We start from the raw sequence: 72,089 nt of genomic DNA on the forward strand, positions 1-72,089 counted from the left end.
AATTGCTACCTGTAGTAGTCTTCTGCGTCCTCTTTCCAATGCCACAAGTCTGAGCCAAATTGAATTCCCCAAGGAAGAGTTATGTGAAATCTCCCACAGTGACTTGCTTTTAGACTGGTTCAGTAGAGCGAACTTGTACGACGTGCCACGAGTCACTGTTTCAACCTTTGAATCTGAAACACACAAACAAGAAACTACAGTCCGTCCTCTTTCTGTACCTTTTTACGAAATTTCAATCCGATCCTCAGAGAGAGAGTTATGACTATTTTCCCCAGGTCACCTGTTTTCAATGTAATTCAGGAGTCTGCAAAAAGGCCAACTTCCTCAGATGATATCTCCGAAAATATCACGCGAAAAGCTCTGAAATGCGGACCCAAGGTTCAGCACCAATTCTTCTCAAATGGGTTTTTTTTGCGACTTCTGAAACGTCACAGAAAAAAAGTTATAGCGAAAATGCCACGATGACCTGTTTGGAGCAGCGAAACCCTAGAATCCAAAGCTCTGATACCAAATGTTATGAAACCAGCTCACAAAAAGATAGAAAAGAGAGATCCACGCCTTAGAATTCAGCCTCTTCGAGGGGGCAACCTCCTTTACATTACATAAATGAACAATTCTTGGATGATACAAATGAAAATACCTCCTTTCTATATATAGGAGTCTAAGTGGTCCCAATACAATCAAAGCCTACATAACAATAATATTGTAGGGCACAACAATAACAATAGTGGGCTTCTATGTGGCACAATAGTAACAATATGGGCACTACATGGGTACATCAATATAAATAAGGGGTATAACTACAATAGTAATGGGGTAATCACTAGTATTATAGGGACCCAACATCTTCACTAATGTCCAGGTTATCAACATAGCTATAGAATGATTCAAGATGTTCCTCAGCTGAAACACCTTTAGTCCCATTGAACTTAGGCCTATACTTCTGATATTCTCTAGTAGGCATGGCATTCAAAGGAGTGGGCAGTACTAAAGGTCCATACCTAGCAGCTATGATTCTTTCCATTTTGGTAGGTGCTTGTGGGCCTGCCATAGTTGTGGTGGCTATGAGGGGACTGGAAGTTTGAATGACAGAGGGTTGAGGAGTGATTGATAGGACTAAAGGAGTATGATGGATAGGAGGAGAGGCTTCCTTCGAGCTTAGAATGGAAGGATAAACTAAAGAATAAGGAGCTTTATGAATCTCTGAGATTTTTTCTTCATTGCTAGTATTAGATGCTACACTCTCAATATGTATTTGTTCTATTACAGGATTTTCTGTTAGGTAAACTTGACTCAGGATAGAGTCAAAGTTGACCAAGTTAAACAGTGATGGTTTTGGGGCACATGGTATTGTGCACCCATGGTATTTTGCCCATGGTATTATATGTAATGGAGCTTATAAAAGGCTGGAAGGACTTCATTGTAATGCAAGACTTGGAGGTGAGCAGTGAAGGCTCACTTGGTCGGATTGGCCAGGGTTTTGGCCAATGCTAATGAGATCTTATTAGGTTGGGTTTTTCCCCAGATTTGGGGTTTTCCCGAATAAACATTTGTGTTTATGTGTTTATGGTTGTTACTGGTTATTTTTATATTTGTTTCTCTCAGTAGTTCTCCATAATTAATTTGTGTTCTCGGGTAACTTTCTTAACAACTTTCACAGATAAAACTTGGAAGGTCACCAAAGGAGCCCTGGTAATAGCAAAAGGCGAAAAGGTTGGTACATTGTATTTATGCAATGGTATTTCTAACTCTGTTAATACTTTAACTTCCAAAGGAGCAAATGCAGCATTATGGCATCATAGGCTCGGACACATGAGTGAAAAGGGGATGAAGATTCTTCACTCAAGGAATTTGTTGCCGAGTTTGAAGAATGTTGATTTGGACTTCTGTGAGAATTGCATTTATGGAAAACAGAAGTGTCAGATTTCTCAGAGTTAGGAAAGAAAAGAAGAGCGAAAAATTAGAGCTTGTGCATACAGATGTATGGGGACCTGCTCAGGTATCATCTCTCGGTGGCTCTCGTTATTATGTTACTTTTATTGATGATGCAACTATAAAAACTTGGATTTATTGTATTAAGAATAAATCTGATGTATTTGATACTTTCAAGAAATGGAAAGCTTTGGTTGAGATTGAGACAGGAAAGAAATTGAAGTGTCTCAGATCAAACAATGGAGGTGAATATTGCAGCAAAGAGTTTGATAGAGCCTGTTCAGAGCATGGAATTCGCAGAGAGAAGACAGTTCCAAGAACACCACAAGAAAATGGTGTGTCAAAAAGGATGAACAGAACAATCATGGAGCGTGCAAGGTGCATGAGATTGCATGCAGGATTACCTTTACAATTTTGGGCAGATGCTGTAGATACTATTGTTTATCTAATAAACATAGGGCCTTCAAGTTCCTTGGATGGTGGTGTTCCAGAGGAAGCATGGATAGGAAAAAAGGTAAACTACTCTTTTTTAAAGCCTTTTGGTTGTGAGGCGTTTGTCCATATTGATAAAGAAAATAGAACAAAGCTTGAGGCAAAGTCAAAGAAATGTACCTTTATTGGATATGGTGTTAATGATTTTGGTTATCTCTTATATGATTATGAAAATCACAAAATCATTAGGAGTAGAGATGTAATATTCAATGAAAATGTCTTGTATAAGAATCAGTTGCAGGAAAAGAAACAAGAAAAAGAAAACAAGGAATACACAATTCTTGATGAAATAACTGAAAAAGTAAAGGTGCCTGAAAATAATAATAATCAACAACCACAACAACAGCAACCACCACAATAGCAACAGGCACCCCAAACACCTGAAAGTGGTGTTAGAAGATCTACCAGGATAACTAGACTCCCTAAACGATTATCTCCTTCATTATATTATTTATTGTTGACTGATTCTGGTGAACCCGAATGTTATGAAGAAGCAATGCAGGTTGAAAGCAGGAAGAAGTGGGAGGTAGCCATGGAAGAAGAGATGGACTCCTTAATGCATAACCAGACTTGGGACTTAGTCAGGTTGCCTGCAGGAAAAACTACAGTGAAGAATAAATGGGTTTACAGGCTGAAGGAAGAAGATGGAGGAAAACAGAGGTACAAAGCTAGACTTGTGGTGAAGGGGTTTACACAGAAGAAAGGTATTGATTTTGATGAAATATTTTCTCCTGTTGTTAAAATGACTTCAATAAGAACTATTCTAAGTCTAGTAGCAGCTGAAGATTTGCATTTTGGGCAGTTAGATGTAAAGACAACCTTTCTCCATGGGGATTTGGAGGAAGAGATATTTATGCAGCAGCCACAAGGATATGATGTGAAAGGGAAGGAGAAATTAGTGTGCAGGTTAAAGAAGAGCTTGTATGGCTTAAAACAGGCTCCAAGGCAGTGGTATCTAAAATTTGACAAGTTTATGTCTGAACAAGGTTATACTAGATGTCACTCTGATCATTGTGTTTATCTGAAAAAACAAAATGATGGCAGCTATATTATATTGCTATTGTATGTAGATGATATGCTTGTTGCAGGGTCTAACATGCAGGAAATAAATGTGCTCAAAAGAAAATTGACAAATTCATTTGCAATGAAGGATTCGGGAGCTGCAAAACAAATCCTTGGTATGAGAATCACTAGAGACAGGAAAAATTGTAAATTGACATTGTCTCAGAATGAGTACATACAAAAGGTGTTGAAAAGATTCAGTATGCACAATGCAAAACCAATTAGTACACCTTTTGCTAGCCATTTCAAACTTAGTAAGGAAATGTGCCCAAAGACCCAAGAAGACATGGATTATATGTCTAAAGTTCCATATGCATGAGAAGTTGGAAGCTTAATGTATGCAATGGTCTGCACAAGGCCTGATATTGCACATGCAATGGGAGTTGTAAGCAGGTACATGAACAATCCAGGAAAGGAACATTAGATGGCAGTGAAATGGATTCTCAGATATTTGAAAGGTACCACAAATCAAGCATTATGCTTTGGTGGTTCAAACATTTCTCTACAGGGATATGTTGATGCAGATTGACAGAGATAATAGGAGGAGCACTACAAGATATGTATTTACTATAGGTGGAATAGCTGTCAGTTGGGTTTCAAAAATCGAAAGTGTTGTTGCACTTTCAACAACAGAAGCAGAGTATGTTGTTGCTACAGAGGCTAGTAAAGAAATGATTTGGTTACGAAGGTTTATGGGTGAATTGGGTAAGGAGCATGATATGGGCACGTTATACAGTGATAGCCAAAGTGCCATTCATCTTGCAAAGAACTCAGCATTTCATTCCAGGACTAAACACATACAACTCAAGTATCATTTCATAAGATCAGTGTTGGAAGATGGAGAGTTGAAGCTGCAAAAGATACACACTAGCCAGAATCCTGCAGATATGCTAACAAAAGTTGTAACCAAGGAGAAACTGAGAATATGCTCAGTTTCAATTGGTCTTCAAGGATGACGATGAAGATGAGAAACAGCCAGGTCCAAAGAGGTCATGGTCCAGCAAATGAAGCAGCGGTGGAGTTGCTACAATCATTCTCCAAGTGGGAGATTGTTGGATGTGGAGCATGATTGTTCAGAGGTCTTTGTTTTCAGCCAGATGTATACCCCAGGAAGTTTGTACACCCCTCCATGCGAGGGGGACTTGTCCCTCGGCGAGGGTCTGGGGGCCAACGGTCCCTCGGCGGGGGCTCGGGGGCAGTGCCCCCGAAGCTAAAAACAGATGTAAAATTGAGTTGTAAAAGTATAGTAATTTCTAGTCAATCTGGGCCGTTCATTAGGTAGATGATCTAACGGTAGAACTTATGTTTAGTTTAGGGTTTTTTGCCCTAGAAGGCAACCCCTCTCTTAGTATGAGGGTATTGTACTGAGTCTGTGTAATATATGTGTATTCTCCAAGCAAGAAGCTGAGATGTGAGACTGTGAGAGAAAACAGAGGATATTACAGCAGATCTGTTGTAGGTTGTGTCTCTTCATTTTGCTGGATAATAGAAAGGAAGGACTGGCTGTTCGGGGTGGATGTAGCCCAAACTAGGTGAACCACGTATATCTGTGTCTCCTGTGTTTATATTTCTGCAATATTTTATGTGTTCCATTGCTCCGAAATATATAATTTTCTAACATTTTCTTGAAGAGATATAGAATATTGTTTAGAGCTACCAGAACCTAATGCTCCTTTCTGTAATGCCTTTCTTTCTTTGATGATTTCATGGTCAGATACTCGGTCAGCTTGTGGCTTCTGAGGATTTATCTGAGTATGCCTCACAAGCTGAGCTAGAACTATGAAGTGGAGTCGCCAAGAGGTTCATCCTCTAGTAGAGTGGCCAGATAGATGATTACAACTGAAAAAGTGCCCAAACTTTGTCTATCATCAGAGTTGGATCTGTGTCATCTCCCAGGGAAGTTAAGCTTCAGTCTTCGATCCCCGGCAATGGCGCCAATTATGTTAGCACTCTAGGAAGCTCTCCTAGGTTGTAGCTCGGAGATGCCTCGTAACATATAAATCTTCAATATCATTCTCAGAACTATTGGAATGGATGATGGTTTGGATCAAGTCAGATGATTGTTTCAACTCTGTTTTCACTCAAGACATGCATGAACACCCTCAGCTTTACAAGGTTTTAGACCACTAATTTTCAATAGTTTATAGATTCAAAGGATAGATGGAGAATACTGACTGTACCAGCAGATGCATACATAAACACATATGAACGGCTCGCTACAGAAAGCAAATGAAGCTTATAAATCTAATTTATCAATGCAGAGATAAGATGACAGTTATTTGGCATTCGACATAGAAAAACATGAATAACCCATTCAAGTGCAAGCTTAGAACAGAGGAGAAAATGGGAATTGAACATGTAACAACAAAAGAAGCTTATATTGCTGGAATGAAGATGAGACGCTGAGAGGATCAGAGTCTCCACAGTCTCCAAAAGTTGAACCTCTATTTCTTCTAACTTTCAGCCTTTTATAGGCTCTTTACAATGCTCTCGGGCTCTATGAGGCTCGACATGTCTTACTCTATCCCCTCTGGCTTCTAACAAACACAGTAACCGAATTCTGGTAATTTCGTTGCGCTGACAGGTAGCTCGCTCATGCCAGCGATGCTCCATGATCAATTCTGTTGGTTCGGCTGCATCGTGCTGTGTTAAGGGGAGGTGGCCACCTATTCTGCACTGGATGAGTGCATCGGGCCTTTGGAATCCCTGAAACGGTCGCTTTCTGTTACACAGAGAAACGCTGCAATACTGTGAAATTCCGCCCAAACTCTGTTTATTCCGGACTTCAAAAGTCCTTAAATACGGTCTATTCCTCTATTGGGTCCAGCTAATCGCATTGCACATATACTTGTGTAAAGGCTCCACTCCATAATGTTTCCCCGATTTCGATATCGCGATGCGATTGATCGCAATCTCATATCGCGATAACCCCGGGCCATTGTAAGCGCTCTGTTGTGGTTGCCGATTGCGATTTGTCGATCTGATCTGGACTGTTAATCGACCAGATCTGATGGCTATTGTGTCAAGTTTCTATAAGCCTCCGCTAAGCCTTATTTCATTGTTTTCTTGTGTTTTTAGCCTCCTAATAGTGTTTTTCCACCTATTTGAAGGTTTTTCTCTTGCGATGGTTTTGATCTTCTAAATGATTTTAAGAAGATTTTGAAGACTTAGAGAGTGTTTTGGATCTGTTTGGCTCAGCACCTCAGGGCTAGCAGGACCCAATGCGATTATAGATGCGAGAGTAATATTTTTGAAGTCCAGCTTATGGCCAAAGTAGAGCAAGAGGAGACGTGGTCGTTGGAGCTAAAACAGGGGAAATTTCCGCTAAAAATATCAGCATTGCACCTCAGGGGCTAACAGGGACAACCATCGTCAACGAGCACTATAGATGAAGAAGTGTGAAGTGCCATGTTTGAAGACACATACCCTGCATGGGGTGATTTTGTGGGTGCCCTTAAGGAGGAATATTACCGCATTGGGAATTGTAAGGACCAATACCCCAAATGGTTGCAGTGCCATCAAAGTTAGGATCAGACTGTACATGATTGTACCAACTCTTTTTATGGTTCATCTACAAAACCACAAAACTAACCAGTGTAGAGTTCTCAAGTGCAACGGTGGCTTGCACAAGTATATTCATATTAACATGGAGTCATTCGACATCTCAACGTGCTTGGAAGTGACCTATAGATATGTGGTTAAAATTAAGGAGAATTTCAAGCAGAAAGGTAAAGCAGGGTTTCGCCTTGAAACAAATCACGACAACATAGTACTTGGAATTAACAATTTGATCGCTCATATTCCTTTCACATAGCATACTTTCCCACTTTCAGCACACGACAACCTTGAACATTGCAAAGGCATCCATGGTCCCTCACCTGGCACAACCAAATCCCTATGGACTCGAAAAAAAGGCTCCAGAGGGGAAGATATAACTGTTGGGCTATGAGAGGACGAGCCCCGTTCTAAGTTATCCATCACATATAACTCTCAAAGGACCGCTTTCATTCTCAAGATGAAGATTCCCACAATATGTTTTTGGAGATGAAATGTAAGCACACTCTCACTGGCACGGACAAGATCAAATTAACCTTCAAGGGGCAACATATTTACAACGATACACCATATTGATAACGGAAAAGCAATGAAGTAAACAATGACTATGGTTATTCAAAGTCCTCGCCTAATAGGATTTGTATCAAGTACAATCAGTAAGCGTCCCCTCGGTAACACAAACACAACATCATCATCCAACTATTCACTACATGAAGGCAAGGAAAAAAATATCCCCCCTATTGTGAAAGCTTAAAAGGTGAAGAGTTTATGGTCCTTGTAAATGCATTAGAATAAATGTTTTCCTCCTCGTAAAAGCTTTAAAATGGAAGGTCTTTTTATCATTGTAAAGGCGTTTGTAGAACAAATTCTCTTGCTTGGACTCGAAACTGGGTCTCTTGAATGAGACTTGAGTATCCTAATCAATTTAAATACAACGATGCAACCATTTAGATATAAATGGAAGTAATTTTAAAGGCATTTAAATTTAAAACTTTAAAATTTCTTAGATGTTGTAGTTTGTTCACATCAATAATTAATAAACAAATCGCTATAATTTGTTTAAGGCAACGCAACCCAAATTTCCAGCTTACGTTTGTCGTTGAGAAGTAACAAGTGTATATTTACAACTTCTAGAAGCATCCTAATAGGCCATGCTAGGTACAATGATGATTTGAAATATGACATGGCTTCGATTAAGATCCCACCAATCAACCGAAAGAAAATCTGAACCTTGTTGAAAACACAAGGCATTGTAGGAAGTTGATAAGGTGTTATTATGACATTGCTTTATTTATGTTATTTTGACAATGCTTTTTATTCTCGAATGGTTCTTGGGAATCTTTTGATACGTTGAACAAGAAGCTAGTCAAAGCTCTTACTCTAGGAATTCATGATGGAAACACGCAATTTAGGGCACAAGTTGGCGCCATGAATATTGGTGTTTATGACATCTTACCTCAACCCCGGGAGGGAGATATTGACCACCCACATTACCATATCCAGAAAAAATTGGATAAGGTAGAAAGGAATTATTTGATGATATAGAGAGAAGGCCTTGGAATGGAATTCTCTCTACATCGGTTCTAACATTACCCATCGTGAAACTATTTCGTTATTAACATTGATCAATTTACACAGCTAGTGCACCATGATCATTGCCACATACAACTCTTACACACCCAAGAATTCAACTCTCAAACTGTTGCACAAACATACAAGTCTCACTTCAAGCGAGACCACTTGTTGAGAATCAACCCGAGAGAAGGACCAATGGTATAGATGATGACATCCACATTGGCAGCTATTCAAAGTTAAAGGATTTTGAAAGGACCTATTGGAGATATAGTTTTTCACAATAGCCAAGTGTCCCTAGACATGTAATAACATAAGAAATATATGTTGTTGATAAGGTTTTTTACTACACATTGACTAGTGGACACTTATACAAATTGGGAATGAATGATATCTTGAGGAGATGTGTCCTGATCATGAAATATGGGTCATCATTGAAGAAGCACATGGTGGGGCTCCAGGGGGACATTGCGAGATGGATACAACAGTAAGGAAAATCTTCCATGTAACTTTACAGTGACCTTATTTGGAAAAAGAAAATAAAACCCTTCTTTTCCCCTTAAAAACTCAGTGGGGAAGCCTAAAGGATGCTCCCTCACATTTTTTGAATGCCATACTCAGTAACCTCATTTGCGTAGATCAATGCACCTAGCCCAAGGGGGCTCGCACTCAACACCTACTGGCACTTAACCACTCAAATGTCCAACACTATTTGTCACAACTGGTCGAGCCAACACCTCTGTTACATTGACAATGGAACTTATATAGGTACTTGACTTAACTTGTAGGAATGTGTAGATCTCTATAGAAAGATGAGATCCAATTAGAAACCATCTTCCATGGTCGCCATTTCACATGTGGGAAATGGGTCTTTTTGGCATGATTTTCATTGGATGAAGGATGATTAAAACCAAATGGATGAAAGTTCAACTACGATATTCACGAAGTGGGTAGAAATAGGACTAGTTTGGGACTACATAATATAGACAACAACAAGGTTTATTTATGAGAATGGGATTACAAGGTTATGGTGCCCCTTGATGAGAGAATGGTGTGCACTAGGGTTTTTTTCTGCAGGTCTTCGATGTTTGTCGTTGCCATAAAAGGGTCTGCTTCAGGTGACAAAGGTGACCTATCGAGTGGGGACGTGTTGATTGTCTCCATCCACAATAATGGATGTAGATCGCTATCGACCTTGCCATAAGAGAAATGGTGGTCCTCTTGTTATAAGGTGATTTGTAATGTTTCACTGCCACAAGGAAATACTGGAAAATGGATACGTGGATCACTTTTCCAATAGGTCCATCGTAGTCTATGGCGTAGCAAGATCTATAACAGGAAAGAAGGAGCCATGGCTGGAGAGCTTTCATCTTGTAGGTCAGGATGTTGATCGGGCCAAGAAGGCCTCATGGTTGTTGATGGTTTCCGACACTCCCATGAAGGATGCACGAATCTCGTTTCCGAGCATAAAGTTGTCTGTTTATGAGGCTTTGTGCCTGTTCAAGGCACAATCCTCATCAAATCTAATTCACAATGGAGATCTGCCCTCCAATGGTTTTGTTCTTCACCTTTTATCCACAAATTTGGACAAACTCAATCTTTAATTCGAGAACTTCCCTTTCATGGGTTTCCTCTTTGCCTTTTATCTCCAAATTTGGATGAAAGACAGAGAGAAGAAGGAAAAATACAAGATTTTCTTAAAAAAAAATTAATGGGAAAATATCTCTCCAGTGGATCTGGGGATTAGATCTATTGAAATCCCTGAAGCAAAGCATTGAAAGTGACACAGTAATACAAGAAATGATCTAGGTTTTGCTATATTAAGGTAAAGTGCTCCAAGATTCCCTCCACCTAAAAGATTATGGTGTGGAAAGGGATTTTGCAATCATATTAAATCTGTGGTTGTGAGATGGAGATACTGGCATAAAAAACCCAAATAAAAATTCTAGAAATCATAATGGTTTGGTCCTGTTCAAGGATGCTATGAAAGGGAAGTTTGTCGCTCCAGCTAATTGTTGAGTCTTGAAAATGTCATTCATTTCCATTACACTTTCACTATTATGTCCATTATATCACCTCCATTTCACTACTATGTCACCACATTCATCCCACTTTCATTATCATTGGGCCACATTTATGTTTTTCCAATCTTTATTAATTCTAAGCCTTTTAAGTGAATTTGTGGTTAAAAAATAGAAAATAATGTGCATATGCTTATACCTAACAAATGGTTTGAGATTGTTGACATGTGTAGGTTGAAAGGGGGCTTCTAGAAGACCCTTATGTGGCACTCTAAGGCCAAATTCGAATTTGAGTGGAAAGAATCATGGGATCATGAGGATGTGTGTCACATCTCCTAATTGTATTGTAACTCTAAGAAGACATGTGTCTTATCAGTTCCTATTTTGATTAGGACTCTAGAGGTAGAGGGAGAGATTCATGGACTCTCATTAATGAGATGGCTTCTCATCTTTTTGTATAAATAGGAGATCTCTCTTCTTCATTTGTTAGCTTAGAGTTTGGAGTTCTTAAGTCTTTTTAGCTTGTGAGTTTGTAGTTCTTCCTTGATGGCTTTTGAAAGCTTTCGAGAGCTTTGTTGTACTTTGTAATTTTGAAGAATTTGAATAAAGCTTTGATGTTCTCAACATGGAAGGAGATGTGAAGTAGATGTCATGGAGCATATTAGAATGTAAGGTAGAGTAGATTTCATTTTGTAAATTTTGCTTTGATTTCATTATGTCATTTGATTGCTTTCAAGTTTGATAGATTAGATTTTTCATTCATGCAATTTTAATTCATGCAAGTGTGTTCAATCGGTTGATTGTAGATTAGTAATGCACATAGCTTTTTAATGACTAATGACACGATGGAATCATCTTGTCCTTCTGCTGATTTATTTTCTGAGTTATAATTCCAGCATTGTTATTTCTTTCAGTTTTGTTTTGCTCATTTACTTTCATGCAATTTAGATATCATATTACTCCATTTGTTTATGATTACCTTCCTATAGCCAAGCGACTCAAATAGTGAGGAATCAGAATATTATTTGATGTAGTTTGATTTAGTTTACTTTCCTACAAGTTAGTGATTAGATTACTTATGTCATTTTCAGGGATTGAAGTATGAATGAGTAGTTTAATCTTAGTTTCATTTTATGCAATTTCATTTCATGCAATTTAGATATCATATTACTCCATTTGTTTATGATTACCTTCCTATAGCAAAGCGACTCAAATAGTGAGGAATCAGAATATTATTTGATGTAATATGATTTAGTTTACTTTTCTGCGAGTTAGTGATTAGATTACTCATGTCATTTTCGGTTACCTCCTATAGCCAGAGCGAGTCGAATGGTGAGGGATTGAAGTATGAATGCGTAGTTTGATCTTAGTTTCATTTTATGCAATTTAGATATCAGATTACTCAATTTGTTTATGATTGCCTCCTATAGCCAGAGCGAGTCGAAAGGTGAGGGGTCAGAATATGGGTTGATGTAATATGATTTAGTTTACTTTGCTTACAGTTTTTGAATTGCTTTAAGTTCAGTTTTCTTTTTATACAGCAGCAAGGATACTGGGTTTCATAGTCACTAGCTCATTGATTGGTTGTTGCATTCTATTTTGATTAAAGTAGCTGCATATTTACACTTTTGTTTAAGTACTAATTCCATCAATAACATGTTTTGAGATCTTTTGAAGTGCTAAGTTTTGGAAGTTACCATTAGGGACATAGGGCTTGTCTTGAAATCTCTATCCATACTTGTCCTTTAAAAGTATTCTTAAGACCTTAGAATAGGATTTCCATTTGCATTACACTTTAGGAAACCAACAAAAACAAAACCCCAAAACAAAATAAAATCTATAAAACAACGAAGTAAGAAAAAGGTTAACTAAGCACATATGGTGCACCACACTTCATCAGTTTATGATACCCGGATTGATAATTTATGTAGAGCAATTTAAGACATTAAATTGACTAGACACTAATCAGATCCAAAATCTCCCTGGACATTACATAGTGGAGCAAATGGAGAAGGTACCAACTATGAATGTTGAATCCCCAGAGGTAAAATCCTATTTTTCTAATCTCCATACTAAAGCATTACTATGAAGGTTTAATTATTTTGGGCCAAGACCTAAAGAGCTATATCAGTGGGTGTTTTCTTTCTAGACATCAAATTGCGATCTCTACTTGTGTTTTAAGGGTTTTTTCATAGTTCAATTTGAGACACAACAAGATATGGAAAAAATTATGAACGAAGGGCCATGGTTTTAGGATAAAGATGGGATTTTAATTACCCCATGGTACCCAAAATTCGATGCTACAAGCATGGTGGTAACTACGATGCTAGTATGGGTGAGGTTACTATTGAGAAATCACTAGGGTAGCTAATAAGGATTGATTTCTCTTACTTGATAATTGCTTGTGAATGTATGTTAGCTTCTTATTACTTTTATTATGTTCTCTTCATCAAACAATTACCAAAACATAAAAATGAATATGACAAAAAGATATTGAACACAAGATATAGCCTCCAAGCCTGGGCAAGTCCCCACAAGGGATAAAATTGAGTCAACTCCTCTCTTTTTATAGAATTAGATCAAAGTGAGAAATCTAAGACCAAGACCTCACACAAGACCCAAGTCAGCTTTCCTTTCAAACTCTTCAAACGAGTAAAAGACAACTCAAGTCAACAATAGTTAGCCTTCCAAATCTGGTCAAACTTCTTATTTTTTAGCCTTGCAATAGGTTTCTATCCCCTGCAATTGATTGAAATTTCACACGTGTGGCAGATTCTAGGCCATAAAATTTGGTTTTTCTTCCTTCTTGTTCTTCACTCTCTCTCCTTTGACTTATTGCTCTTCTTCACTTGTATTTCGCTGGTTTGATCACTCTCTTCCTGGCACACACATTGAAACTTCTTGATGGTGTTCAAATGAGGTCAAACTACACTATATGTATACACATCCAGGAGATCGAATGGATCCCTACCAGTGCCGAATTGGTCTTCTCAGGACAAAATTGACCAATTTGACTCAAATAAAATTCTTTTTCCACTTTATTTTTAAGGGTCCAAATAGGACTTGACTCAAGTACAATAATTTGACTCATGAAAAATATTCTTTTTGAATCAATAAACCCTAGAAGCATGAAGAACATGCTTAACTAAAGAAATAACAATGATAAATCATAGTTTTTCTCTTTCCTTCTTTTTCTTTTACAGGGAAAATAGAATGATACAAATACAAAGATAATTATGAAGACCGAACCTAGTTACATTTTCCAATAGTTACCAAATCTCGCTCTTCCTCTCTGGCATCATCAAGTCTTAGAGGCTATTGGAAATACTTTGGGAAAATTTTAAAAAATGGACTTGTACGGAACAACAAATGGATCTTTACATTTTATAGAATACGTGTAGAGATATACCTTAGCAAAGGCCTTCTTGATCGTATTCATTTAAAAAATGAAAATTGTTAGTGGTCTTCGGTTTTAGATTATGGGAATATGCCATTTAGATGTCGAGCTTGTTTTCAAACAGGGCACTTGCAGAGCACTTGCCCACAAGCAAAAAAGACCTCAAAAAAGAAAAAGAGGCAGGCCTCTAAGCCAAGGGATTGGTAGTTTCTTGACACTTGTGAAGTCAAAGAAGAATATCCCATGGAAAATACTCCAAATGTAGATGCACAAACACGAAATGGAAACAAATAAAATGGAGGAGCAGGGGATCAGTCAGGAATCGTGACTCGTAGGCAGAAGGGTATTGAATCAACAAAGACCATAGCATCAGAGCAGTAGAAAGTGGAAACCCCAATTGAAAAAGAATGAGGGGATATAAAGAGACCCCATGTATCTGAGAGCTTAGACTCTAACAAAGAAGTCCCCCTGAAGGGTAATGGAAATCAACTGCCAGTAGAAACAACTGCTCTCAAATAAGGAGTTTGGAAAAAAGTTCCGAAAAATAAAGGAAAAAAGGGGAAGCTAAGCAACTTTTATCACACTTAGTCTCGACAAAAATATGTATTTTTCTACCATTTTTTTCTATTATTGTGCCTCAACCGAAAAGTTGACATGACTGAATGCTTACTAGTATCTGCAGAATGTACCTTTGTTCATTGCTCTTAGCTTGAATAAAATTATGATTTTTTTATTTGGAAAAAAAGGTTCTCGTTCCCCTTGTTGATAATAAGTTATCAATGGCCCACGGGGCTTTGGATTGACGGTGAATGGGTGCACTGTTAAGGCACTCCTTGCACTAGGTCACTGGTTCAAATCTCCCGTGGGTGCTTAGCTACCAAAAAAAAAGATAATAAGTTATCAATGGACCCACTTTTAAATCCTACTATTATGAAATTAACATGTAAATTCATGGATCAACATACAAATAGCTCCCTTTGTCTCCCTTGGGCCAACGAAATAGCAAAGTCTTTCCACAAGATTATGATGAACAACCCAACCAAAATTTGCAACATCAATAGGGACAAATAGCACAGCAAAGACTTAGAATTCTTATGAGAATATACGAAAACCCAAAAGACTAGATAGGTCATACCCCATTTAAAATTGCGCGGGGAGAAAAAACGGTGTCTCTCAAATGCACTTAACACCTTCAATGACAAAAAATAGAGGTATGCTTAAATTTGGAGCGATGGAATCTATGGAAGATAGACCAATAGATATTATGACTTATCACACACTATACTGCCTATTAATACAAAACAAGTAGTGGAATCTCGCAAAGATCAAAATACAAAAGAGAAAAAATTCAATAACATAGGACTTGTATCTATATATGACAATACTAGGACATGCCCCATCTAAAATTGTGTCAAGAGGATGGAGACTACAGTGCGAGGCGGTTATGGTTAGGGTTTCGGTCGTAACCCTGTCTGCAGTTCACCGCGCCCGCTCCCTGCTCCTTGCCCGTTTACCACACCCTCATTACCGCCGCAGTTACCCGTCTATACTCCATCCGACGCACTGCAGTTTACCGTCTTCGCAACGCTTTGTCCCTGCCGTTTGATGCCCTCCTTGCCGTTTCGCCTCGCTATCGATACCCGTATCTTACCCTGGTTACTTGAGTTTCGAGGTTCTCGCCGTTCCGAGGTATTCGCTAGCTGGCAGCATGGAGGACCTAGATGCGGTCGATTATACCGAAGATCCGCTGGATGGCGTCTCCATCTGGCGTACACCCTATTCCACCTCACAAGGTATGTATCTCCCGGATCCTTCGGTCGGTTTAGTTGCTTACTCTGCCGGTGACTCCCCGCGACATCCCCCCGTTATTCTCCCGGATATTCCCCCCACTTGGCCTGCTTTGTCTACTCCACCTCTCTCGCCGGCCTCCCTGGGGTTTGTCGCTGGTTGCCTAAACCCTAACCCTAGTTCCTCTCATTCTGCAGCGAATCAATGGCCCTACTCCTCCGCTCCGTTTTCGACCCCCCCTCCTCCCCCCCCTGGCGCCGTATCACATTCGGGTTGTTTCTCTGATATTCCCCCCCTCTCTGATCCGCTCCCCGTCTCTGGTTCCATCCCCCTTGCTCCCGCCACTAACCCTCCCCGTGGGCTTGACTCCCCCCCTGTACCGAATCCCCCTCCGCCTCTTCCGCCGCGATCTGGACCGGGTAGAAAGTACCGCTGCTTCAGATCCAGGGAGGAGGACATTTTCCTCCGGCTCGAGGAGGACATCCAGTGGGGAGACATCATGGAATTTGCAGATAGGGTTCTGGTGGGTCGCATCAGAGGCCGGAATTACTCAGCTGCACGTTTGAAGGCCTGGGCCACAGAAGTTTGGGGACAACACTTGGTTGACATCCCCTTCGTGCAAACCTTCGTGAGGGGATGGTTCGCATTACGGTTCGCGCGTGCCGATCACACAAATTGGGTTCTCTCTTCTTTTTGGCACTTTGAACATGCTCCGGTTCTTCTAAAGCGCTGGACTCCCATGTTCGATCCGGCCACGGAACAGATCGGAATTGGCCCCGTATGGATCAGACTTCCCGGGCTACCCCTGCAATTTTGGTCTGAAGATATCTTCCGCAGAATTGGTAATGCTATTGGTGTCTACATGGATTATGACAAATCATACCTCCACACAGGTATGATGGCATATGCGCGGCTTCTCATTAACCTGGATACCAGGGGAGGACTTCAAGAATATATCACTATCCAGTGGAGGGACTTCTCCAGGAAGCAGAACATCGACTATGAAGGGATCCCATACAGATGCCGCCGTTGTCATAAGGTTGGTCATCTCTATCGGGACTGCCCACTACTGAGAAAAGGGCAGGCACAAGCACAGGAAGCGGCTCAGGATCGTCCCTCCCCACCTCCTGGCCAACCTCAGTCTGCGGTGCCCTCGGAGACTCCGGTACAAGCTGAAGCTGCTCCTCCCATTCCGACTGGATCTCTGGCGGAGGATCCCACCCGATCATCGCCTGCCCCCGCTCCTGATGACTCAGAACCGGCGGGCGACGTTTCACCGGGTATGTCAGCTGTCTCCACTTCTATTATTTACTCTTCATTGCATGATCAGGCTGCATCTGTCACATTGCATCGGGATGTATCCACTCCACCTCCCGCATCTGTTTCATCCATTCCCTCCTCCCGGATGCCCCTTCCCCCCTCCACTCTCTGTTGTCCCATCCCCTCCCCCTCTCCATGCGACTCGCCTTGTTTACCATCTCTCCCCTCGCTGTCGTCCGATACGCTGCCGAGGCCCGTCTCCCCGACCCCCCCCCCCGGTACTCTCTCCGACCCCGGTCTAGAGGGATTGGTACCGACGCCATTGGGCTGGCCCTCGACCCTCCGCCTTCTCTTCAGAAGCCCTCGAGAGGGCGTCCATCCCGTCTTTCTAAAGCAAGACATGCAGCTGATGCTGAAGTCGCTCTTGGACGACAGCAGACCATCTTCAGGGCCCTTAGAGCGGGTAAAAGCCCTGCCACACATCCGACATGAAGATTTTGTCCTTCAATTGCAGGGGGTTTGCTAGTACACCCAAAAAACTAGCTCTTCGGAGACTTCTCTCCCTCTCTCTATCGGATATCATCTTTCTGCAAGAAACACTCTGTAATGCGGACTCTCTTATACCAACCCTCGAGGCCTGGTTGCCTAACTGGACCTTCCACGCTATAGACGCGTCAGGGAGATCCGGAGGTCTGGCGATCGGTATCAATAACAGAGCGATGAGAATCATAAACACCTGGGGTGGCAGGGGTTTCATTGGCATTGATGCCTATGTACAATCTATGGAAACAGTTCTCAGACTCATCAATATATATGGCCCTTGCTCTGACAGATCTGCCTATTGGCATTCTCTCTTGAACTCTGTACTATTTCAACAGGATAATATTATCCTGGGAGGGGATTTGAACTTCACCTTGGGTTTCTGTGAATCATGGGGGCATGCAGCTAGGATCGATCCTTTCTCGGACACTATATCCTCCCTTCTGGATGAACACCACTGGATCGACACCCCCATGACAAAATTACAACACACATGGTCAAACAACAGAAGTGGTGATCAGAGTCTTGCCAGGAGGCTCGATAGATTTCTTATCAAAGAATCCCTCCACAACAGGATTGCTCGTATAAGGCAATGGGTGGGATCTGGGGGCATATCTGACCACAGACCTATATATTTGGAATTCTCTGATATACATAACAAAATTAAAAGCCCCTTCAAATTCAACTCCTCCTGGTTAAAAGACCCATCCTATATACAGATGGTCACCGATTACTGGCAGAGTCACCCCATCGAAGAGGAGGAACAATTCACGGAGGGCTTCATCAGGAAATTATCGGAGCTCAAAAGGATCTCTAAGACCTGGGCACACCAAAAGAGACTCCGTGATGATCAATCCTTGAGGGAGGCTGAAGACTTCATTGCTTCACATGAAGAGGAGGATGGTGGTATCTTTCCCACACAGGAAAGAAAAAACCTCTACATGTCTCATATAGAAAAGCGAACTCAGATCCTGAAGGACAGAGAGGAAAGCTGGAGGCTGCGTAGCCGAGCCATCTGGCTCGCCGAAGGGGATGACAACACTCGTTTCTATCACAGATTCGCCAATGGAAGAAAGGCTATTAACACTATATGGGAACTAAAAGACGAACAGGATCATGTGGTCACTTCACAGAGGCACCTATCTAAGCTAGCCACTGATCACTTCAGGAGCATTTATAAAGCTCCCCGTGAATCTAACATTCTGGAAATCATGAGAGTGGCTGAGAAATTTCCCAGATTCGTTGATCCGGAGGAACACGATGAACTCACTAAGGAGGTGACAATGGCCGAGCTGGAAGCAACTATCAAATGGTTCAAAAAAGATAAAAGTCCAGGCCCTGATGGTTGGACCATTGAATTCTACATTGCCTTCTTCGACATTCTGGCAGATGACCTATTGAAAATCATTGAACTTTGCAGACAATCGGGCAGGGTCTCCATGGCCATCAAATCCACCTTCATCGCCCTCATCCCCAAAGCTGATCACCCTGTAACTTTCAACGATTTCAGGCCCATCTCTCTCTGCAATTGTCTCTACAAGATCATTGCAAAGATTATTGCCAATCGACTGAAGCCTATTTTATCCCGTCACATCTCAGCTGAACAATTTGCCTTCCTTGACCATCGTCAGATTCATGAGGCCATAGCCACTGCACAGGAACTCCTTCATACCCTCCACACTAAAAAGCAAAAAGGCATGATCCTCAAAGTCGACCTCACTAAAGCCTTTGATAGAGTAAACTGGTTATACATCAGATTACTCTTGACTCACCTAGGCTTTCCCTTTGCTTTCATTAAATGGGTCATGAGTTGTATTACAGAGGTTGCTTACAGCGTTCTTCTAAATGGGGAGGCCACTCCCTTCTTCACATCGGAAAGAGGTCTCAGACAGGGTTTCCCCCTCTCCCCCCTCCTATTCCTGCTGATAATGGAATGCCTGAGCAGACTTATCATATCAGCTAAAGACAGACAACAGCTCTCTGGTATCCACATTTCTGATAATTTGTATCTTACGCACTTACTGTTTGTGGATGACATTCTTATATTCCTCAATGGAGGGTTGGGTGATACCACAGCACTACACAATATATTTCTACTTTTTCAGCTTGCTACAGGGATGATGATAAATGACGGTAAATCTACTATTACGACTGTTGGCTGCTCTCGCCATGAAACTACTTATGCATCTCAGCGGTTCCCCTTCACCTCAACCATGCTTACTGATGGCATCAAATACTTGGGGTACAGGCTGAAACCCCTCGGCTACAAAATAGCAGACTGGACTTGGCTCCTTGCCAAGGTGGAGAAAAGACTCCATATCTGGTATCATAAATACCTCTCAAGAGCAGGACGCCTCATACTCATTAAAGTTGTCATCGAAGCCACGCCTGTATACTGGATGACACTGGCTTGGATACGAGGAGTCTTAAACAGATTACAGAGAATATGCACCAGATTCTTATGGAATGGTCAACAGCCTGGGAGAGTTTTTGCCTGGGTAAAGTGGGACACCATTGCCAGACCTAAAAGATGGGGTGGTTGGGGTATCAAGAGACTTGACCTATTTGCTAAAGCCCTAGCTGCAAAACTTGGCTGGCTACTCCTGACTACAGACAGCCTCTGGTCACGAGTGGCACATGCAAAATATATCAGACCCTCCCATCTCATGGATTGGTTCCGTCAACAACACAACCCAGGATACAATATCTCAAATATATGGAAGGCAGTACTGCTTTCCCTTCCGCTCCTCAGGGAAGGCATCACCTGGCGCATTAAGAGTGGACAGGATGTAAGGATTGGTATAGATCCCTGGGTAGGTTGCGGCAACCTGCACAGACTCTCGGATGGCCTCATCAGACACCTACACGACAGGGGCATTACTCATATTAATCATATTGGTGACAGTGCCAACTCCGTCTTCCTACAACAGGCCTGGTACTCATCAGCAACCTTGGGCATCCCGGATCAGTGGCAGACAGAATGGAACGATTTTACTGAGGCACTCACACAAGCTAACATCAGACTATCTGAGGGACCCGACGAACTCATATGGGCCATTGCTAAACATGGTCATTATACACCGAAAGAAGGATATCTGAAGCTAATGGAACCTTATAAACCACCGGACATCCTTCCTCACTGGAATAAGATTTGGAAATTACAGGCTGCACCTCGATGTCGATTGCTCATGTGGAATATCATTTTCGACAAGATCCCCACGGGAGCAAACCTCTTGAAAAGATCCTTCCACGGCCCTTTCAGATGCCACCTCTGTTGTTGTGAAGAGGAGAGCACTGATCATCTTTTTATCCACTGCACAGTCATTCGATCATTCTGGCACAACATATCAGCTCATATTCCCGATCTCAAGGAATGGAACGGGACCAACTGCAAGGATGCTTGGTGCAATTGGATCAGAGATCACGCGGGCAAACTCATTAACATACCCCTGCTTGTTTGTTGGGCTATTTGGATAGCCCGGAACCACATCATCTTCAACGACAGGCCCCCCAACTGGCCAACCATCCTGAGCCATACTATTGCGGACTTCAACCTCCTACCTTCGACTGATAGGAATCCACCTTCCCGCACTATTTCTCCCCTCAGCATTGATAAATCCAAGCCTTGGGCTTTTTTTGATGGCTCTGCCCAGGATACCGGTTGTGGCGGGGGTGCTGTCTTATATTTGAATGAATCGCACTACTTCAGGATTCAGATTAAACTCCCAAATGGCACAAATAATTTTTCTGAACTTAGCACAGCCAAACACATCATATATTTTGCAATACAAAAACATTGCAGACACCTCCAACTATTTGGTGACTCCCAGATTGTTTGCAATTGGATAAATTCTGCTTCACATTGTTTTACTTACTCTTTGAGAAATATCCTTGACGAAGCCAAAAGACTAATCTCTTCATTTGAATCTTTTGACTGTCGTCATATCTACAGGGAACAGAATGCTGAAGCAGACCAACTGTCCAAAGAAGCAGCGCACAGCCAGCTAGAACAATGGCTGATACAGGAGCAGATTGATGGAACATTCCATCAATATTATCACCGGCCTTATATAGATCTTAACAGGAATGGGTCACCGACCCATCCATAACATCAGACATGGATATGACTCTTTTTTGATATGGTTTTTTGTACAGTTCATCATGGCTATTTCAGTGCTCTCTGCGTAGAGCAAGTTTTGGTATTTAAAATTTTGTATCTAAAACAGTAAGACTCCCTGCGAGGAGATCCAGAACACTCAGGTTTTTTTTTGTGTGAATATTGACTGGCCAAAGGCCACATATGAATATGCGATAAGCATCTGCAAAATGTAATTTCTCCCTTTTAATAGAAATTACGACTTTTTCCTAATGGGAAAAAAAAAAAAAAAATTGTGTCAAGAAAAAAAAGCGATGGCTCGAACGCACTTGATGCCTTCAACAACAAAAAATAGAGGTGTGCTTAAACTTGACATGATGACATGTAAGAAAGATAAACCAATATTTATTAATACTTAATATCATGCACTATATTGTATATAAATACAAAACAAGTAGAGGAATACCACAACGATCAAAATATAAAGAACAAACAATTCAAGGACATGGAATTTTATCAATATATGATGATAAAATTAGGGGTAGGGTTAAAAAATCGGAAATCACTAGACTTGGAACTTATATTGTCAAAGACATCAGAGCTAGTTTCCTTTTGCAACTAAATATACTTCTAGGCTTTATGTTGAAGAAACTTGGAAACAGGGACAAATTTTTGAAGACTCCAACTTTTTGTTAGCTTAAGTTAAAGTAAAAAATCCTATAGGTCAATTAGGATAAGGGTGGCAACTACTTTGTAGCGAAGAAACTTGGAAACAGGGACAAATTTTTGAAGACCCCAACTTTTTGTTAGCTTAAGTTAAAGTAAAAAACCTATAGGTCAATTAGGATAAGGGTGGCTACTACTTTGTAGCGGAAAGGATGTTGATCAACTATCCAAACTCTTAATGATATTAGGAAAATGTTATAATTCAGAATTAACTATTTTGAAATAAGCAAAGAAGAATGACCATTAATTCGTTGGATGAAGAGAAAGAAAAATAAACAATTTAGGGAATGGAGTTGCACAAACAAAGAATACCTTGTATCAGACAACTAATCTTCCATGGAAGAAGAAATTGGAGGAAAATCATTCAAGAGGGTGAAATAAGTTATAGAGTAATGCAATGAGATATGGAGTGTATTTAACCTATGAAGTTGCAAGGATGTTGTAGAAGATTACCAACCGAGATTGAGAGAGTGAGTATTGAATCTTCATTGAGAAACAAAAAAAATGAAGATGAAGATGGAAATCCGATAAAGGATGTAACCCAACAAAAGTTGGCATAACCGATCGACAAAAAATTGACCACATATAATATAGTGAGGAGATAACAATTTTACGCTAAATAAAATGCAAGAGAGTTGATAGGAGATGTCTAGTCTCAATGAGGTGGAATATCGAACTCATAAAGATAATAGCGATATTAAAACTTGTAGCACCCAAATTAATGGAATTGAGATGAAAGGAAGTAGGATCAACAAAGGTGGGATTACCATAAAGACAAAGTGAGTTTGATGAGAAAAAGGCCATTGGAAAGTGAGTTGATGGTACCTACATCAATGAAATATAGTTTTACCACTAGAATATTGATGGGGTGTGAATTTATGATGCAGAGAAGATACGAAACAAGGATAGAGCATTAGAGGAATTATAAATATCAAAGAAAGTAGTCATTCCAGCAATAAATGAGGTGAAAATCAATCAAATACATCTAGTTAAAGAAGAAATTCACAAATGTTTCCAAAGATTTACTATGCCCCAAGAAACCCCAAATCATCGAGATAGACAAAAGTCCATTAATCTAGTGAGAACTGCTAAAAGTGGTAGTGATATTGAAGAGACAATATTTGTGGCAATGGGAGAAAGTGGGAAATAATAAAACCATTTATCATAGAAAATTGAGGCCAAACCTATATTTGAGGTCATTAAAAACTTAAATATGGATGAATCGAGTCAGATTGCACAATGGAAGAGATGCAAAGTTTGGGGTAAAATCAAGCCATGCAAAAGTGAAACGGAGAATTCGATGGACAAAGTAATAAAGATTTCAAAATTCAACATTTGTAGTATTTCAGACATGGCCCGGTTAATGTAATTTCAATGTTCGAAAGAAAGGTCAACAAAGTTTGTTGTTAGAGGGTATGAGATGAGAAGATATATTCCCATAAGCTATCTCAATTGATGCCAAAACAGTTCGAAACTTAACCATTTTTTCAAAAGAATTGTTTCTTGTGAAAGTAGCATAGCAACTTCAACACATATGTTGAAAGTTCACAAGAGATGAAGAAGCAATTTCGAAAGGTTTGCCACACAACAAAGTTACATGCGACTTCATGTATTGGATAACACTAACATTTTAGTCCATCTCACATCCAAGTGCTGGATCTCTAATTCTTTGTTTCGTTTTCATAGATGCCATAATGATATTGTTAGAAAAACCAAATAAATACAAGAAGCATAACTTTTAAGTGGAAAACCCTAATAGGAAGAACCATTGTCTAAACTATTCTTGCACCTTTTGTATTGCCTCAAAAGTGATTGTAGTGCTCTATTCTCTTACCAACAATGGTCTCATGTCGTTCAAGCTTTCCTCTTCCCTTTATATATGCCTTTTACTTTGAGTGTGAGCCCCTGATCTAATCTCGTCAATAGTATAAATGTGAGATGTTGAGTTAACCTCAATATTAGATTAGATGCGCGTCATTGATCTATCCCAAATATGTAACTTATACTTCAGGCTCATTTAACAATGGCATTCCAACACTCCACCTGAAGGTCAAATAGGATTTGATAGTATCTAACAATGGGTTACCTTCCCAATTTGTGAAGATGGGAGTGTGCTCATATTTTAAGAGTAAAAATGCCATAGAATCTCGCCTTCCTTCAATAAGAAGGATGTAGTTCCACATCTTAATGGGCATCTTTCATCATTATAAAGATGGAGGTGCCAACAAAATAATTGATTGCCAATTCTCATCGCCACAAATACTATGGTTCCCAAAAATACAATCAACTCTTCCTAACATGAAGGTTGGGGTGTTGAAATAAGGCGGGTAAAGTAATATGTAATTCCTCTTACCATTGGACAAATTCCAATTAAAGTGTTGAGTTTTGTTAGTTACGAGGATCCTTTGATCTACGACTACTACGAAGAATATTCTAGAATATTATGCGGAGGTTGAATCCCTACCATCCATCTAATAACTATTGATAATTAAATTAAAATTATGGAAGCCCTATTCGAAAATAGACATGCATATCGACATAATAATGAAATATACTCAATATAAAATATAAGTAATCAACGTTGATAATGATAATGAGATGCATTTATTTCGCATGGGAAACATGGGAATTAGAATATAAAGTAATATTTGAATATCTCTTGCAAGATCACCCTAAACTGCGTTCACCCATTTATAACTCGTTTCAACTAATTGAGTTTAAATTTGAATTTAAATTAAACATTTATATAAACATTTGATAGAATAAAACTTAGTTTAAAATTAAACTTTGAAAAATTATGAAACTTTAATATTGAAAAATAGTTTAAATGACTTATATAATATTTTAATATATGAAGAATTTTATTGCATTGAAAAAAATGTATTAGAAAATTTATTATTAAAAGTATTAGAAAGGAGATATAGAAACAATCCAATTAAAATAATAATAATAATAATAATTAAAAAATTGTAAAATTCTTTCACATCTAAATTAATTAATTTTGTTCTAATTTCACTAAAAATTAAAAAAATATATATATATACTTTTTATTATAAAAATTCCTTCCTTAATTAACCTTAAAAATAATATAAAAATTTAACACAAACCTTTTTCGCGCTATCTTATTATCCTATTAGAGTAGGATTTATGTATTATACAGTGATATTCAGAATTAAATGTAATGCAACTTTTAGAGATTGATAGCTCACCTCACTAGCTTTGCTTCCCAGCTATTTGTGCTTTTCTATTACCACACTTATATTGTCTTAAAATCTTATGTATGATCAATTCAGTTAAAATAACAGACATCCAAAAACAAAGGTCATAATTTCCCATCTCATAGAGTGTTAGAGATCGTGTATCTATCTGATCGAGATTATGGTGAATGCCATAAAACTCCGCATACAATAAACGCACACAAATATATAGGTGCATGCAATAAACATGCAAGGACATACACATACATACAACAAACAACCTCACAAATAAGCGATTTGGTAAAAACAGGTTGCGTCTTCAATGTTATCTTAATTATAAAAATCACACATAATGGCATATCACAATGAAGCCCATCATTTTGAGAGCACCCCCTCAACATATGAGAAAAAGACAAAAAAAAAAATATAAGCAGCCAACTGAATATGAAATTGAAAAGTGAATCTTACCGCGAGGAAGAATTAAAGCATAAATGACAGGCGCAAAATGTTTCAAAGGGATCTTTCTCAACTGCGTTCTAAACTCCTCTCTCCATCGTGAATAAACCGCAAGAACCTTCTCAATATTACCATGGAGAATTTTGATTGGATGTTTATCTTTCATTCTAAAGCTAAAAAAATATGAGTTCATTAAAGGAAAATTTAAAGGAGCTACAAATTGAAAAGAATCAAACAAAAAAGAAAAATGTGCAGCCAAAACAGACGAATCTAGCAATGCTCAGCTAGATGCCATTGATTTTAGTTTCAAAAGTGGTGAGCATGTATGAAGCTCGCAATAAAATATTGTGCAAAGCACTTTCCATGAAACAATGAGGATAATGATTCTATGCCATTGCACATAATGACATTGTCTCGAATTAATCACATAACTTGCATGCTTAACCATTGCTTTAAACTGCAACACATGTAAGAAATCCATAAATTATAAGGGAGGAATCTTTCAAATCCTACATAATCTATAAAGCTATGCCATAAATGTGAGCATAGTAAATAGATCCCTTTTAAAAGAAAACCAACAAGAGGTGACATAACTATATATAGTCATTGTCCTAAAGGTCCTTCAGGTGGGGCATCTTTCAACTCATAGGCATAATTGTTTGGTTTAGCTGATCGTCCGATGGTGTATGGATGTTTAGGGATGTCCTTGACAACTTTTTGACCTCGATCTCTCTCATAACTGCTACTGTAATCAAGAAAGTGTGAGTTCCCTCACTCACATCTGTGAGTGGGAGCTATTACTCACCCTTGGGTTCCTCTAGATGAGTTTGCTTCCGACCACCAATAACTATGTAAGTTTGTTCATATAATAGGTACGGTAAATGATGCAATAGGGTGACCAACATTCCTCTTGTTGAATAAACACTAGCTCCGGCAACTGTGTAATTAGAGACAGTGGTTCAATATTACCTTGTTTATATGGCTTGGTGGCAAAAGTTACTTGTAGGCATATCTTATGAATGTATATAACAAATTTTCTTTATTGCTAACTATAGCATTTATTGATAAGAATTATTAACTAATTTTAATTTTGGATTTATTAAATAATTATATAGTTAACAAGAATTATTATTATTTATTTTAATAAATAATTACTGTAATTTTATTTTAAGTTTTTTATTAAAAAAATTAATAATAATAATATTATAGGATTATTTTGAAAGGTTGGTGTGTTGAGGGCTCTAGCGATTTTTTTCTCCGCCGACTGGTTACATTCTAGGTTTCATCTATCAGGCGTATATCCTAGCGCCACGACCCCTTCTTCCTCTCTACGGTAATCGGTCTAGCTTGTTGGTGTTTCCTGGGTGTTGGCATTGCATATTGTTGTCGTCGGTGGGTCGACGCCTTCCTTTTGCAATGCTTATCTCTGGTGCGGTATCGACCTGGGGTCTTGTGGCTTTGTTGGTGGTGCTCGAATGCGTGTGGGGAGTTGAGGGAGGGTAGGGCTTGCCTTTGTCGCATGCCCTATTTCGTGCCCTTTCCACGCTTTTGTTATGCTCGCTTTGTCATCATTTCTATATAGTCGTTTCTCATTGGGGATGTCGTGGGGTTTTTGCTTGGGAGTTGCCTCGTTTTTTTTCCTTTTTGGGGGCCTACTGCTACCCATTTTTCTTAAGGCTCACTAGGCAGCCTGTGCCCAACCCATGGGTAGTATGTTGCTCAACATTTGCTAGGGTTCACTGGCTTGTTTTTGTTTGCACTAAAGAGGTTAATTTTTTTGTTGTTGCCCTTTTTGGGTTTTCTTTTGGTAGGCTTTCATACCTTGCATACTTGTGTCTTGTGTGGGCTTTCGACCTAGCTTCTCTGCCGTAAGGCAGATACTCGAATGCGTGCAACATTACAAAATGAAAACTTTTTCCCTCTTTCTGATGAATAAATTTATGGGTCTCTTTTCTCAGGAAACAAAAAATATTTATAGGATTATTCTGATATCATATTCATTATTTATTATTTATAGAGACATAAATATATACATATTTTTTTATTAGCTTAATTTTATGTTTATTAGAGACAGTGGTTCAATATTACCTTGTTTATATGGCTTGGTGGCAAAAGTTACTTGTAGGCATATCTTATGAATGTATATAACATTATTTACTTTATTGTTAACTATAGCATTTATTGATAAGAATTATTAACTAATTTTAATTTTAGATTTATTAAATAATGATATAGTTAACAAGAATTATTATTATTTATTTTAATAAATAATTACTGTAATTTTATTTTAAGTTTTTTATTAGAAAAATTAATAATAATAATATTATAGGATTATTTTGAAAGGTTGGTGTGTTGAGGGCTCTAGCGATTTTTTTCTCCGCCGACTGGTTACATTCTAGGTTTCATCTATCAGGCGTATATCCTAGTGCCACGACCCCTTCTTCCTCTCTACGGTAATCGGTCTAGCTTGTTGGTGTTTCCTGGGTGTTGGCATTGCATATTGTTGTCGTCGGTGGGTCAACGCCCTCCTTTTTCAATGCTTATCTCTGGTGCAGTATCGACTTGGGGTCTTGTGGCTTTGTTGGTGGTGCTCGAATGCGTGTGGGGGGTTGAGGGAGGGTGGGGCTTGCCTTTGTCGCATGCCCTATTTCGTGCCCTTTCCACACTTTTGTTGTGCTCACTTTGTCATCATTTCTATATAGTCGTTTCTCGTTGGGGATGTCGTGGGGTTTTGCTTGGGAGCTGCCTCGTTTTTTTCCTTTTTGGGGGCCTACTGCTACCCATTTTTCTTAAGGCTCACTAGGCAGCCTGTGCCCAACCCATGGGTAGTATGTTGCTCAACATTTGCTAGGGTTCACTGGCTTGTTTTTGTTTGCACTAAAGAGATTATTTTTGTTGTTGTTGCCCTTTTTGGGTATTCTTTGGGCAGGCTTGCATACCTTGCATACTTGTGTCTTGAGTGGGCTTTCGACCTAGCTTCTCTGCCGTAAGGCAGATACTCAAATGCGTGCAACATTACAAAATGAAAACTTTTTTCCTCTTTCTGATGAACAAATTTATGGGTCTCTTTTCTCAGGAAACAAAAAATATTTATAGGATTATTCTGATATCATATTCATTATTTATTATTTATAGAGACATAAATATATACATATTTTTTTATTAGCTTAATTTTATGTTTATTAGAGACAGTGGTTCAATATTACCTTGTTTATATGGCTTGGTGGCAAAAGTTACTTGTAGGCATATCTTATGAATGTATATAACATTATTTACTTTATTGTTAACTATAGCATTTATTGATAAGAATTATTAACTAATTTTAATTTTAGATTTATTAAATAATGATATAGTTAACAAGAATTATTATTATTTATTTTAATAAATAATTACTGTAATTTTATTTTAAGTTTTTTATTAGAAAAATTAATAATAATAATATTATAGGATTATTTTGAAAGGTTGGTGTGTTGAGGGCTCTAGCGATTTTTTTCTCTGCCGACTGGTTACATTCTAGGTTTCATCTATCAGGCGTATATCCTAGCGCCACGACCCCTTCTTCCTCTCTACGGTAATCGGTCTAGCTTGTTGGTGTTTCCTGGGTGTTGGCATTGCATATTGTTGTCGTCGGTGGGTCAACGCCCTCCTTTTTCAATGCTTATCTCTGGTGCAGTATCGACCTGGGGTCTTGTGGCTTTGTTGGTGGTGCTCGAATGCGTGTGGGGGGTTGAGGGAGGGTGGGGCTTGCCTTTGTCGCATGCCCTATTTCGTGCCCTTTCCACACTTTTGTTGTGCTCACTTTGTCATCATTTCTATATAGTCGTTTCTCGTTGGGGATGTCGTGGGGTTTTGCTTGGGAGCTGTCTCGTTTTTTTCCTTTTTGGGGGCCTACTGCTACCCATTTTTCTTAAGGCTCACTAGGTAGCCTGTGCCCAACCCATGGGTAGTATGTTGCTCAACATTTGCTAGGGTTCACTGGCTTGTTTTTGTTTGCACTAAAGAGGTTATTTTTGTTGTTGTTGCCCTTTTTGGGTTTTCTTTTGGCAGGCTTGCATACCTTGCATACTTGTGTCTTGTGTGGGCTTTCGACCTAGCTTCTCTGCCGTAAGGCAGATACTCGAATGCGTGCAACATTACAAAATGAAAACTTTTTTCCTCTTTCTGATGAATAAATTTATGGGTCTCTTTTCTCAGGAAACAAAAAATATTTATAGGATTATTCTAATATCATATTCATTATTTATTATTTATAGAGACATAAATATCTACATATTTTTTTATTAGCTTAATTTTATGTTTATTATGTAATTATATACAAATAAATTAATAAGTAAAGACTTAAGCTAATAGGGATTTGGATTGAAAGTGGATGGGTATCTTGTTTAGGCACAACATGCGAAAAGTTCATGAGTTCAAATCCCTCATGAGTGTTTACCCCACACAAAAAAATAATAACAATAACAAGCAAAGAGTTACACATCATACCTCACAATTAAAACAATGTGAATAAAATAACATTGATTTTTTTATAAAATTATAACTTGCATTAGTTAATGCTAAATTAACCATGGTTAATAGGCAGATCAAATCCTATAGTCTTTCTTTGTAAGGAACTAATAAATTGAGATGTCTACAAATTTACAATTTTACTCTTACATAAATAAAAGTGGGAAGTAACTCTTGGTAAGTATATTTATTTACATCTTATTCCTATCATTTTTTTTTATTCAATACCCTCGCTTTTTAGGAGATAACCACTTCTATGAGTGAATTAGTGATTTCTCCCATTTTTCTTTACCTTCATCTCTCATTTTAAATATTTCATTCCATTTATGATTGGATTGCATCATTAATTTTTCTAACTTGGCATTTAATTCTATAATATTAACCATTTTTTATAAACCCAGAGAAATTCAAACCTCCTAGAGATTATATTTTGGTTATTACTTTTGTAGCTGATTTTGACACAGTGTGGGTAGCTAGGTGAAGAAAGGAATCAACAATTGAATAAGATTAGATTATGGTTATTAATTTTGTATATGAGTTTGACAAGGTGTGGGTAGTTGGGTGAAGAAAGGAATCAACAATTGAATGAATGTGTGATGACAACTCCATCTGGCAGTGACTGATCTATTTTGAATCTGTTTTGTAATGATGGATGCACCCGATGCTCTTTGAACAAGACTTTTACGATAAATTTAGAGGGAAAAACCATGCAGATTTTTATCAGTAAATTTAGAAGGAAAAAACATGTAGACTTTAATACTAAAAAGAGTTCAATCATTTGTGCTCTGCTAATATTCACATCTTTCATATATGTAGCTTCCAGGGCTCATTCTTTTGAAACTTGTGGGGTTCATCCAACCCCTGTAATTATTGTGTGGTTAGAAGGCCATGAGTCATGGAGACCCACAATGCTTACCTTATGCCGACCCAAATGGCTTATTCTTGCTTTACACTATATGGGTCCACATGGGGAGGGAAACCTTATCTCTACTCTCTCCATGTGTGTGTATTGTAAATTTGCATTATTATATGCATTGTTTTCCAAGTTTTTCAATGTGAATTTTAGTCAAAGTTATAAAATAGTAATTCTAAGACATTTTCTATAACAAAGCTACCACAGTTAGTGGTCAAGAATATCATAAGACAAATTGAAACTGAAAATCTCCTATGGGATTGTAAAAGTTTGTGATCATAATGCACAGTTAATTCTACAAATACTAAACAATCCTTAGGAAGAATAGAATATAAAATATTTTATTAAATGTCCACAAAGCCAAATGGTCAACGAGACAAAGAGTGTACATTTTTAGGAGGCTATATATCCTCTTGCACTTTCATAAGGCCACAAAACTCGTATAGCATAGCCATATATTTCATGAAAATATAATTCTCCCTTCTACCACATTGTTTCTCCTTTAGCTAAACTCATTTATTACATATATTTAGCTCCTAATATAGTGATTAAAAAATGGAAAATATTTCCATACTCTCCTTTCATGTTCATCATACCTGTCTCACAGACCACATTTTATGGCATTCATATTCTGCAATTCCAATGTTGATTCCTTCATTCTCAAGGACTTACAACTCATCCACAGATTTGGTTTTAGTGTCTCACAGACCACATTTCATGGCATTCATATTTTGCAATTCCATTGTTTATTCCTTCATTCTCAAGGACTTACAACTCGTCCACAGATTTGGTTTTAGTGCCACTATAAAATTGTACAAGTACCTTTTAACAAATTTATGATTCTGCCAAGTTTTTATACAACCATCACCAAAATCCTTGACCAAATTCCAAAGGTACAGTGACCTTGTACAAGTGGCTCCATCTTTTTAGCCATTTTCAGAAGAACCTTTAATTACATGTTATACTTTGATATTAATTGATTGTGTTGCAATCATTTCAAAATCCTATAATTCTCATGGTTATAGTTGATATCTTATTGTTGCATCACAATCATTTGAAAATCTTTCTTTAATTTTCAATTCATAGATTGGGGTTTTCAATTTTCATACTGCAATGTTGAAAGCTAATTTCCTTATAAGTATAGTGTTAATTGAATATGATTGGTGTCCAAATTATCTTAAAATGTTCTGAAGCAAGAAGAAAGGTTTAGACCTATGAAGCTATAAATCAGTGAGTGACTAATTGGGCCTTTTAGCTGCACTGAAAATAGGAATATTTCCTATTTATGGTGGGAGAAAATGTGACCACTGAAAAGAAACCATCCTACTTGAGTATAACTTCAACATCTTCTAGACTTCTTGGTCCTAGTATGGACTCTGAATAGTTAATGATAAAATTGCACAAAATCATTGCATACATCAATTTCGATGGTTTAAAGTTGGACCAAGTCTTACTAAGTAGTATGACATGTGTCCACAAGGTATTGGATAGACAGTGATCGGGTGCATCGTTAAGGCACTCCTAGATGTTAAGTCACTAATTCAATTCCCCACCCTATATGGGTGTTAATCTTGGACATGACCATGATGTCGCCTCACCATTGTCAAACTTAAAAAAAAAAAAAAAGTAGTAGGACATGTAAATGAATAAATGAAGCACAAAAGGGATTTACAGATTCCAACTTAATCTTCAAGTTTGCTATTCTCCTATGCAAATTTATATTTATTTTCAAGGGAGTGCACAAGTAATCTTAACTATATAGATTGGGTTGAGAAATATCAACAAACCTTGATGTGTGTATATTTAAAGAAAGGTCAGTCTGTATTATGTTTGAAAGGAGTACAACCTCTTTGCGTGTAAGCAAATATTTTTTAAGCATTCCCTTCATATAATCTAGCATCTAATGCTACAACCATTCTACTTTCAGAGACACGCGTTCTTGCTTTCTTTTAGTTATTTTATAGTCGAGGTATTTTATTGGAACCAAATTCTGAGTTGATTTGCTCCTTGAAGCTAGTCGATGATGCCGAGCAGATGGTTTCCCTGAAGCTAGTCGATGATGCCAAACTCTCGCTGATTTCAACTGCAAATTTACTCCTTGACTTATCTAAAATGCCTCTCCTTGCTCATCTTTGAGAGGTTAACGGTGCGTCGAAGATTAAGGCCAATGGTATACAACAATACAAATTACTACATGAGTATCTCACCCGTGAGCAGGGCCGATGCCAAATGATGACCACCTCTGTGGCATCGTGACATTGTTTAAAACATGTAATAAAGTATAGACAATTGGCTTATTCTTATAAGCTCACAAACGATGAAACCCGCTGGAGCAACTTCCCCTTATAAACAACTTCAGTGTAAATATAATTATTGGTAATTATTGTTTCTAGTGATATTAATACATATTCATATTAACTACACATTTCTCAAGTAATTTTATATGTATGCTATAACCAAAGTGACCATAGTGGGAGATGAATGCGGCTCCATTAAGACTCATTGTTTCAAAGCGGAATTTTGCGCCAAAAGTACAGACCCTTTATACTTGGAGGTATCTTGTTTCCATGTATATCCCTTGGGAGGATTGGGACCCTAGTCAAAATAGTTGGATGAGTCGAGCCATTGTGTCAATTACCAACCTTTCTTGACAACCTTTAACCAACCAATTCGGTAATGATATCCTTTCTCCTCATAATTCACCAGTAAAGCAGACATCACATTGCCTTTCTTATACACGATTTGATAATCATACCAATCCGCCTTAGTGACCCATTTGTGTGCCCCGTGCATGATAATGTATGGTCCGGAAAATACTTCAAACTATGATGGTGATCTTGATTTGGAAACACCTTCTGATAAGATATGGGTTCCAAGTCTCAACTACATGAAACATGGCCATCATCTCTTTCTCACAGACGGATTCACCCAAATTTATGTCAACTGCATCAACATAGCTCCCTGGACCCTACGTGATGCACCGCATTCCAAGACAAAATTATTAGTGAAATTTGGCACAACTAAAATGGGTGTAGTGCCCTCGACTTACTCTAAAGCTAAAAAGATCTGCTCAACAACATCATTCCATACAAAGGCATTTGTTTTTAGCACGGTTGTTAAGGTGGTTACCATAGCTATTCAAAAACTTGCTTTATGAGCATGTAAGTCCGAGGAATTCGTGAAAGCTATTCGAGGTCTTAGTTTGTGGCTAATCCTATGTAGCAACAACTTTCTTTCGGTCCACTTGTGGGGCCTTCCCGTTGACAATGTGACAGAAGTATTTGACCTTTGAAAAGCCAAAAACATCTTTGCCATAATGTGTAAGTATTAACTGGTAGCCTTCAAGGAGTTACGGGGCCTATCAACGTGTTCCACATGGGAGTCCCAAGTTTTGTTGTAGATCATTAAAGAATGCAAGCACAAAATTGCACGGGAAGCGTCATAAAATCTTGTTCATGAGGCTCCTAAAGGGGGATGAAGCAATGCAAAGTCAAAAGGGCATCATTGAAAAATCGTAATGGCATTCATGTGTGTGAAATGTTGTTTTAGGGATGTCCATTTCCTTCATGTGTGTTTGGTGGTATCCTAAGTAAAGGTCGAGTTCAACGAAGAACTCGTCTCCATGAAGCTCATCTAAGAGATCGTTGATACCCAACCCGGTAAGTTTGTCTTTGGTGATCAATTGGTTGGGAGCCCAAAAGCCAAGGCACATGTGCCAACTAACTTCATTCTCAAACACCAAGACCATGGTTAGTGAGGAAGGGCTCCTATTGGGATGTATGACTCCAGTCTTCGATAGTTCAAGAATGATCATTTTCTATTTCTGTCTTCTATGCAAATGGGTGTCTACAGGGACACATATTGGGTGGTTGACCACCTAGAACCGAGAGGATACCATGTTCATGCTCACCACATGAAGGCCGCAATGCACAAGGCATTTCAAATACGTATCGATGTTTAATTAGTACCATATGCAAATAATCGGGAATCTCTTGTGGGTGACCACACACAACTCGTACGTCATTGAATTGCGCAGTAAAATTGGAGTGGCCTTTCTCCGATAAATCCTCGAGACAACAAGAGTTGATAATTTCTGGGGAGCCAAACTTAATCCCTTTGAGTGCATGCTCGTGCCCTTCCTTATTGAAGATCATGTATAATTCCTTAAAATCCATTGTAACATGGCCCAAAGTGTGTGACCATTCCACACCAAGAATTGCATAATAATCACCCATTTCAACATCAAACATGTGAGATTTGAGCTTCTAGCCTCCGATATGAAGTTTCACATTTTCACATCACCCTCCATACTTCACTAACTTACAAAATGAGAGATTAGAGGCTACGGGACTAAACAAGTTAGTCACCACAATTATTTCAAGTGAATTACTATTAAATTTGAGCAATTTTAAGAGACCTCACTAAAAGCGACTAGCTTAAACGAAATCCATACACGACATGGACATAACAATTGGTTTCTTCCTCCACTCTTCTATGGATAAAATTATGGGTGCCAGTGCAGTGAATAAAAACAATCACCTTGCGGTTCTTGATGCAACCAATCAACTTCAAAAGTTTGGGGTGCAAAAAAATGTTGGACAAGACAGAGAGGAAAGTTTTGGGATCCTCGCAAGGAGATTCTGAGGTTTTTTATTCCTGGGGAGGAGGGCCCCAGTCATTGGAACTCGAGGTCAGGAGTGTAGCGTGATTGGTCTTTGAAGGAAACATGTGTTTGAAATAGTTCATGTCCTTTACATTTATGCCTGGGGAAATTGCTACCCATCACGATTGGAGCAAAGTTTGAGGCATTGTTGTTCTACCATTTCTACCCAGTAAATGGGAATCGAGGAGGGTGTTTCATTTTACTACCCTTGTTCTCTTATTCCTTTCCTTGATGATTTTCTTATAAAATTCTTCAATCTCTAAATTGGAAGGATCTGCAGGGTCGAAAATCACAACAACTTTGCTCGCTTCCTCCTGTCGAAGTGTAAAATTCGTAAAAACGTTATATCCCTAGTTGACTTTGGATTTTTTTCTTTCTTATCTTCTTCCCACCTTTTGGCTTTAGACTACTTTGCTTTTTGGTTCACTTTCGATTGTGTCGGTGTTGTCTCCTACGGAGTTACTTATAAGTGTTGTTGACTTGTGTGTGTGTGTGTAAAGATAAAGGAAGCCTTTGGAGGATCCCCCTTCTTCCCCATGATATCTGAATGAGGAATGACGTGAACCACTAATCGTGAGAGTTATTAATAACTCTGAGGAACTCACCTCGATTTGAACATGTGATCTCCCTATCGACAACATGCCTTTGGCAGATGGTCCCACCGATTGCGCAAAGCATTGGGGCTAAAGTTACCAAGATCTCGCACCTAGCCCCAAGAACTATTGCGTAGATAAGCGCATATCCAACCCCAAGAATTATTGTGTAGAAAGGCACACATCCACAATAATAAACACCAACACTAACATGTCCCAAGAAATGAGGGCCATATATTGAATATAATAATAATGAAGTAGGAAATTAGAGAGGAAACAATTGATTAGATTATAATATGGTAGGGCTATATCCCACTTGCAAAGTGTGGATGAGAGTGATGAAAGGGAAGGGTATAGAAGGGGAAGATGGGAAATAACAAAACAGAGGAAACAATTGATTAGATTATAATATGGTAGGGCTATATCCCACTTGCAAAGTGTGGATGAGAGTGATGAAAGGGAAGGGTATAGAAGGGGAAGATGGGAAATAACAAAACATACTTACCTGGGTGGGTTCAATTGATGATCTGGAAGGTCGATGGCCTAGGAAGGCCACCTCCATTGCACTTGGGAGGTGGGTTTACCTAGCATCTCCCACTGAGGAGAGTGCACGTCATAATTTGTGGCAGCGGAGGCTCACGTTCTCGCGGCCTCCACACTATCCTATGAACAAAATGCGATAGACCACAACATCATCCTTGCACCAAATAGAGTCAATAAACCTCATAACCACAACATCTAGATCATATTACCACTAAAAATGGTAACTTCACATTCCTACCATCAACCTTTTTTAAGCTTCCCGTCCAAAATATATATATTCACAGTCACCCGCGTGAGCTTCAAAATGACATTATTCCACAAATGTTTCAATGGGTATATCCCATCCTAAACATATGGCGGTGCATTGTCATCGCCCTTTTTCCCAAAACGAGTTCAGCATAATCCTGTAGTCTTGAGCATGCACCCTGCAGCACTCTCCCTGAGAACCCCCCTATTATGCCTTTTCGCAACAACAATAATTTCACTCTCCTTGAGAATCCCCCTATTATGCCTTTTCGCAACAACAAGAATTTCACTCTCCCTGAGAATCCCCCTATTCTGCCTTTTCGCAACAACAATAATTTCACTCTATACAGCCCAGCATCATCTCAGTGACAGTGAAAAAACACGCACCCTGCACTCTCCCTGCCAATCCCCTATTCTGCCTTTTCGCAACAACAAGCGTTCGACACTCTATACAGCCCAACAACATCTCACTGATAGTGAAAAAAAATCCTTGATAGAAATCAATCACATTCACACTGGAAACATCGAAGTTGTCGAAGTTGCTGATAGGAATGAAAATCATATTCACACTTGAAACGTTGAAATTTCTGATAGAAATCAATCAAATTCAAATTCACACTGGAACGTTGAAATTACTGATAGAAAACAATCAAATTCACACTGGAAAACCATAATGACGACTTCAGGGCGTAGAGAAGAATTAGCTTCATGGAGCCATAAATAATTGATAATCGAAATCGAAATCGAAAGCAAGGAGCATATAAATTCAGTGCCAAAAGAAAGCGAGGCGAGGAGTTGATTTGAATTCAGGGCAGAAAGGAATCGGAAGCAACAACGATCTAAACCAAACGACAAACCCTCCAAACAAACGCTCAGAGCACCATAACTTAACTTCTCTTCACCCGATTAAACAAACAACAATCCAATTCAATTCAATTTATCATGCATCATATATATATTATTTTGTGTTGGTGTCGTTGGGGTGCACCACGCTGGTGTTGTAGTGCAATGCACAAGCGACGCCCGAGAGCCCCAATCGCAAGCTATTGTGTGTGGGCCCTCCCCCTAGAAAAATACATTTAATATCATGTGGTTCTATGAACCACGTATCAGATATTAAATTGATAAGAACAGATACTACACTTGATCTTAGCCAAAATGCCAAGAAAGGTATGCTTTCTCCCTCCTCTCTCCCTCCCTTTTCTACTACTCCCCCTCTCCTCTCATTTTACTCATTCTTGCATGTGGTATAAATCACTTATATTTCCTCTCACATAATACTTCTAATTTATTTAAATAAGCATGCCATGTATCATCAAATTTATACCCAATAAATAAGGTCATGTTTTTAATATTCTTACCATCTGCACTGAGCCGCCTCATTATTTTCCTTGGTTAAATATCCTCTTTCTCTCACCTCTGAAACAAGCAATGCACTTGGGAGAATGAGTATTCGACACATTTCATTTAAAAAATAGAGCGGGTAGCCACAGACGCATGCGCTATCACTGAAAGAAAGTTCATCCAAATCTGTGCCCAAACAACCCATTAATGCCATCCATATTAGAATCTCGAATGTGTCGTGTGATGCCCAAGTTACTCTTCTTCTTTTTTGGGGGGAGGTGGTGATGAACAATTGAGGAGTATATGGAATTTGTTTCGGATAATGGAGACAAAGGCAAATCTTGATGCAATGTGGGAGGAGAGTTCTACATACTAGCCTTAGATACGAAACAAGATGTAATGTGGGAGTGTTTGTTTGTTTGTTTATTATTATTATTATTATTATTATTAATCCACCACCGCCACAGAAAGCAAAAACGGTTCTCGATTAAGATGTTTCAACCCTTGCCTATGCAAATGGGGAAAAACCCTGCATTCACATATCCGCATCTAATACCGTTGATGTGATCCATTCCACCGTTTGGACCTTGTCGACCATTGTAGCAACTCTGGGCAGCTCAGTGCTAATTTTGCCTTTCCACGTCTTGCGTCATTAGCGGCCATCAAACAATAACATCATTTTCGGCCTCGAAAAGTTCTATTTAAAGTACACACCCTGTTCACATAGTTTGTCTCATTGTGAGCTCTTTTATGACCTTTGGACCCAATTCTCATTGCGTGCATAATAGTTATGGCCCAGACAAGTTGGCAATCGATTTTCCACCTTAGCCCCTGTGACTCTTGGCCTTCCATGCCTCATCTGCTCCCCTTCTTCTCTTTTCATTTACGAAGTTCTTTGTAAACATGATGAATGTATTCTTGCCTTTTGGGGAGGGTGTTGCACATGAGAGTAACTACGCATCTCTCCTTAGAGATTGTCACCACCATGCAATTGACCATTTGATAATACTGCTTTCATTCTTCCGCGAATGTGTGCTTGTGTGTTTCATTCTATTTGCTTATTTCTACAATTGCAGTTATTTAGTTGTTCCTATAAATATTATTTTTTGTGGATTAGTGCATGTCCACAGATTCCCACCTCAATCCGGAACAATGATGTTAGAGACTTGTGTTGCTCGACGCATGCCCCTCTAACAAGATTAGGGTAGAAGTGGCTTCGTCAATCGATGTGCAATCCATATGGCTATCTTCTTTTCCTACCCAGATAACATCATATGGCAGAAGAAAATGGAACGACTGACACCATCACGTTGTTACTCCAAGATGTCACGAACAATCGAGGAATCTAGACGTTGAATTAGTGTGCTCGGATATTACAACAAATCTCCACCACCATGGGTTCTTCTACTTCATCGACCCTTCCCATCAATAGAGATACGCCTTTCCAGATATAAGCTAATATGGATATCCCTCTATTTGAAGAAAGGAGATGCATCATCTTTAAAGTAGTCTTTAAATTACCTATAGCCGTTAATAGATTCTCGGGTGAGGAGAAAATTAGAACCACGTGGCTTCCTCTGGTGAAACTCCTTACTATAGTAGGAGATGGGATAGGAATGGACGCTAGGATAAAGGGTGGGCATTAAGATAAAGGAGAAGCACGTGCGTGGAAAGGAGGACGTCCGTGTCCAGCATTGTTGGGACAACCATCGTCAACGAGCACTATAGATGAAGAAGTGCGAAGTGCCATGTTTGAAGACACATACCCTGCATGGGGTGATTTTTGCAAAAAAAGTTTTAAAAATTTATAAACCTTGTCACTACTGATTAACCCGCTCCCCCCCCTCCCCCTCCATGAGTAACGATCAACATTTCGAACAAGTTTACCTAATGGTGACCATTCATGGGTTCCTTCCATTAAGTGGTCTCTCAATGTATTCACTCAAATGCTTGAAAGGTCTTTATCATTATACAAGAAGTAATGAAATGCTTGTGTTGACGCCATACATTAAAACAAAACATAGTCTATTCATAGTCCACTGACAATATATGCACTATAACATCATGCCTTTGGGGAGATCCTTTCTTAAATCAACAAAAAATGCAAATTTAACGTATACATCGAAGCTTGAAAATCTCTCATCTCTAGAGCCATGGTGAGAAAATTACAAGTTGTCTTACAAATCATTGCTAAATATTTAGGCTTGCAACACTTCAGAGAATTTTTGTGCAGTTTGAAACAAAATAGGAGTGATAATAGTGATTTTGTATATAAATTAAAACTTGGTTTCGATGGTTTCATAAAGAGGCACACTTTACTTGTAAACCAAGCACCTTTGCTAACAATTATCGCCTTTTCATCAACCTCGAAGACTGGACGAGTCATTTAAAAAAAAAAATCCCTTGGCATAAGGGTGGATCACCATCATATCCTCCATAAAGAAAAGCTAGCCCTTATATTCAAAAAATTGAATATGGGGATATTTTAGCTTTAGTCAAATTTTTGAAATCTCTAGATCGTCCCATGAACCAAGTAGTCATCTTCTTCCTCAACTCGTGAAGGTTCAAGCTTCATAAATATTGTCAAAGAAGCCTTATTGATCCAAATGGATGAAATTAAGGGATTTCAAAGGAACAAGAGCATTCATTTTTACGAATAACCTTTCTTGGGATTGCACTCCAAAAGGGACAGGCCATTAAGTTTAGTTATATCTAAGGAGGCCATTTTATGAGGAGGAAAAATCTCATTTTAAAGAATCTCCAAGTAGTTGTGCCTTACCAAACATACACAATGTTATTCACATAAGTCTAGAGGGACAAATATGCCCATCACTACAGCCCATGAGTGGAATAAATCTCTTGAATAAGTCATGGAAGAAAAGTTGATGTTAGTAGTGTTGATACCTATTTTTGAACTTCCAATTTTGTAATATGCTACAAAAGTCCTCGCCTCTGTCGTGCCCAGTGACACCTCAATCGACCACTAGTAACCTTGTCTTATGAATTTGCTTTTACCATCATGACCGAAATGGGAGGACCACTAATTTTTTTTGTTTTTTTAAATATACATTGCATCCATTGTCTCAAGGAAGACAAATGAATATGATTTTAATTGCATTCATATTCTTGTCTAAAATTTTAATTTTATTAAATGATAATATATGATTCGTCACATTACTATACTTACAATGGAAACACAGTGTTGGCATTGATGTCAACAAGGTCATGGTGCTACTTGTCATATGCTTATGTTAATTTGATGATGATGTGTGATGAGTGTTTGGTTGTTGTAGTGTTCACCTGGTTGGTTTTGTTGGTTGGCATCGATGTCAACATACTTATGACATGACCTAGTGCAGGAATGGGAGGTTGACTAGTGATGATGTTGGGCATGTTATGTTGACTTTCCATAAGTTTATGTTGCTACATATGTTGAAGATGTTACCGTTGCAGGTGTTGGAGATGCTGCTTTAAGTGCTAGAGATGTTGCTATAGGTGGTGGAAGTGTTTGGACAGGTTGTTATTGTCGCTTGAGGAGTTGGAGGTGTTGGTCTTGATGAGGAGTTTGGAAGACTAGGGCCTGCATGTCATTGACTTGTTGCAGAGGTTCTTGACCTATGTCATCAATTGCAGAGGTGTCAAAGTGTGTGTGGAGGTGTGTCATGATGTAACCAGCTTACTCCTAGAGATCAGCTCCAAGTGGTGGCTTAAACAGATGTAAAACTTGAGTTTTAAGGGATATACGTAGGTTTCCTTCACAAGTATCGCATATACCTAGGAATATATATAGGTTTCCTTCACAAGAGTCGCGTATACATCCTGGAAGTGTTTTTCTCCACATTTCTCGCACATATTAGGTTAATTTATGGTTTTTTTGGCTTATCTTGTTCATAACTTTTCATGTAAAGTTCAAGAAAGGTCAAGGAGCTTATAGAAAGTGATTAACATTGAAAATATATTTTATGAAGTGGAGTGAGTGGCTTGATCAAGTCAATGAGCTGAATCCAGAACAAATCAAGCATATGAACAGAGCTCCATCACTAAGTTGTAATTATTGATTTAATCACTCCAAAAAATGATAAATTGAGGAAGGCTTTGAGTCTATTTTGTTGGTTGTCTTGAGAGTGTGCAAGCATGTCATTGTGAGGAACTTGAGAGTGAGTATAGTTTGCAACAACTGCTCACATAGTTTTGCAAAGTTATATCAGAGAATTGTATGCAGAAATCAGAGATAGAGTTGAGAACAAGATTCATAATTTATCTGTAGTTTGTGGTAGAGAATTGATAACTTGTGATGTGTTTGAGAACAGAGTTTGTTGTGAGAAGAAGAGAAGAATTTCTGTCCTCCGGGTCAGAGCTTGATTCATATTTTGTGTGCAGAACGATGGTGTTGTTGGGTTGCTCATGTTGGGAAAATTGAGAACCCAATATGAAACATTTATGAAATGTGGTTCGCGTGGAGGAAGTGAAGGAATTGAGGCTTCATAGTAAACAATGATTCGGTGGATTCAGTAGAAGGAACAAATTTCTCCATCCAATAGGAGTTGGATAGTCCAATGGAAGTTGGGAGAGGATCATTGGTCGTGGGAGCTTCCAGCCGATAGATATTCCGTAGTTTCGTGAGAGAAATAGATTCCCTGTTTGAAAAGGTCACCATATTGTGAAGGAAGCCGAGTCTTTCAGCTTATGGGTTTAATCTAATCCATGTACAATCTGTTCAGCAGAATAATAAAAGAGTTGAGCTGCGCAGCAACAATAGGGTGGTTTTCTCTTGAAATGGTTTCCACCAGAAATACTTGTGTCTTGATGTGTGATTATTTGTGTTGATTCTTTCCATGGTTATTATGCTTATCTTTTGATGGTGAATTTTTGCTACTAATGATATATCTATTGAAGGTGTTGTGATGAGTGGAGATGGCACATGTTCAAGGGGAGCACTTCATATGCTTCCAGTATTTCAGTGGTTTTGATGGCATTATGTTTCCTTGGAGGAGTTGGTTATGCATTCCATGATATGTGCTTATTTCACATAAGTTTGTTGTAGGATCTTGCATTTTAGTTTTGCATGGATAATATGCTACATATGTAGTTGGCATGTATCATGCATTTTGGGTTGATTATTTTATGCATGTGTTGGTGCCATGGAGATTCGTACGATAATGGTACATGATTCTTATATTTATGAGGATGTTTTGTTGATACGATATTGCTGCTTTCACTACATCATTATATGTTTTTTGCTGCTGCCAGTTCAATTATATTGTAGAGACTCATGCTACATATGATGAGTGTTGTTGTTGTTGCTTGTTGATTTTCTGCTCGAGATTTATGTTGATGATACTATATGTCACCTATTGTTGAGCTTAGTTGATACTTAGTCATTGATATTGAGGATGTATACGTTGCTTCCATGACATATTACTATGATGTTGTTGTGAGTTGATTTTGTTGTTAATGCACATGTGGAGCATGGTGTTGGTTGCTATTAGTTATTGTGTTTTTTCTGCAGAATCTTTATTGTTGGGATGGTGATGGCTAAGGTGTTGAGTGGCCATGTACTAGCATCTAATGTTGTTAGTACCTCTATTGTTGCTATATATGGAGATCTTATGTGATTACTCATGGGGGATTTGTACTTTACGCATATGCCATGGATTGTATTATTATTGCTACTGCTATATGGAGCATACTTTGTTGCTCATTGATGCCATGTAATCGTGTTATTTCATGTTTTGGGCATGTATAGAAGAGAGCACCATTGTGTGCAAATGTAAAATCCATGTACCTTTATTGTTCTATCTTCTTGGCATATTGTTCATGGAGAGACCCATGGTGTCTAGTATGATTTTTCATTAGCTATGTATGGGTAAATGGGTGCCCAAGTCATGTTTTCATTCTGAATATCATTGACGTAGCCCAACTATATTGGGTGCATGATGTAAACTTGGGTCCATAGAAGTCTTGGTTGGTGATAGGATATTTTATAGAGGATTCATATGTTAGTCCTATGCATTTGTCACAACCATGTATTTTTTCCATGAAGCATTGTATATGTATTGTAATTCATTGTATATCTTGTCCTAAGTCTATTAGAGTTGTGGTTCATGAGGAGCAGTCTCTTGCACTTGTCAAGGAGTATTATTGCAGCAAGAAGATGTGTTTCTACAACAACAAAAGAGTGTGTGATTGCAACTTCATTACATGCTTATGGAGCATGTTCAGTTTTCAGAAATTGCATGACATTGACTAGAGGTGTTGGAAGTAGAGTTTCTTGTTTCACATGCTTATCTTGTAGGAGATACTTCTTGGTTTGCCTTTGCATGGCGTTGAGTATGATAGGGGGAGCACTCCTCTCATCTGACACATTATTGGCATTGTCTTCAGTGTTGGTATGACCCTTTGCCATTGATGTCAAAGGGGTAGAGAATTTGGATGGATATAGATTTCTCATGACATCCAAGTGGAGATATAACTTTTTCATGACATCCAAGTGTCCGTAGACATACAATAACATAAGAAATATATGTTGTTGTTAACATTGTCTACTACACATTGACTGGTGGACACATGTACAAACTGGGGCTCAATGATATCTTGAGGAGATGTGTCCTTGATCATGAAAGATGGGGAATCATTGAAGAAGAACATGGTCGGGTGTCAAAAGGACATTATCAGACAGATACAAGAGGAGTGAAAGTCCTCCATGCAATGATATTGTAGCCTGATTTGGACAAAGACAACAAAACCCTTCTTCTCCCCATAAAAACTATGTGGGGAAACCTAAAAGGACTCTCCCTCACATTTGTGGATGGCATCCTCAGTAACCTCCTTGGCGTAGATCAATGCACCTAGCCCAAAGGGGTTCGCACTCAGCATCTGCTGACACTAAACCACCCAAATGCCCATTGTTATTGGTCACAACAGGTTGAGCCCACCACTCAGTTACATTTGACTATGGAACTTATATAGGTAATTGACATAACTTTTAGGGAATGGGTAGATCTCTATAGAAAGATGTGATCCATTTAGAACCCATTCTTCCATAGTCGCCATTTGACATGTGTGACATAGGTATTTTAGGTATGAATTTTACCGAAGGAAGGATGATTAAAGCCAAACGGATGAAAGTAAAACAACGATATTCACGAAGTGGATAGAAATAGAACTAGTTTGGGACTATATCGTATAGACAACAACGAGGTTTATTTATGAGAATGTGATTACAATGTTTTGGTGCCCCTTTCATATAACAAGTTATGAATGGACCCACTTTAAATCCTACTATTAGGATATTAACATATGAATTCATGGTTCAACATACAAAGAGCTCCCTTTGTCACCCTTAGGCCAAAAAAGTAGCAGCGTCTTTCAACAAGATTTTGATGAAGAGCCCGACCAAAATTTGCAATAGCGATAGGGATAAATAGGGCAACAAAGACCTCAAATTCTTATGAGCATATACGAAAACCCAAAAGATTAGGTAGGCCATAACCCATTTAAAATTGTGTTGATTGAAAAAGCGATGTCTCTCAAATGCGCATGATGCCTTCAACCAAACAAAAAGAGGTGTGCTTAAATTTGGCATGATGAAATCTATAGAATATAGAGCAATAGATATTATGACTTAACAACACACACAATAGTGCCTCTCTATATAAAAGATTCAAGAACATAGGACTTGTATCAAGATATGACAATAATAGGACATACCCCATTTAAAATTGTGTCAGGAAAAAAAAGTGGCGGTGGCTCGAATGCACTTGATGCCTTAACAATAAAAAATAGATGCCTGCTTAAACTCGACATGATGGCATCTATGGAATATAGACCAATATAAATTATGACTTAATACCAAGCATTATACTTCCTATAAATACAAAAGAAGCAGCAAAATCCCACAATGATCAACATATAAAAAAGAAGCCATTCAAGAATAAGGAATTGTATTAATATATGAAGATGAAATTAGGTTAAGAAAAGTGGAAATCACTAGACTTGGAACTTACATTGTCAAAGACATCTGAGATACTTGCCTTGTAAACCTAATTATACTTCAAGGATTTATATTAAAGAAATCTCGAAATGGGGGCAAATTGTTGAAGACCCCAACTTTTTGTTAAAAAGATAAAGAAAAGAAAAAAATTGTAGGTTAGTTTGGATAAGGGTGGCTAGCGCTTTGTAGTGGAAAGAAGTTTGTTCAATTATCCAAAACCTCAACCATAATGAGGAAATGTTATAGTTTGAATTTAACTATTTTGAAATAAACAAAGAATAAAGGTAGTTGAATCATCAGATGAAGAGAAAGAAAAAGCAACAATTGAGGGATTGGAGTTGCATAGGTAAAAAATATCTTGTATCAAACAACTAACATCCATGGAAGAATAAATTGTAGGAAACTATTTCGAGAGGGAGAAATGAGTAATAGAGTGATACAATGAGATCTGGATTAGAGTTGACCTATGGAGTTGCTTGGATGTTGTAGAAAATTACCAACCAAGATTGATATAATAAGTGTTAAATCTTCATCGAGAGAGAGAGAGAGAGAGAATTGAAGAAGAGGAGGTGAGCTAACAAAATTTTGCACAATTGATTGAGAAAAAGCCAACCACATATATTATAGTGAGGAGATAACAACTAGAGGTTAAATAAGACATAAGGAGTTGATAAGATATGTACAGTCTAAATAAGGTTGAATGGCGAATCGATCAACATAAGAGCACTATTAAAACTTGTTGCACCCAAATGGATGGAATTAAAATCAATGGAAGTATAATCAACAAAGGTGGGATCAACATAAGAAGAATTGAAAAAAGTTGATTTTATGAGTAAAAGGCCATTGGAAAGTGAGTCAATGGCACCTATAACAATGAAATATAATTTTATCAGTAGAATATTGACGGATGTGAGTATATGAAGGCAGAGAATATGTGCAACAAGGACAGAGCATTACAAGAATCATAATTAACAAAGAAAGTAGTCAATCGAGCAATAAATGAGGTGAAAATCAATAAACTACGTCTAGTTAAGAATAAATTCAGAAAGGTTTCCAGAGATTCACTATGCCCCAAGAAGCCCAAATCATCGAGATAGATAGAAGTACATTAATCTAGTGAGAACCACTTAAGGTGGTAATGTTATTTAAGAGACGTGATTTGTGATGCTAAGAGGAAGTGGGAAATAATGGCATCATTTACCATAGAAAATTGAGGCCAAAACGATATTAGAGGTTAGTAAAACCTTAAATATGGATGAACCGAGATGGGTTTCACAATGGAATAGATGCAAAGCTTGGGGTAAAATAAAGCCATGAAAAAGAGAAACGGAGAATTGGATGGAAAATTTAATAAATATTTCACAATTCAACATTCATAGGATTTTAGACATGGCCCAACATAAGTAATTTCAATGTTTGAAAGAAGAGTCAACAAAGTTTGGAGTTAGAAGGTACTGCAATGAGAAGATATAGTTGGTGGAAGTTATCTCAATCGATGTCATAATGGTTCGAAACTTAACCATGTTTCTGAAAGAATTATTTATTGTGAAAGTAACATAGCAACTTCAACACATACATTGAAGTTCCCAACGGATGAAAAAACAATTTCGAAAGGTTTGGCACTCAACAAAGTTACATGCAACTTCATGTATTGGATGACACTATCATTTTATTCCATCTCACATCCAAGTGTGTGATCTCCAATTCTTCATTTCCTTTCTTAGACACCGTAGTGATATTGTTAGAAAATCCAAATAAATACAACAAAATCAATCACACAAATGCAAAATAAACATAGCTTTCAAGTTGAAAACCCTAATAGGAAAACCCATTTCCTAAAATATTCTTGTATATTTTGTATTGCTTCGAAAGTGATTGTGGTGCTCTATTCTCTTTACAACATTGGTCTCATGTTCTTAGGGCTTTCCTCCATTCTCTTTACTTTTGATGTGAGCCCTTGATATAATCTCATCATTAGAATAGATGTGAGACGTTGAGCTAATCTCAGCATTAGATTAGATGTGAGCCATGGATCTATCCCAATTATGTAGATTAGACTTCAAATTCATTTAACAGTGGTATTCCAACACTCCTCCTCGAGGTGAAATAGGGTTTCATAGCATCCAACAATGGGTTACCTTCCCAATTTGTGAAGATGGGAGTGTGTTTGTCTTTTAAGAATAATATGCCATAGAATCTTGCCTTCCTTCAATAAGAAAAACACGGTTCCACATCTCAATAGGCATCTTTCATCAGTGTAAAGGTGGAGGTGCCAACAATATAATTGATTTCCAATCCTCCTCGTCACAAATGTCACTGTTCCAAAAACTATGGTCAACTCTCCCCAACATGAAGGTTGGGGTGCCAAAATAAGGTGGGTAAAGTAATATGTAACTCCTTTGACCATTGGACAAATTCCAATTAAAGTGTTTAGTTTTGTTACTTATGAGTGACCTTTGATTTGCAACTACTACTAAGAATATTTTGGAATATTCCACGGAGGTTGAATCCCTACTACCCACTTAATAATTATTGATAATTAAAATTAATTTTGGAAACCCTTTTAAAAAATAGACATGGCTATCAACTTAATAATGAAATACACTCGATAAAAAAATATAAGTAATTTTGTTGATAAAGATAATGAGATGCATTTATTTCACAAGTCAAATGTGAGAATTAAAATATAAAATAATATTTGAATATTTCTCGCAATATCACCCTAAACTATATTTATTGATTTATGACTCCTTTCCCAATTTAGTTTGATTTGAATTTAAACCAACCTAGATCCATCTTAATTCCGGATCTATTAAGCGACGAGAGGGATCAAATCTCTCGAGCTGCAAATGTATTTTTTGAGTGCAAAATTTGAGGAAAGCTTTGCACCTCTAGAGATTTGATCCCTCTCGACGCTTGATAGATCCGGAGTTAAGATGGATCTAGGTCGGTTTCAGTCATGTGCGGCCAAGGAAAATCTATCGAACATATGATTAATTTTAGATATCATTTTTGGGATTCAACTGCATTAAGTAAGTCATTCACGTATGACCATTTCCATGAGAGGTAGTCGTAAGTGACTAATTTCTCATGATTTGAATAGTTCACTTAGCACTCATTGCATCGGGTGATGCTCACAGGGGTGAAGAAGTGGGATTGGAACTCGTAAAATAAATCACATAGCATCAATCATCACTTCCGGGGCTTGATTAATTTTATCAATAATATGTAAATACATCTAATATTAATATAATCATTTTAAATATGCTAAATATGTCTGAGATTTATCTGGTCATTTTTATTTTAAATTTGCTTAGTTACCTCAGTTTGTTGAGATGATAAATATTGTTAATAACTTTAATGATGAAAAATGATGAATAAAAAATTTGAATTCAAAGTGACAATATAATAGTGCTGAATGATAGAAAATGTGAATAATAAGAATGTAGTCAATTACAAATAGTCTTCATTATGATCAATCTCAAACTATTTTCTTATATTATTCTTATTGTCACCCTTGTTAGCTTTGTTATCTTTTCATATCGATTATATGAAAAGGACAGTTGAAATCATAAACCATTTAAATATTTAGCTCGAGTTGTTGTAGTAAACATCATACCTTGTCTCTCTTGCTCTCCAATATTAATAGGTTGAATTACTATAACACAAAAATCAATGTACATTGTCAATAAATTTTTGTGCTTACACTGAAATCAATGCACACTATTAATCCAATCATTTTAAAATTAATGTACCATCATACATCCAATTACATCAAATCAGAAATCAACATCTACACTGAAATCAATGCATCTAATGCAAGCAATCAAATAAGATTAGAAAACAACATCTACATTGAAATCAATGCATCTAATGCAAGTAATCAAATAGGATTAGAAATCAACATCTACACTCAAATCAATGCATCTAGTGCAAGTAAGCAAATAGGATTAGAAACCAAAATCTACACTGAAATCAATGCATCTAGTGCAAGCAATCAAATAGGATTAGAAATCACCATCTACACTGAAATCAATGCATCTAGTGCAAGAAATCAAATATGATTAGAAATCACCTACATTGAAATCAATGCATCTAGTGCAAGCAATCAAATATAATTAGAAATCAGCATCTACATTGAAATTAGTGCATCTAGTGCAAGCAATCAAATAGGATTAGAAATCACCATCTATACTGAAATCAATGCATTTAGTGCAAGCAATCAAATAGGATTAGAAATCATATACATTGAAATCAACACATCTAGTGCTAGTAATAAAATATCATTGGGAATCAGCATCTACACTAAAATCAATATATTTAGTGCAAGCAATCAAATAGGATTAGAAATCACCATCTACACTGAAATCAATGCATCTAGTGCAAAAAATCTTCTGCCCTCTCTCCCACTCCATATCTCCTTCTTTTTCTCTCTATCTCACCCCCACAAACTCACACGCTCTCTCACTCCATATCTATTAATCTTTCTATCTATCCCTCCATGTCTGCATCTCTCTCTTCTTCCCTCTCTTCACCTTCCATCGGTATCTCTATCTCCCTCTGTCTCTCTATATCACCCCCAAAACATACACTCTCTTTCTCCAATCTATCTATCTATGAATCCCTCTCTCTCTCTCTCTCTCTCTCTCTCTCCCCCACTTCTATCTCTATTCCCTCATGTTGTCCTCTCTCCCTCGCCCCCGCTTCAATCTCTCTTCCCTCATGTTGTCCTCTCTCCCTCTCTCTCCACCTTTCTCTCTCTATGTCTTTCTTCTTACCTCCCTCTCCCTCTCTCTTTCTCTACCTCTCTCCACTTTCTCACATCCTCTCTCTCTTCCTTCCTCTCTCTCTTCCTTCCTCTCTCTCCCTTTCTCTCCCACCTCTCTCTCTTTGTCTCTCTCTTCACCCTCCAACTCTGTTACTATATGCTTCTCTCTCTCTTTCTCTCCTTCTTTGTCTCATTATCTCACCCCCAAACATACACACACTCTTTCCATCTCTCCCTTGTCACTCCCTCTCTCTCTCCACTTCTCACTCTTTGTGCCTTTCTTCTTCTTTCCCTCTCTCCCCCTCCAACTCTATCTCTCTATCCCTCCCTATCTCCTCCTCTCTCTCAAGTCCTAACTCTCGTCCTTTCTCTCCTACTTCCCTCTCCCCCCCCCCTCTCTCTCTTTTCCCTCCAATACTCTCTCCTCCCCCATCACTCTCTTCCTCTCTCTTGTCTTTTTTCCTCTCTCTCCCTTTCTCTCCTGCCTCCCTCTATCTTCCTCTCTCTCTCTCTCTCTTTTCCATCCAATCCTCTCTCTCTCTCTCTCTCTCACTATTCACCCTCCAATCCTCTCTCTTCCCCCATCACTATCTCTCCCTCTCTACAACTGTGTTACTATATCCCTCCATTTCTCCTTCTCTACCCCCTTGTCTCCATATCTCCTCCTTTGTCTCTTTATCTCACCCCTAAACACACACTCTCTCTCTCCATCTCTCCCTTGTCACTCCATCTCTCTCTCCATTTCTCACTCTCTATGTCTTTCTTCTTCCCTCCCTCTCTCCCCCTCCAACTCCATCCCCTTATCCCTCTGTCTCTCCTCCTCTCTTTCAAGTCCTCTCTCTCGTCCTCCCTCTCTCTCCCTTTCTCTCCTACCTCCCTCTCTCTCTCTCTTTCTCTCTTCATTCGTCCTCTCCCCTTTCCTCTTGTTTATCTCCATCTCTCCCTTGTCATTCCCCCTATCTCTCCACCTCTATCACTCTATGTCTTCGTTCTCCCCTCCCATATATATCTAGAGTTAATATATATATCACGGTATATTAATATATTTTTTCTGAATAAAGACTAATTCTATTATGATAAGAAAAGTATAGTACAATCAAGCTTGCATAAAAGCAAAGAAGAGAAGCAAGGGAGCCGGAGGTGATAGGCTATCAACCTCGCTCCTTAGAGATAGTCAAGGTAAGGGCCATAGAAAACACTGGAATACAAAAGATAGAACTAAGCAGAGAAAGCTACCCCGAGGGGTTAGTTCCTGCCACACGGCATTTTTTTGCCTTTTTTCTTGCTCACTTTGACCCACCCAGTGGAGTTTGGCTGAGCCATAACAAGTTGTAGACTATTCTGCTCAGGCGGCGGAATATCCTTATCAGAGTCTGAGGACGAAGATAAATGAGAACGTTTCTGAGAAATCTGAGGGTCAGAGGGAACCGCCGGAACGACCGAGGGAGCGGCCATCGGAATCTCATCATTCTTCATATCAGCTTCAGTTTCCTCATCATTCTGCATATCTGTTTCAGATTTCTCCTCATCCGAACTAGAGAAATCTAAATCATCCAAAGGATGGGGAGGCTCAAAGGGATTCCAACGCTTGGATTTGGGCTTGCGATTCAGATTCTTCTTTTTATCGATGAACTGGGAACATGTACTCTGGAGGTGCCCCGTTTGATGACAATGGCGGCAGTGGAAGGCTGTGTTCTCGTAATCCAAGGGTTGTGTCCAGTGGAAATCTCCAAACTTGAGATTAATCTGATCTGGTAGTCCTTTGCTGATATCTATTTCTGCACACAGTCTGTTGTAGGTGTAGAGACCATTTTCCTTTCTTGAGGTGTCTGTAGCCAGGTAGTGTCCTAAAGTATTTCCAATGGCTAAGAAGACATAGAAATGCCAGAAATGAGTCGGAAGATTCAAGAGCCTGACCCAAATGGGAAGCTTGGAGATGACAGTTGTAGAAAGGTCGAAGTCTGGAAACCAAGGGGTGAGAAAAAGCCCAGCCGAACCCCAGAACCAAGGGCCTCCCGTTAAGGCCTTCCGGTAGTCTTCATTTAAGTCAAAAACCACCAAGAAGAATCCTTTTGAACATAATAATATCTTGCATTGTTTAGTCCAAGAGGAATGGACCCATTGGTAAAGATCTGTTGTACGAGGCCAAAGCCCATTAAATCTGCATATGAGTGTTGATTCTGCAAGTATCTGGTATCGATCTTCAATCTCAGGATGAGAAAAATTGATGGAGGGAATTTCCTCTGATTTGTCTACCAGAAACGGCTTTGGAGCACCATTTGGCTGGGCTGCCTTCGAAGAGAACTGAGGTTGGGCAGCGTCTTTGCGAGCTGCGTCTTTGTAAGAGAAAGCAGGGGCAGAGGAGGTCTGCCCAAAGGAACCCCCTCTTAAACAGAAAGAAGCCCCAATAGAAGCGTCCTTATGAATGCTGTAAGAGGAGAGAGGAAGGGGATTCATAAGTTGCTTACCCTTATATAGCAATCTGAGGTAAGAGGAGGGGATCCCCAGCCGGCGTTCGAGATTTTGCACAAGGTCCTGCACGAGATCTGTTGCGCGAACCCATTGCATCCTCGTCTTGCCCAAAAGATTGACTTGGATCTGAAATGCCTGTGATTCTTCAGACAGATCTGGCTGGTTCAGGAGAGGAACCTTTGCAAGCATATCTGGCGAGAACGAGGAGCAGCCTCGCTGCTTGCTAACGGCAGAGATGAGATCTGGATCCATCCGGCCGCGGAAAAGGGATGAGGAGGAGACAAAGATCCATGGTTGAATCCTTGGCCTGCTGCTCTGGACTTTAAAATCAGCCCTGTTTGTCGTAGCAGAAAAGGGGCGGAGCGGATTCTTGGCATCGCTCTCATTTTCTTGCGCTGCGGGAGAAACGTCTGTGCGCCAAATCACCAGATCTGGGAAGTTTGCGGAGCAGGTTTTCGATCTATAACCAGACACGCGAGGCCATGGCCCGTGATCGAAGGCAGCACGAGTTGCTTTTACAGCCAAATCCACATCTTCTTTCTGAGCCTCTGATATGCGCGTTATCGCTTCCTCTGTTCGAGGATCAATTGTCTCAAACGTTTTTCCTGAAACTGTATCTACAAATTCTCCATTGATGAATAGCTTCGTATATTTCTCTTGCGGCAGAACTGTGTTTGAATCGGAGGAAAGGGGCGCCATATCGTTGCAGAGAAATATCTCAAAACCCTCGTCTCAAAATAATTAAGATATATTAATATATATTATAATATAACAAATTTAGTATTTTATCAATCCAAAGTTATTAAATTTAATAATATTAATATTATAATATATTAATATGAATATTAGATTTAATAATAATATTAGTATTAATATTTTAATATCAATATTTGGGTTAATGATCCCAAAAATCTTTTCCTTGTGATGCATTAAAGAATTACATAATAAGCTTGCATTTAACCATGAAATTACAAGTGCATAAAAGAAGAGGAAGAGAAGAATAGCAAGTCACGCATAGAAGACACAAGATTGATATCAGAGTTCGTCCAGGAGGGACTACGTCTCCGGGCCCTGCTCGAATTAGTGGGGAGGCCCTGTTTTCATTAGATGGAAAAATAATGAAAGTACATCAAAAGTCAAAATGACGACCTTATACCTCCAAAATTGAAGAAGCCCGAAAATTGCAGATCTCTGATGGAGAAATGGATAGCACCGTTGAGTTCGTGGTGTCGAGAAATGTTGAAACCATATAAAATTTGTCGAAAACTGACAAAGTGAAAATCTGGCCCCCTGGAGAAATTGCTCAGATCATGGTTCCGGCCCCCTCTCTGCACTGCTCAGGGTTCCACCTGCATAGAAATCCGTGCCCGCTCCTGGCCTCCCTCCCGGTGCACTATGCAAAAGTTGATATATCTCTTGGTGGGCGGATTACCCAATGAGGACTGTTGGCGCATTAGTAAACATGACATTTGGTTGAGGAGGGGTTGGGGGGTCAAATCTCGCCCCTCCCGAATTAACAAGCAATGTTTTATTTTTGGCTTAATCGTTTGGTGGCGGGTTCGATCCTCGCTGGCTCCACACTTAATGCAACTATTTGGAGGGCGTTTTTGGGGTGTGGGCCGGGTCCACCGGAGGTGGCTTGCCCACCCTGTTATACTATATGCATAATGAACATGGTGGGAGGTTGGAGGGTCGCCGGGGGAGATGGCTCGTCGACCCAAATTAAAATTTCAATTTTTATGCAACGGTTCCAGATGCGATGGGGGTGGTGGGGGTCATCGCCCGCCACCATATATATATATATATATATATATATATATATATATATATATATATAGTTTAATTTCTTGTTGTTAAAACAAATTGGGCATTTTTTGAAAATTCGAAAATTGACTGTAGGAGTCAATTTAAGTAGGCCACAAATTCCCCCGGAATCCGGTGGCCGAATTTTGTCCAAATTGTTGCCTCCTTAAGCCTGCCCAGTCACCCAAGTCAACCCTGAGCTTTGACTGCTCCTAACTTCCGCATATGGACTCGGTTTGACGAACCGTTTACACCACTGCGATTACAACGACGAGATATTTAACATGAACCTGGTTCGAGCAAAATCCAAACACTTTGATTTTTTACCCTTCCTGAGTCCTCTTGGACTTTTGAAGGTGTCTGGAGCCACCTGGATCAATCCTCCTGACTGAGGAGCTTTTGGACCCCAAAAGGATTTACACTTAGCAGATTGTTTCTGTCCTTTTCAATCCACACTTTCAACCACCTACACGCAAAACTGGTACATTCTTTGCAATCATGCACACCACACATGACTTAACAACCCTTCCTTGCCAAGAGTTTATAACACACACTCCTTGGCCAAGGATTACATAAAAATTAATCAATACCTCAACTACTAATAAAGAAAGGCCAAAATATCATCGTTGCGGTTTGAAGTGATGGGAAACACACCATCACTTTTACATTTACTTGCAACGTATGATTTACAATGGTGGTCGTAACAAGCTACTACCTTAAAAAAATAAACTTAACAAAGCAGACCACCGTGAATGGGGTGGATTCATTTGTTGAACATGTTCACCTTTCAGCTCCTCTAGCGATGTTTCCAGAGCATGGAGCATCAGACACGTGGTTTGTTGGTGTCCCTCTTTGTTGCAATGACTACAACAATTCTTTTTCCTCCAAAATTTTGGGGCTGCCTTGGGGTGCTTTCCCCTGGTGTTCCTCCGATAAGTGTTCATGGAGACCTCACTATCACTGGACTGTGAGGAAGGAGTTTCATCGTCTGTCGTTTGCTGGTTACTAGCTGTATTGGAGCTTTTTCCCATTCCTTTTCTAGCGTATCCAAGTACTACACAGTGCGGCAATTCCTCGACTTTGATGGGGTTTATGATGCCTTCGCCTTTGATGCCGAAGCCCTTTCCCTGATACCCCATCTTCTTCAATAGTTTGGATCCAATCCCTGTAGTATGTTCTTCAAAAGCGGCGAATTCATTATCATGAAAATCAAATGAAATCGGAGAATCACTTTTTACCTCTAGATAGATATGCTGTCGCTTTTCCAAGGCCTTATCCTTGGCTTGCAATTGGCATAGTAATCTTTGTTTTTCTTCCCTTGCCTACTGTAGAAGCTTCCTTAGATCAGCATTCTCTGCTTGGATGCGGTGGTTGATCTCCTCAAGTTCTTGGAGTCCTGCTGCGGAGAGTGCCCTTTTCGTTATGTCTGTTGAAATCCTTGATTCATTGTCAGAATCAAACCCCAAATCTATGGGTCCTCCTATCGCGATCCCAAGGGTTGTAAACTTCATTTCATCGCCGGAATCAGACCCCAAGTCAATGGTCCTACCTCGTGCAAATCCCGCAGCTGTGACCTTCTCATCTTCCTCTGACTCGGAATCTTGGTTTTGCTACACGGTGGTGGCGACCTTCTGCTTCCCCTTTCTGTCATTCCTTTCAGGTCTCAGCTCAGGGTGCAGCTTCCAGCAATTTTCTTCGTCATGCCCCTCTTTCTCACAATGTGTACAAGAGGGCTTTGCTCCCCTTCTCTTGGTTGTTGCGGTTCTCTTTGGGTGGTCATCTCGTCCATGTGTTCCCTTGTTTTCTAGATGAATGGCCTTTACACTGGCCGAGTCAATGGTAGTAGGTTCAAACAATAATAATGAATGTCTAATGTAACTATGTAATGATCCAATATACTTAGTTACTACTTCAGGTGAGTCAAGTGCAATGCCCAAATTAAGTGCTTGTTTTCTAAACTCCTTGGTAAAGCTCTGAACATCCTGACCTCTGCCTTGCCTTAAGTATTGCCAATCCATTAAGGCTTTTTGCTTATAACCCAAGGGATAAAATTGTTCTTTTAATGCAAAAATGAAACTAGGCCATGAGGAAAGAATATTACCCACACTCTTACTGCTTCGCAATTTTCTCTCCCACCAGACGAGAGCAGTGCCACTCAGCCGAAGAGAGGCCAACTGAATCTTTGCCTCGTCCTCTTTGATCTGCTGAATCCTGCAATAGATCTCAATCTGCCTAATCCAGTTATTAAGCTTTTCTGCATTACTTTCACCGTTATACATGGGAAGATCAAATTTGACATCTAATTAAAAAACGGTTTCTTAGATGCACCCCTTGAATTTCTATGATGATGGTGATGAGAGGAAGAAGAACTTTAATTCATGGAAGGAGAAGGAGGGGGTTCTTCTCCACCATTTCCATGCACTGAACCTTGTTCTTCTGCCTTTTTCCCTTTTGCTTTCTCTAGCCTCTAAAGCAACTGACCGACATTTTCTGCCATTGTATAGAAGGTTTTGCGGAAATTGAGCTCCTCTTCATAACGAGCCTCTTCATCTACCATGCTCCTCCTTCGATGTGCACGCCCCGCTTCGGGATCAAAAGACTTTAGTTTCCCTTCACCTCTTCGGAGCCTGTTTCTTGTTAGCATACAACATGCAATTCACATCTACAAGGACCTGCTCTGATGCCACTTAATCCCAAAAATCTTTTCCTTGTGATGCATTAAAGAATTACATATTAAGCTTGCATTTAACCATGAAATTAAAAGTGCATAAAAGACGAGGAAGAGAAGAATAGCAAGCCATGCATAGAAGACACAGGATTGATATCGAAGTTTGTCCTGGAGGGACTACATCTCCGGGCCCTGCTCGAATTAGTGGGGAGGCCTTGTTTTCATTAGATGGCAAAATAAGGAAAGTACATCAAAAGTCAAAATGATGACCTTATACCTCCAAAAGTGAAGAAGCCAGAAAATTGCAGATCTCTAATGGAGAAACGGACAGCACCATTGAGTTTGTGGCATCGAGAAACGCTGAAACCATATAAAATTTGTCGAAAACTTACAAAGTGAAATTCTGGGCCCCTGGAGAAATTGCTTAGATCACGATTCTGGACCCCTCTCTGCACTTCTCAGGGTTCCACCTACATAGAAATTTGTGCTCGCTGCTGGCCTCCCTCCCGACGCACTGTGCAAAAGCTGATATACCTATTGGTGGGCGGATTACCCAATGAGGACCCTTGGCACATTGGTAAATATGGCATTTGGTTGAGGAGGGGTCGGGGGGTCAAATCCCGACCCTCCCGAATTAACAAGCAATGTTTTATTTTTGGCTTGATTGTTGGGCAGCGGCCGGAGGTTACGTTCAAAGGAGGGTTTCGGGGTTTTGTTTTGGCATGGGGCCACCTGGTGGGGGCCGGCCCACGTGGGTTGGGCAGGTTCGATCCCCGTCGGCTCCACACTTAATGCAACTGTTTGGTGGGCATTTTTGGGGTGTGGGTCGGGTCCATCGGAGGTGGCCCACCTTCCCCGTTATACTATATGCATAATGAATATGGTAGGAGGTTGGAGGGTCAGCGGGGGTGATGGCCCATCGACCCAAATTAAAATGTCAATTTTTAAATAATGGTTCCGGGTGCGATGGGGGGTGGCGGGGGTCATGGCCCGCCACGAAATATATATATATATATATATATATTTTTAATTTCTTGTTATTAAAACAAATTGGGGATTTTTCGAAAATTCGAAAGTTGACCATAGGAGTCAATTTAAGTAGGCCACAAATTCGCCTAGAATTTGGCCCAGGTTGGCCGAAATTCGGTGGCCGGATTTTGTCCAAATTGTTGCCTCCTTAAGCCTGCCAAATCACCCAAGTCAACCCTAAACTTTGACTGCTCCTAACTTTCGCATACGAACACAGTTTGACGATCCGTTTGCACCACCATGATTACGATGACGAGATCTTCAACATGAACCTAGTTCGAGCACAATCCAAACACTTTGATTTTTGACCCTCCCTGAGTCCTCTTGGACTTCTGCATGTGTCTAGAGCCACCTGGATCAGTTAATAATGTTTTCTTGCATGGTATTAATAATAATTTGGTCCATGGTATTTTGCCCATACTCTTGGTATATAATTAGATGTTGATTTTTAATCGTATTTGATATATTTTTATTTATTTACCATACCTCTTTATACCTATTTTATAAATATGGTATTTGGCCCATAGGCGTCACCTAAATAAAACTTCTTTTTTGACTTTTTGTAAATATAAAGAGGTTTTATTTATTTACCATACCTCTTTATACCTATTTTATAAATATGGTATTTGGCCCATAGGCATCACCTAAATAAAACTTCTTTTTTGACTTTTTGTAAATATAAAGAGGTTTTATTTATTTACCATACCTCTAGAGTAACTATAAAAAGAGGTTTTGTTTATTTAACATACCTTTGGTTTATTTATATTTTTATTTATTTGACATACCTCTTTTTTGAGTGTTTTGTAAACCTATTCATATTTTAAATTTATACTGTGTTTATACATAATCATAATTAGGATTGATTATTAAGTAGGACTGAAGGATTCTATTGCATTGAAAAAATGTATTATTAAAAATATTAAGATGTGAATATAGCAATAACCCAATTTTAAAAACACATTATTAAAAAAATTGTACTTTTTTTTTGGCATTTAAATTAATTAATTTTGTTCTAAATTTGCTAAAAAATGCTAAAAAACACACACACACACACAAATACACATTTTTATTAGAAATTAATCTTACTTTAATTAATTTTAAATTAAAAATAATATAAAATTTTAACACAAACCTTGTTCACGCTATCTTATCATCCAATTAGAGTAGGATTTATATATAATAAAGCCAGATTCAGAATTATATGTAATGCAACTTTTAGAGATCCATAACTCACCAGACTAGTTTTGCTTCCCAAGTAGAAAATGGACCAACATACAAAACACATTGTCTTTCTCCATGAAGAGCTTCTAAAGCAGAAAGCACAGATAGTCAAGCTAGTAGATGAATTGCACTGGTTCCACTGCCACTATGCAGATTTACAAGTTCGCAGAAATACATGTGATGGTTGCAGCACAACTAGTAGTGGGCCAAATGCATTGTCTGACAAGTTGATCCATGACAACGCCATGTAAATGTATTTTGGTTGGTGATATTTTCTAAGAAACTATCGTTGCACCAATTTTTGTTTCATGTATATCAAGAGTAAGAATGTAGTGAAAATTTTTGAATCCTCCTCAAGGATATATTCAGAACAAATAACATCTTTGTAGCTCATGCATACTTCTCCTAGTTTTTCAGCTGCATTTCGGGCGCATAGTTTATAAAAGTCTTACACATTTTTGTTTAAAAAAAAATCCTAGTTATGAGCAATTCAGTGAAAACAACATATATCCAAAAATAAATGTCATAATTTCCCATCTCATAGAGTGTTAGCGATTGTGTACCTATCTAACCAATATTATGGTGAATATATATGATAACTGCGCATACAATATTTAATGCGTACGGATATACAAGTGCATATAGTAAACAAGCATGAATATACACATACATACAATAAACAAACACAAATAAACGATCTCGTATAAATTGGTTGCCTCTTCAATGTTATCTTAACTGTAAAAATCACACATAATCACATATTGCAGTGAATACCATCATTTTGATAGGACCCCCTCAATGTATGAGAAAACCCCAAAAAAAATTAGATAAGCGGCCAATTGAATATGAAACTAAAAAATGAATCTTATTGAGAGGAAGAATTGAAAATTTCCTAATAAGTGGCCAACTAAAGACGAAATTGCAAAATGAATCTTATCGAGAGGAAGAATTGTAGATGAGAGGCGCAAAATGTTTAAAAGGGATATTTCTCAGTTGCCTTCACAACTCCTCTCTATATCGCGAATAAACCACAAGAAATATCTCAATATTACAGTTGAAAGTTTTGATTAAATGTTTATCTTTCATTCTAAAGCTACAAAAATTGAGTTCATTAAAGAAAAAATTAACGAAACTACGAATTGAAAAGAATAAAATAAAAAAGAAAAATATCTTTCCAAAACAAACGAATCTGATAATGCTTGACTAGTCGTCATTGATTTGAGATTCAAAGGTGGAGAGAATGTATGAAGGCTACATTAAAATATCGTGCAAAACACTTTGCACGATGCAATAAATTTAATGACTTTGTGTCATATCAAAGAATAACATTGCCTCGTATTAATCACATAGCTCGCATGCTTCCAACAAAAGATGGAACAATAAGCCATACAACCATCGCTTTAAACTGCAACACAGGTAAGAAATCCATAAATTATAAGGTGAGAATATTTCCACTCCTACATAATCTATAAAGTTAGGCAATAAATGTGAGTGTAGTAATTAGGTCTCTTTCAAAAAGAAACCAATATGGGATGTTATAACTATATATAATCATTGCCATAAAGGTCCTTCAAGCGGGGCATCTTTCAACCCGTAGGTAGAATTGTCTGGTTTAACTGCTCGTCTGATGGTGTAGTGAAGGTTGGGAACATCCTTGTTAGCTTTTCAACCTCTGTCTCTCTTATGGATACTATTGTAATCAAGATAAGGAAAGTTCCTTCACTCACATCTGTGAGTGGGAGTCGTCACTCACCCTTGAGCTCCTCTGGATGAACCTACCCCCCACCAATAACTATACAAGTCTACTCACACAGTAAGGGCAAAAAATGATGTAATAGGGTGATTGGAATTACTCAAGTTGAATAAACACGAGCTCCCACAACTATCAAATGAGAGATTATGAGTCTACAATACCTTCTTTATATGGCTCAGTGGCATAAGTTACTTGTAGGCATATATTATGAATGTGTATATTATTTACTTTATTTTAACTATGATAATTATTTATTTTAGTTATTGCTATTTTTGTTAACGAAACAAATACGAGAGTTTTATCAAAAAGGAAGGTTGGGATCCAATCCAAAATTGTTACATTTCTTCTAAGTCGCCAATATCCGTTGTGGGTTTGGTATTAAGCATGGTGACTCAATCCATACCCTCAAGCGAGAATTCCATAATACAGAAAATTCATTCCCTTTTCAACTATATATTTTCTGACTGAGCGCGGGCCTCTGAAGAGCGACGACAGGATTGAAACCCTGCAGAACCCTGAGCTCGGCTCGGCAAGCTAGCCTGCAACACCAACCATTACAAGACAGATCTGCAATGGCGCTCTCACCTGATTCGCTCCATGCACAACTCCGGGGGGGGGTTCGACCCCCCCTTCTTTTACACCTTTCATTTTCAGCAACATCCCTATGGAAACCCCTAACTTCCCTACCAGCTCCAGATTTGAGGGAATCAGCCACGAATCGGAGCTAAAAAGAACTGCATCAGCGGGGCACAATCCCAATCGACACAGCGAGCAAGAATCGTCCCCATGCAAGCCCATATCGAAGGAAATACCAAGACTAATCATTGAAGATCCATGGATAGACGAATATAGAGACCACATGAGCAAACACGCCCTGATCTGTAGATTCATGGGGGTTCGACTGAATGAAAAGGCTCTATGCTGGTGGATAAACCAGAAATGGAAACCCAAAGGGGATTTCGAGCTTCAGCTGGGATCGAGGAGCTTTTTCACCGTCATCTTCGCCCACAGGGATGACCGAGATCGTATCTTCGAAGGAGGACCATATTTCTATAACTCTGTTGGACTATACATCACGTACTGGAGGCCAAACTTCGCTCCAGAACAAGAGGATTTCGAAAAAGTTCCAGTATGGATTCACCTTCACTCTCTGCCTGTGGATTACTGGAACAAGCGAACCTTGGAGGCCATAGGAAACCAGCTGGGAGTCTTCATCAAAGCCTCAGATCTAACATCACAAGGTAAGTACACTGCTTATGCTAGAATCTGTGTTCACCTGGATATTTCAGGACCCCTCCCAGGCCATATGGAGTTGATCCATAGAGGAGTGCACTGGAAGCAAACCATTGATTATGAAAATATCCCATTCAGATGCCGAACCTGCCGCCAGCATGGACATCTCAGCCACGGATGCCCTATCAATCAACCACAGCCCAAAGCACAACAGGAACAAGTGGATACTCCAGCACCTGGCTTCACCCCCGCTTCAAGAAAGAATAAATGAAAGAGAAGCAAAAAGGCTCCAAAACAACCCACCAACACTACCCCCACTAATAAGACCTCCACCCAGCAAAATAACTTTGAAATTCTGGGCAATCTTGACTCATCGGAGCACCCATCAGCTCCTCAGGCCCCCACTAATCATGATCTAACAGATTCAAGCCAACCCACGCCTACCACCAAAGCCCTAAGCTCAACCTCTGACCCAACCCATGCCCAGGCACCGCAACACCAACAGGACTCCTCTTCCCTCCAGAATATCACCAGCCAAACCTCAACGCATAGAAATGCAATTAGATCAGCCCTCCACAACCCCCTCAAACAATCCTCTGGAGGAGATCCTTGGTGATCTAGATCTTCAAAAGGTCAACGAGCAATGGTCCAAATTAGGAGTCGATGCCATTCCTCAAGACCATTTGGAGAAGATAGAAATGGCCTACTTGCAGCTGGAATACATCAACCAGAATGCAGCCAAAAGGCAATGGGGAAATAGCAGCCAAACAGGTATACAAGCCAACATGGATCTGGATCAATATAAACCACAGGGACCAGGCAGAAAAAGAGGGCGCAAATCCACAAGACAGCAGATACAAGAGCTGGGCAGACGCCTAATCAATGAGGGGAAAATCAGGGCATTGGTCCTTTCTGCTCCAAAGACTGCTCAATGAAAATCACAACCTGGAACATCAGGGGGCTCAACGGCACCTCCAAAAGAAGGATCTTGAAAAACCGCCTATTCTCGCAGCACCCAGACATCGTCCTACTGCAAGAATCCAAATGCTCTTCCAAGAGCACGGAAACTCTCAAAAAACTTGTTTCCAACAGTCATCAATGCATCAGCATAGATGCAATCGGGCAAGCAGGAGGGTTGATCACATTCTGGAACAAAAGCAAATTCATAGTACAAAATGCTCTGTCCACCAAGCACTCTCTATCGGTGATTTTTAACATGCCAGATTCAGGGCAATCGATCTGCGTTACCAATGTATATGGACCCCAACGACTTCAGGAAAAGCTGGAGATGCTGCTAGACCTGGATGAAGTCAGACAACACCATGGGGCAGATCACTAGATTTTAGGAGGAGACTATAATATGATTACCAATCTAGCAGAGAAAAAGGGAGGCCTACGAAGATTGGATAAGGACTCAGAAGCATTCAACACTTTTATTGTTGCTTCCAAACTCATTGACATCCCCACCGTCAATGGTCTACATACCTGGAACAATAAGCAAGGAGGAAACCGACAGATAGCTTCAAGGCTTGACAGATTCCTCATGTTGGAATCCATTCTGTTGCAAAACATAGACATGGAGGCCAACATTCTGCCCATAGGAGGATCTGATCACTGGCCAGTGTAGATCCACTTCACCAATTTGGATAAACCCCAAAACAGACCTTTCAGATTTGAGGCCTTTTGGAAAGAGCACCCATCATTCATGCAGAATATACAAAACTGGTGGACTCAAGCCACCATAAGGAGCGACAACATCATGTACATAATCCAGCAGAAGCTCAAAACCATAAAGACCAACCTCAAACAATGGAACAAAGATACCTTTGGCGACATAATTCAAGCCAAAAGAGAACTTAAGGTAAAAATGGTGAACCTCCAGCAAACTTTGATCACAGAAGGGCCAAATGAGGAGCGGAACACTCAAGAATCGATTCTGCAAAGGCAATGGGAAGAAAGACTAAAACAGGAAGAGCTACTGTGGAGACAGAAATCGAGAGTGCAATGGTTAAAACAGGGCGAGCGCAACACCAGCTTCATTCACAAGTCTACCATCCAGAATAGAGCTTTTAATCGCATCCTATCCCTCAAGATTGCAGATGGCGATCAAGTCTTCTCAAGGGATCACATCGGATTTGAGCTCAACTCCTATTTCACCTCTCTTCTCAGCGAACCCCTTCAAGATCAATCCCAAGCCATAAAGGAAATTTTGGGGGCCATACCCAGCTTAGTTACAGAGGATCAAAATGCCCTGCTTCTAAGAGAGTTTATTGAGCAGGAGATTGAAGAAACCGTCTTCTCCATGGCCACGAACAAGACCCCTGGACCTGACGGATTTACAATTGAATTCTTCAAGGCGTGCTGGCCCATTATTAAAGCTGACCTTCTTATTCTTGTAAGAAACTTTCACAGAACCAAGAAAGTCCTACCTGCCATCAATGCCACTTTCCTTACCTTAATTCCCAAATCGAACCAGGCTGACTCCCCTGACAAGTTCCGCCCCATAGCCCTTTGCAATGTCCTCTATAAAATCCTTTCCAAATTGATGGCTGACAGACTTAAATCCGTCCTCCCCTCAATCATTTCTCAAGAGAAAACTGGCTACGTCGAAGGAAGACAGATCACTGACAGCATAATCCTCACCCAGGAAGTATTGCACTCTCTCAAAACAAACAGATCTCCAGGCATGTTAATCCAGCTTGATCTGTCCAAAGCCTTTGACAGAATCAGCTGGCAATACATGAAAGCAATCCTCCAAGCTTTTGGATTCAGTCAGCTATGGACAAACTGGATAATGGAACTGGTTTCAGGTGCCTTCTTCTCTATTCTGCTAAATGGAGGACCCCTACAACCCTTCAGTCCATCCAGAGGTATAAGACAAGGAGACCCCCTGTCTCCTTTTCTCTTCATCATAATGGTAGAAGGGCTAGGAAGATCCTTAACCAAGGAAAAGTAGCAGAACCAACTCAAAGGCATCAAACCGGTACACCAAGGACCCACTGTAATGCATCAGCAATTCGTTGACGATACCATGCTCATGGGCGCCCCCACAATACAGGAAGCTCGCACCATCAACAAGGTGTTAAAAACCTTCTCGGAAGCCTCAGGTATGGAAATCAATCTAACCAAATCCAAACTTTTTTTCTTCAACACATCCATTCCTGTGCAGAGAAATCTCAGCAGAATTCTGAATATTCAAAAGAACTCCCTTCCAACCAAATACCTTGGTATACCGCTTTCGGAACATGCCTACAGATCGAGCAACTGGGAAGCCCTTCTCAACAAAATGAGAGCTAGGCTAAGCAGCTGGACCCACCAGGCACTAAACATGGCCAGCATACTAATATTGATAAAGTCCATCCTTCAAACCATGCCAGCCTACATGTTCTTAGCACTTGCAGCCCCTAAGGTGGCTTACAAGACCATCTGAAACATTCAACGCTCCTTTCTCTGGAATGGACCCTCTAAGAAATCCAAATGGGCCCTCCTCAAATGGATAGACATCTGCAAACCAAAAATGGAGGGAGGTTTGGGCCTCCGAGACCCTGAGATATTAAGCAAGGTCGTAGCAGCGAAAATCTGGTGGAGATGGGTTGAAAATCATGACTCCCTCTGGGGCGCCCTGTGGAAAGCGAAGTATACAACCCAAATCAGGGTCAAAGACCTCATCCAGCTTACAGGCACCACTCAAGGATCCCCAATCTAGAACAAAGCCTGGGAAAATAGACATATTGTTCAGCAGCATAGCTTTTGGGAAGTACACCAAGGCAACACAGCCCTATTCTAGGAAGATACCTGGCAGCAGCTTCCAACCTTGGAACACCCAGACTGGAACACTCTTAAAAGAGCCATGCAGGAGGCAGGCAAGATTATGGTAGCAGACTACTGGCAACCGGCAAGCGAAACAACCATATGGCAGAACTGGATTTCCAGAGAACAATGGCATACCCCAGCAGGCCAAAGGAATGTAGACCTTTTTCTACAAGACTTGGACAAAAGAAGAATCCTGAGATCCAATAAAGAGGACATCCTAAGATGGGGAAGTAACCCCAAAGGCACGTTCAATCTCAAAGAAGCTTATAAGCTCTTGGCGGCCTCCCCGGATCAGCAATCAGACCACAAATGGCAAACCCTGTGGAGCAGAGGAACTTGGCCAAAAATCACACTTTTCTCTTGGCTAGTCCTGCATAACAGGGCTCTCACATGGGACAACCTTCAGAAATGAGGTTTTGTAGGCCCTTCTCGATGTATGCTCTGCGAGAATGGTTCAGAAACGCTCAATCACCTGCTCAATACCTGTCCCACGGCTTGCTCTCTGTGGGATGACATGGCCATGGTCTTCAGACAATCAGATAGAGACAGAAACTCCATCCAAATTTCACTAAGCCAGTGGAGATCTTCCATATCCTCCAATCCCCTGGTCAACAGTGCCTGGAATCTAGTTCCGGGCGCATTAGTTTGGATCCTATGGAAAGAGCGAAACGCAAGAATATTCAAAAACATAGCCACAGGAGTACACATGCTGATAAGGAAAGTTCGACTGCTCATCACAGAAACAGTCAACGCCATGGGCATACAGAAGATAGAGGGAAACGCATCTCCAAACGAGGCAAGAATAATACAGATCTTGCATCTTCAAACAAGGACCAACTTTGCTGGAAGGAACCAGACCTCAACAGGAACGACACAGGACAAATGGACCCTGCCCCCCTTTAACACATTCAAATTCAATTTCGACGGGGCTTCAAGACAAATCCCAAGCATGGCAGGCTATGGGGGAGCAGTACGAGATCACACAGGAGCAATTCACCTCATCTATCACGAAAATCTCGGAGTGAACACCAAGAACGCTACAGAACTAATCGCTCTCCTCCAAGGCCTCACTCTGGTTGGTCGATACAAACTCCTACCTCTGATAGTGGAGGGCGATTCAGAGATAATAATAAGGCTGATCAGGAAACTCCAGATGGGCGCACAGGTGCACAAAGTAACCCCAAGCTGGAGGCTGTCAGCAATACTAAAAGATCTCCAAGGCCAACTCTGCAACATGAAAGGGATCACCTTCCAAGCCGTTCGAAGGAAAGCAAACAAGCTAGCTAAAACATTGGCAACTGAAGGGATCGACTCCAATCTGGCAGAGTACCGCAGCCTTTGGCAGCATCAGGAGGCAGGAGAACTCAAAGCCAACTGCCACAATATCCAACAATCGGATCTGCAAGCACAAGCCTAGGCCACAAGGGGTCCTCGTTACAGGAAACCATGGCAAACTCAATCAATGCCCGATCGATTATGAGAAAGTCACGCCCAAGGGAGAACACAGCCAACAAGATCAGGAAAAATCAAGCAGCATCCCGTCACACCGGTCTCTGGAAACGAAAATCCACTTTGCAGAATGCTCGATCACAATCTTCAGACAGTGCAGCTCTGTGCTGACCGGACTTTCTGGGCACGCCAGAGCGTATTGAGCTACAAGGACAGTTCTACTGGCCAAGCGACCTCAATCTTCAGCGAATATATCCATTGGAAGCAATATCTCCGGGAGGTCACATTGACTCCCAGGAATCTATATATTTTTATACAACAAAACTAATATAATCTGCTTAACTTTACAAGAAAAAAAAAAAAAAAAAAAACACTATATATTTTCCCAAATATTCCCAAGATCCAAATACATTTGCTTTCCATATTATACTTCTTATCGATTTGACTTTGACTGACTTCTCGTTTTCCCTGTCAAGACATTTTTGCCATTTTTCCCAACTTGAAACCATCCCATGTTTTCTGGTGGATTCGAGTTGCTCTTCTGAGTGTGGTCTTTGTTGTCTTTATCACTTTTTCCATATGCCTAATCAGCCGAAGGAATTTCAATTCCAGTCTTGCTTCCAGAGAGATCAGTGAATGATTCAGAATTCATAAGGGTTTGTTGGGCTTGTTCCTCCTATGTTTCTTAATTTGGTGGATCTTCTATGACATGTGTTTCTTCCTGACTACCTTGTGCTTCCTTTGGTGATTCCTCTTTGACATGTACTTCTTCCTGGTTTTCTTTTGCTTCCTCCTTGTCCAAGGTCTCTTCTTCCATGTATACAATGTACTTCTTTGTCTGAGTAACTTCCCAACATTTGGGCCTCCGACTATTTTTTCGATCTCTATTATTCTGCACTCGCTTGGGGAAATTCTTGATTACATGTCATGTTTCATAACACTCAACATTAGAATGAAACATTTTCATAGTCAAGCTCCTGAACCCTTACATAATTTGGAGCCATCGAATTTATCTCGGAAGAAAAAACTTTATTAAAATCCATCTCCATGGATATTTGAGCATGGGTCTTAAGGAAATGCTTAGTTTCTGAACTACTGCAATAAAATTTCCTTATTGCATTTCCAATAGAAGTTAACGAAGGGAGATTTCAAAGATGTAGGGGAAGGCTTAGGAGCCTTACCCAAACTGGAGTCGAGGAGATTGTCGTTGTAATCAGAGGGCTGCATGGAGAGGCCAACACTACCCCAGAACCAGGTTCTGGGATCCCAAATAGTGTTCTTATCCTCAACATTATCAAAGATAACAACAACAAAAACCCCGAGCCAGAGGGCAAATATCTAGATCATTAGATAATAGAGGTTTCCATGAATCAGAAATCCAGTTATGGAGATCAACCAGCCACGACCAAAACCTATTTAACCTACAGACCAAACCTTGTTCTAAAAAATATTTTGCACAGTTGAAGGCTTCATCCCCCAAGGGAACATCAACGATATGAGCTTCTTAAACTATCGGGAGAACAAATCTAGCTTTCAACATGGCACTGTAAGAAACCTTAGCATGAGAAGCCTTGTAAGAAGAGTTATCAGAACAAGCTACCATTCCTTCAAGAGTACCGACTTCTCCTTGGCCTGTGTTGCCTAAGGGGAAGAAATTGCAGATCTAGTTGCCATTCCGTCAAGAGAGACTGATGTCACCGTAGGTTCCGAGGAGTTCGTCATTCAACAGAGGTCTGCGAGAAGATCTGCACAACAAAGGGTCGGTTGTGCCAAAACCCTAATTGTCACGGAAACCTGTAGAGCACGAACCATAACTTCTATGGGTTGATTATTTATTGATTATAATTATTAACTAGTTTTTTTAGATTGTATTAAATAATTACACAGTTAATAAGTTCTTTTTGTTATTTATTTCAATAAATAATTGATGTAATTTGATTTTAATTTTTTCTTACAAATATATATTTAATTAAAATTCAGTTATTAATAATAATATTATAGGTTTATTTTGATACAATATTTATTATTTATTATTTATTATTTATAATGATATAAATACATACATATTTATTATTATCATAATTTTATGTTTATTAAGTAATTATATACAAATAAATGAAGACATATATCATCCCTGGCAAATAAAACAATATTGAACTTTTTATAAAAATATCAAATATTAAATATAATTATTGGTATTTGTTATTACTAGTGATAATAATGTAAATTCATTTTAATTGTACGTTTATTAAGTAATTATATAAAGGATAAGTTCACTAATAGACCAAAAAAACATGTATGTTAGGAATGGCTAGTAAAAACTAACTGGGGCTATATGTGTGTGTTTGTGTGTGTGCAGAGAGAGAGAGAGGTCATCCCTTCAATTTGTCGACAATATTATATACATACATACATGTATGGGTATAACCTCATTGGAAGATCAAAGGGATGCATCCCCATATTCATGGATGGCATCCCTATTGAAATTGTTGATTTAAACCAATGTGCGTGTAATAATCATTAACCCTTGAAATTGATTGGTGTAGGTTTTAACCCTGTACATAAATTACCTACAAATAGATTCTTAAAATTAGAAAAAATATACAAGAGAACATAAAATATGCACTAAGATTTTCTCCTGGAAACCAGAAAAACTAGATTGATTTTTCATTATATTTCTTTCAATATTACAATACATTATATACATTCTGAGGCATTCATAAAACCCAATCCATTAATCCTAGATTAGAACATAATTGCAGTTCCCTTAACTGGGTCTAAAAATACAATGGGCAAAACCATCATGCACAAAAAGCCATGTGTGAAAACCATGCACAAATCCATGGGTAGGTCCGCCCACCATCCTTGGGTCTGCGTAAAGAAATATTCCCGAGGCACTGTCTTGGCCCTTGTGCAAAGGGGATCAGGGGGGTTTTTCACCCCCTTTGCAACCCCCCCACTGCGTCCAACGCAACGTAACAACGC

At 39.3% G+C, this 72,089-nt stretch overlaps 2 protein-coding genes and 2 non-coding genes across 4 annotated transcripts; 3 read left to right on the plus strand and 1 right to left on the minus strand.

The window, feature by feature from the left end:
- Positions 1-17,798: 17,798 nt before the first annotated feature.
- Positions 17,799-19,113, plus strand: LOC149205672 (uncharacterized). Its single transcript, XM_089397469.1, has 2 exons — positions 17,799-18,948; positions 19,040-19,113. The coding sequence occupies exons 1-2, from the start codon at positions 17,799-17,801 to the stop codon at positions 19,111-19,113; spliced, it is 1,224 nt and encodes a 407-aa protein (XP_089253595.1).
- Positions 19,114-37,266: 18,153 nt separating this feature from the next.
- On the plus strand, positions 37,267-37,426 carry LOC149205673 (U1 spliceosomal RNA). The gene has a single exon (XR_016253132.1). It is a non-coding gene; the product is annotated as a U1 spliceosomal RNA (small nuclear RNA).
- Positions 37,427-38,535: 1,109 nt separating this feature from the next.
- Positions 38,536-38,732, minus strand: LOC149205674 (U2 spliceosomal RNA). The gene has a single exon (XR_016253145.1). It is a non-coding gene; the product is annotated as a U2 spliceosomal RNA (small nuclear RNA).
- A 24,541-nt stretch (positions 38,733-63,273) lies between these two features.
- LOC149205675 (uncharacterized) lies at positions 63,274-64,113 on the plus strand. Its single transcript, XM_089397470.1, has one exon. The coding sequence runs from the start codon at positions 63,274-63,276 to the stop codon at positions 64,111-64,113; it is 840 nt and encodes a 279-aa protein (XP_089253596.1).
- The last annotated feature ends 7,976 nt before the right edge of the window (positions 64,114-72,089 follow it).

This window comes from Pinus tabuliformis, chromosome 1_2 (assembly GCF_031772625.1).
Source record: "Pinus tabuliformis cultivar Carrire ecotype Pingquan chromosome 1_2, CPIR1, whole genome shotgun sequence".
NCBI lineage: Eukaryota > Viridiplantae > Streptophyta > Pinopsida > Pinales > Pinaceae > Pinus > Pinus tabuliformis.

Coding starts and splice junctions, on each gene's coding strand:
- LOC149205672 (XM_089397469.1), top strand. CDS start 17,799: ATGAGAATCATAAACACCTGGGGTGGCAGGGGTTTCATTGGCATTGAT. Junction 18,949..19,039: donor ATGGTTCAAAAAAGATAAAA/GTCCAGGCCCTG, acceptor TGAACTTTGCAG/ACAATCGGGCAGGGTCTCCA.
- LOC149205675 (XM_089397470.1), top strand. CDS start 63,274: ATGGAAACCCCTAACTTCCCTACCAGCTCCAGATTTGAGGGAATCAGC.